Raw genomic sequence first — 72,089 nt, 5'->3', positions numbered from 1 at the left:
CTAAAATCTAATATACGCAGTTATGATTTGCTTAACGGAGAAATTTTGAAGGCTCAATCTGAGTTGCAAGGCAGATTGACAGACAGCCAGTGGGCGGCTTTTAATAAAGAGTTAGACTCTAAGCTGATCCTGATACAAGCAGAAACTAAACAGCGGAAAAGAGATAAGTTTTTACGCGATAAAGGCGATTATGACTCTGGGAATATCTTCTCTTGGAACAAAATGTCTAAGGACAATCAATCTATACATCCTCAAGGCAATAGATTTAGACAAAGGAAACGCAATTTTCATCATAAAAGAAGATCTAATCAGCAGAGTGGGAGGGATTATCTGACTACGGAATCTGATTCCAGTCTCAGTGAGGGTCCTGCCACTAATGCGGGGTCATCAGAAGAGATACACTTGGATGCTCAACATACTACCCCTATCCCTTTAGGAGAAAAACACGGAGGGGCAAGCACAAGTGCCGGCGCTACATGGCAGCGCAAAAGGAAGTTCATCTCATGGAGACAGGAACGATTCTAAACATTCCTCCTGAGGACTGTGTAGTAAATTTGACACAACGTAGTCTTGATCCCTCCCAATTGTCTGTATTGGCGAAGGGCTTGAATTACTGTGTCCCAGATGAGTTTGACTTTGTTTCATTTCAGATAGACTTGTTTAAAGCTACAGGAAAGATGCATTTATACAAACATTTTCGTTGTAATTCTATAGATCCGACAGCGTTGGAAGGAGAATGTCCTTGTAATGTAGGACCGTTGGGCTTTATGGCTGGTGCCCAAGGAGGAGCCTTAGCAGATTTACAAAGAGATGCTAAATGTCTGCTTAGTATTATCGATGATACGTCCAGTTGTGAGATCACTAGTCCCGACACGTTTGGTCCCTTTTTAGGAGGAGTTCCCTCTACATACATGCCTCCTGTCTCCCCCGGCAACATGATTGATTTATTTGAAACTTTAGTCCTTAAAGATATAGAAGCCTTACTATACAACAAGGCTATCCCTAATTTAACTGAGAACGAAAGCAGGGCGTTAAAGGAAATGGCCAGTTGGACCGATGTCATTGTCCGCCCTGCCGACAAGGGTGGAAGGACGGTTTTGTTGCCGAGGGAGTCACATATAGCCGAGGCTAACAGACAATGGTCTGATACCTCTGTCTACATGAAGTTACGAGGTGACCCTACTCAGAGGTTTAAAGGAGAGCTCTGTACTTTCCTTAGGAGGGCAGTGGAGAATGGCGTTATTCCGCAGAGGAAAGCTGAGAAATTGCTTCCTAGTTTTCCCATGAGACCACACTGGTATTATCTACCGAAAATTCATAAATCCATCACTGCTCCCCCTGGGAGACCTATTGTTTCAGGGGTCGGTTCACTTACTGAGCCCCTTTCACAATACATTGATTGGTTACTACGTCCGTTACTTGTTAATGTGCCGTCCTATATCAGGGACACGGATTCCTTCCTCAAACAGATTCAGGATTTTGTTTGGCAGCCGGGGTTCTCCATGGCGTCGATTGACGTGGTCAGCTTGTACACTAATATACCCCAGACTTTGGGTGTTAAAACTATAAGACGGATTCTCAATACTACAGACAAGAGTCAGGTATACACCGATTTCGTGTGCGGAAGCTTAGATTTTATTCTAACTCATAATGCCTTCACTTTTTGGGATGTCTGGTATAGGCAGACCACGGGGACTGCCATGGGGACCCCGGCTGCATGTACTTTCGCTAATTTGTACATGGCGGTTTTTGAGGAAGATTATATTTATTCCAGTAACAATATTTTTCTGAAGCACATTAAACTTCTGTTGAGGTATGTGGATGACCTGTTCCTGATATGGGACGGCACCGAGATGGAGTTTCAATTATTTGTGGAATATCTAAATAACAGTAATTTGATGGGGATGTCCTTCACACACAAATTCGGAGGTCTTACATTAGAATTTTTGGACGTATGGTTAGAAGTGGTGGAAGGGAAGGTGTGCACTTCCATCTTTCGAAAACCTTCAGCAGTAAATTCCATCTTACACTTTAATAGCTTTCACCCACACCATACAAAAAAATCCTTACCATATAGCCAGTTACTAAGAACACGACGTGTGAACAATACCCAGGAGGGTTTTAAACGACAGTCGGAAGAACTCTGTGGTAGGCTCCGAGAAAGAGGCTATCCGGAAGAATTGTTGAAAGCTACGTTAGAGCGGGTAGAAGCTACACAGTGTGGCCATAAAAAGAAATCGCTGGATACAGCGTCTCAACGTTTTTCTTTCTGTTTTCAATATAGCCCCTTAGATAGGGAAATTAGAGCTACCCTCCGCAAACATTGGCATGTTTTAGAGAGGGACAGAGAACTCAGTGGGAGGAGTAACGGAGGTCCTTTGGTCTCCAATAGGCGGGGGACACGTGTAAGAGATGTGTTAGTGCGGAATCGGCTTACTAGGGACAGATCAAATTGGTTGGAGCGGACTGTTCCGATGGGCAATCATCGGTGCGGTCATTGCCAGTATTGTAAATTTCACCTATTGGGCCAAACGCTACATATTGGACCTGTGACACATGAGGTCAGACAATTTATCTCCTGCAAAACGGAGTTCGTAATCTACGTGGTCTTTTGCCCCTGCGGGCGATTTTATATTGGTAAGACCATTCGCAGGCTATATATGCGGTTTAGAGAGCACTTTAAATCGGTCACCTCGGGCAAAGGCGTACCAAGATTAATCGATCATGTTAAAGAGAGTCATAATGGTAACCCTGAAGTTTTGACCTTTGCGGGTATAGAAAAAGTAGTCTTACCTGTGCAAGGTGGCGATCTCCATAAAATATTATTAAGACAAGAAGCGAAATGGATATTGCGAACGAAAGCTACCGGCCCAGCCGGTTTAAATGATAGAGTTGATATGTCGGTTTTTTGTAGCCTTTTTTGTAGCTTTTTTGTAGCTTTTTTGTTGCTTCGTGGATGTTTTTCATGTTTTCCATGTTTCTCAGTTTTGTCATATGTCTGCTTTCTCTTTTCGAGATCTGTTACATTATTGTGTGCTGTATATTTATACAATTGATATGTAATTTTGGTAGATATGCGTATGTTATTATTTTTCCCTTCCTTTGGCTCTCAAATAGATTTTGCGAGCAATGACTTTGAATAATCCTCTAGCTTCAAGATACAAAGTACTTGCCGCTGTATTTCTATGGTGGGACTGTATGTAGACATTTTTGTGTATATATATATATATATATATATATATATATTTATATATTTGTTTGATGTCAGTTATATGCGCTTGTTTTTAATTGTTTTTAACACACTGTGCACTTTTTTTCTGTCCGACGGGTTGATGACACAGGTGGAGTTCGTATTCATTTACTTACTTAACCTGGCGTCACTTCCCGTTTGGTTATGGACCCGTAGAAGCGCTCTTGTGTAGCGCGAAACGGCCGTCGTCTCGTTTGCCGCACTCCCTCTGGTCATTTCCCTCTCCCCCGTGCCGTGAAGATGTCCTGCTTTGTGTTTGAATAAACACCTTTAACTGCAGTTGGTGAGTGCATTTGCGATTCTTCTTTGCTGTTTGGATTCATATGGACTTTTTTTCATGCAAATAGCACCTCCTTCTCTTTCTCGGACTGCCATATCGGACCTGAATGTGTTAATTTGGATTTCCTTTACGTTGGTGTGGGGGGTTGTGCTGCTCCTTTCTTCTTTTGTTGTCTGATACTGCAGAGAGTGTGCAGGAAAGCAGAGCACAGGAGAGAAATACCAGAGGGAGATCAGCCAGGAACAAGCTGCTCCTTTCTGAGGCGCAGAAGCCGGTAGCCAGGAACACCGAGGGAGCAACTGTCTCTAAGCCTTGCTCCAGAGACCGGCAGGACAGTCAATTCCAGGTTGGCTGCCCGACCTTAATACCTAAGAAGACACGGTGGCAACTTGTGGGGGTCGGGGCTTCTCTAGGGTCCCTATAAACAAGCCTCAGGCCATCAGTCATATGGGTTTGTCCTATCCACACCATCTGGGGGACAGAGAGGAAGAAATAACATCTAGAACATCTACAAGAGTTGTGAGGACCTTACCGAGAAGCTCAGCAGGGAGGTACTACAACACACAGGCGCTAGAAGGAAGGCTACTGATTTCCACCTGGATAAGGGGACTCTGGAATTGCCTTCAGACTGACTGGACTCTGCCTGCCCTGTCATCTGGTGATCTGGGCTGAGGATACTATCTGAAGTCTTCAGTAAACAAGGTAAAAGACTGCAAACCTGTCTCCTCGTTCTTTACTGCACCTTGCCCATATATAAACTCTTTTACTGGACACCCCTGAGGGCCACGGACCGGGTCAGCCAGCGTGACATCCCCCGAACCGCAGGACCCGGTGCCGAGTACCCCATTGCCCCACTCTGGGGGCGATCCAATTTGGCGTCACGAACAGGATCTACTTAAGCCTGAAAATCAGGTCATGTGCGCCTAAGAACTGTATTTGTTATTTGCTTAAAGACTGTGTGTTGCGATTTGCCGCCAAAATCCGCCATTGCCGCGCGATGTGGAGATGCCGTGCAGCAGAGCCGCCAGAAGAGACGCTGCAAAGTGCCGATTCCGGAGAGGAGCCCCGACTTCCACCAGGTTAGCAGAGGGGAGGAACGGCCATGTTCGATCCGGGAAGGGAAGTAGCGGCGGTCGCAGCCGCAGACCTAGAAGTGCCTCCAGGCCCGGCAATAGGCGCAGCCGCAGGTCTTGTACCGCCGCCAGGTCCCGCAGAGCTTGCCGCTTCCATCAGCCAGCCGGACACCGCCACGGCTACAGCGGCCATAATGCCCTTCTCCATGCCATGCATACCTGGAGCAGCCTGGCTCCCGCGATACTCAGGAGAATCGTATACATTAACTGGCTTTAAAGAAGGGATCTGCAGCCTGCTTGAGTTCTATCCCCTGACAGAGCATGGTAACGGGCCAACTGTTTGGAGCGGCTCTGAGAGAAGTGAAGTCCTGGCCTGATGCGGATAAAGGAACCATGCAGCAGGTCTTTGCAAAGCTTAAAACCACCTTTGACACCCGCACCAGTACAGAAATTAAATTGACGTTCTATGGGTGCAAGCAGAGGCTGCAGTATAGCTTACAGGACTATGTCCTTAATCTCCAGGAGGCACTGTGGGCAATCAAGCAGGATGATCCAAACAGCATGCAGGATGAGGATAAACTCTTAAAGGAGTGGTTCATTGAGGGGCTCCTGTGCAATCACCAAAGGGCCCAACTGCACCTCCTGGCCATGCAGAATTCTGACCTGACCTTTGCGCAATTTAAAGACAAGGCCATCCAAGTGCTACAGGAGCGACAGCCCAGCCGTGCAGTACTTCCTAGGCGTCAAGCCCTAACGTACCACCAGTAGGTGGCGCCAGATCCTTAAGTTTCTGCCGAGGCCGATGCCCAGATCGAGGAAGACGATTCCCCTGCAGGACTACGCCTCCAGATGCAGGAGCTGACCAAGAGCGTTGCTGCCTTAGGTCGGACCGTGCAGTCCTTACAGGAGGCCCCCAAGGAGAAGATTAAGCTGGCTTCCGGACCGGAGGATGTTCCCTGGCGACGACAGAAGCGGATCCTGCCGACCAGAGGGAGAGACGACTGTCGCTACCATCAGGACGGACGACCCATTTGCCACCGCTGCAATAAAGCAGGCCACATTGCAAGGTACTGTCATTTAAACAAGCAACCCCTGGGGCAGAGGGCCGACCCCCAGGAGTAGTACGTCCAGGCCCACAAAACTGGAGAGCCAATTACATTGGAGGACGACCTGTTCTCCCCATTGTGGTCGACGGTATCCCCATGAACACTCTGTTGGACACCGGTTCTCAGGTGACAACTATGCCTTACATCCTTTATAAACGTTATTGGGAAGACACCGACATTACTCGTGGCCCTGATGATGATTTCACCATAGTAGCCAGTAACGGCCAGCCATTGTCACAAGTGGGGTACAAAGAGGTCACCATTAAAGTGCGAAGGGTAGAGTTACAGTCCCAAGGGATCATGATTGTTGATATTGATCACCGTGAATGTAACTCTATGATGACCATTGGCACTAACGTTATTGAAAATTGTCTGTCCGAGGTTATTGTCTTGTTACGGCACGTGGCAGACACAGCTGGTTACAGTGAACAACCCTGCAGAAAGAAATCAGAGCTCTGATGCAGAGACAGCAGGTAGAACTGACTGGTAGAGAAATTGGCCATGTAACAGTGTGTGATTCAATCCCCATTGCAATACCCCCCAGGAGTAAAATGTTAATATGGTGTCAGGCAGCAATAGGCCTCGGAGGTAAAGATTACCAAGCCCTGGTAGAACCTGTGTATTCAGATAGTAGGCCCACCCTCCTGACAGCCAGAGGGGTGGTTGAAGTCCGCAAGGGGAGGGTGCCAGTACGTGTCCTTAACTGTGGAGAGGAAGAGGTCCACCTAACGAGATATGCCACACTTGCCAAACTGTTTACTGTTAATAATAATGTGATACAGGCAACGGAACCCTTGGTCCCGTCCAACCAGGTGGAGGACAATGGTTCTGCAGGACAAAAGGAAGATTGGTGTCAGAAATTACACATGGGCACTGACTCTACCCCATCGCACCAAAAACAGGGGGCTTACAGGGTGGTTCATGAGTATGAGCGGGTATTCAGCAAGCACTCCCTAGATTTTGGGCAGGTAAAAGGGATTCAACATCATATCCCCACGGGAAATCATCCACCCATTAAAGAGAGATACCGTCCTGTGCCCCCAGCTCATTAACAGTGTGCCAAAGACATGTTGCGAGAGATGAAGGAGGTTGGGGTAGTGAGAGACAGCTGTAGCCCCTGGGCAGCTCCATTAGTCCTCGTCAGGAAGAAGGATGGCACGATGAGGATGTGTGTTGATTATAGGCAGATAAACCGCATTACATATAAAGATGCATACCCACTGCCCAGAATAGAAGAGTCCTTGGCTGCTTTAAAATCTGCTAACTACTTCTCTACCTTGGATCTCACCAGTGGGTACTGGCAGGTTCCCGTAGCAGAGGCAGACAAGGAAAAGACGGCCTTCACCACACCGATGGGTCTCTGTGAATTCAACTACATGCCATTCGGACTGTGCAACACCCCAGGAACGTTCCAGAGGATGATGGAGTGCTGTCTGGGACACAAGAATTTCAAAACCTTCCTGCTGTACTTGGACGATGTCATCGTCTTCTCCAAAACCTATGAGGACCACCTGAAGCACCTGGCAGAGGTGTTCGAAGCTCTGTCCAACTTTGGCCTAAAGGTAAAACCGCCCAAATGTCATCTATTAAAGCCCAAAGTGCAGTACCTGGGCCATGTGGTGAGTGCTGAAGGAGCGGCCCCAGACTCTGACAAGGTCACTGTGATCAGAGACTGGCCGAAGCCCAGCAACCTCCATGAAGTCCGGCAGTTCCTTGGGTTGGTAGGCTATTACAGAAGATTTATCAAGGACTTGACCAAGAAAGCTGCGCCATTGCAAGACCTGTTAGTGGGCCAATCCAAGAAAACCAAGGTTAAGAATACCCCATTTGACTGGAACGACGGACTGGAGGGATCCTTCACTTGTTTGAAGTTGGCGCTGATGGGAGAAGAAGTACTGGCCTACCCTGAATATGACCAACCGTTTGTACTGTATACAGATGCCAGCAACATGGGACTGGGAGCCGTATTGTCCCAGGTCCAGAAAGGCAAAGAGAGGGTAATTGCTTACGCCAGCAAGAAACTTCGTCCCACTGAAAGGAACTCTGACAACTACAGTTCCTTTAAGCTGGAGTTCCTCGCCATCTTTTGGGCAGTGACAGAGAGGTTCAAGCACTACCTGGCCTCAGCAAAATTCACCGTCTTCACGGACAACAATCCACTGACACACTTGGACACAGCAAAACTTGGTGCCTTGGACCAGTGGTGGATGGCCCAGTTGTCCAATTATGATTTCACCATCAAGTACTGGGCAGGGCACAAGAATGCGAATGCCGATGCATTGTCCAGGATGCCCAACTTGCCAGAAACGGGAGAAGACTCGGAAGCACTCGAAGAAATAGAGTTGCCAGCTTTCCATCGCCCCAAGGCCACTCAGTATTCCCATCATGTGAGGAACGGGCGCAAGAACAAGCAGGATGCCACACTGAATCCCCTGCCCCACCATGGATGGGCAGAGACCCAGAACAGTGACCCCACGGTCCGTCGGGTGAAAGAGCTCCTGACGCAGGCAGGTTCACACCCTGGCCTGGATGATCCACAAGAGACGCAACAACTGTGGAAGGGGAAAGGCGAGCTGTTTATCTACGACGGTAAGCTGTGCCGAAGAAGCATCGACCCACGCACCCATGAGTTGGTATGGCAGATAGTAGTCCCAAAGCAAGATGCGCCAATGCTTCTGGAAGCGTACCACAATGGAGCAGGACACTTCAGATGGAGGAAGTTGGAGAGTCTACTTCGTGGAAGGTTCTACTGTGTTGGCATGAAGAAAGCCATCGAAAAGTGGTGCTGAGAGTGTGGCCCATGTAGCCTACGCAGGAAGGACCGTGACAGCCAAAGGGCTCCTCTACAGCCCATCATCACCAAACGACCGCTCAAACTGGTCACGCTAGATCACGTGAAGCTAACATCCAGCCGGTCAGGCTATGTCTACGCCCTAACCATCGTGGACCACTACTTTAGATTTCTGGTAGTTGTGCCTGTCAAAATCTGACAGCAAGGACAGCAGCCAAAGCCTTCCAGCAGTACTTCTGTAGACCACACGGGTACCCGGAAAGGGTACTGACTGATCAAGGACCAGCCTTTGAAGCGGAAGTGTTCCAGGAATTCTGCACTTTATACGGGTGTAAAAAGATCAGACCGACACCGTATCATCCACAAACCAACGGGATGTGTGAAAAGATGAACCAAGTGGTAATCGACTTACTGAAGACCTTGCCTGTGGAGGAACGGAACTTATGGACAGCAAAGTTGCCCGACTTGGTAGACATGTACAACCACATCCCAGTGATTTCCACCAACTGTACCCCAGCATACCTGATGAGAGGAAGATCCTGTAAGTTACCTGTTGATCTAGACATGGGAGTCTTAACCCCAGAAGATATCTCACCAGATGCAGATTGGGATACAGAAAGACAGCAAAAGTATCGCAAAGTACAGGAATGCATGGAAAGAAGTCTAGCCCAAGCCAGACAAAAACAAGAAAGAGGCTATAAAGGCACAGATGATTGGCCTCGGGGAGACCAAAACATCCAACACCGCGGAAACACCATCACGTGTTTCTCAACGCAGTGATTCCAGAACACTGCCCCCATCCCTTATGGGAAATATGCAGATGCATGTAAAGAAGCTGCGGAGACACCATCACGTGTTTCTCGACGCAAGCAGTGAATAGCCAGGCCTTTCCCCGGGAAGGGCAGCATCCTATGAAGGAAAGCCACCTATGCCAAGCATGGTATCCATCCACAGACAGCTGTTTCTTTTTTTTTTTTTTTTTTTTTTCCCTCAGATGGGAAAATCCACGGTCCAGAAATCCAAGACCAAAGAAAAATCCCAAACAGCTGCGTCAAATCCAAAACACAAAAGCTGTTCCCATCATCATCGGAAAATTTCAGTTTAACACAACATCAGAAAAAACAAATCAAGACATATTTACAAGGTATCTCCACTTCTTCACCTTCCAAATCCCTTCGGCATCCACCTCCCCCCTTCTTCTTTTATCCCATAGAAAACACACATACATCTTCCCCAAAATCACTTTTAGACTATTCTTTACTACAATTTCCTTTCTCTTAAAAACATACACATTCCTCACATCCCATAATACTTCCTTTATACATGCAACTATTAACCACAACACTCTCTCCTTCACTCCATCACACATTCCCAAGCCAAACATGAACAACTCGAATGATAACAAGCTCACACCACACAATTCTTTACACAACGGTCCCATTCTTCCAATCACCTCCCTAACATAATGACAATTCCAAAACACATGTATTACACTTTCCCTTCCACCACACCCACCTCTCGGACACATATCACTTCTCCCCAACCCACGATTCTTCTGAAATTCTCTAACTGGTAACACTCCATGCAAAGACTGCCACACAATCTCACTCTGCCTATTCGTCATACCGTCCAACCGCACTTTCTTCCATACTTTTTCTATATCATTCCCTCTAACCATGTTTATTCCACACTCTGTCTCTCTACATTCAATCATCCTATACACAGCCTTCTTATTATTTAACAACCTAACATCCACATCACACAACTCATACTTCACCAAAAATTTATAAACCCACACATACCATCTAGGCACGTCAAAAGCAACCGGATACCTCAGATCCCTCTCTCGCCACTTCAAACGAAATAAATACGCCCCAAACAAAAACCTACACAGACAAGAAAACTTGCCATCCATCCTAATCATCCTCAACACAAAAAACACAATATTTACACCAAAAAACACCTCAAGGTTTGGAAAACCCAACCCACCTTTTTCTAAACGTTTCACCAAAACCTCCCTCCTAGCCCTCTCCATTCTAGAATTCCACAAAAACACAAACAGAATCCTATTTAACCCCCTCATACACATATACCCCGGCGGAAAGACCACTGCAATATATAAGAAAATAGGCAAAATCACACTTTTAATAACTAAGATTTTTCCAAAAAACGAAAGACTTCTCATTTTCCAAAAACATAGCTTCCGCTCAACCTTTCCTTTCGCATCATCCCAACTTTCTTTCCCATCCAAACTCTCTGAAAATTTCACCCCCAAAACCTTAATAGACCCAGTCACCTCATTCACTCCTACATCCTTACTTAAAACCCCTCCCCCAAAAACCTTACACTCACTCTTCTCCCAATTCACCTTAAATGCTGACGCACCACAAAAAATAGACGCTAATAACTTCACCCGCCTCACAGAATACTCTGAATCACACAACACACACACGTCATCCATATAAGCACTAACCTTCCATTCCCTCCCTCCACCTCCTGGCACTTGTACTCCTCTAATCACTTTATCTTTCCTCAACATACAAAGCAACGGTTCAATCGCACAAATAAAAACCACAGGAGACAAAGGACAACCTTGTCTCACACCTGAAAAAACATTCACTCTTCTACCCACAGAACCATTCATCAAAACACAACTATAAATGTCTTTATATAAGCTCCTCACCCTCCAAACAAAATCAGGCGGAAACCCCATTCTCAATAATACCCGGAACAAAAAACTATGTGATAACCAATCATACGCCTTTTCAAAGTCCAAACTCAAAACAAATACACTCTTCTTCCGACTCATACAGTCCCACAAACAATCTCTCAACATACACACACACTCATGTATACGTCTCCCAGGCACCGCACAACACTGTTCATCCCCAATCACACTCTCTATCACATCACGCATCCTATTCGCCATTACTTTCGCATAGATCTTATAATCGCAATTCAACAACGTTATCGGTCTCCAATTTTTTAAACTCTTCAAATCTCCTTTATTAGGTATTAACACAACCATCCCTGCACGCATACTCTCAGCCACCTCCATACTAGACCACATATACTTACACACATCCACAAAATCCTTACCAATCACATGCCACATCACCCTATAAAACTCTATAGGAAGACCATCCTCTCCTGGAGTCTTATTTAACGCCATGCTATTCATTACCTTCCATACCTCATCACCTGTCACCTCACCCATCACTCTCTCTCTCTCCATCTCACTCAATTTATTTTCTAATACACTTAGTACATCCTCCTCCAAAGCCTCATCCCTCCACTTCACTGCATACAGCTCCACATAAAACTTAGCCACATGTTCACACATATCCTCCCCACTTACCTCTCTTCCATCCTCTGCATTCAAAACACTCATACTCTGCTTTTTCCCAAAAACCTTTTTGAAGAAAAACCTTGAACACCTTTCATCTTGCTCCATTCTATCAATTTTTGCTCTAAAAATAATACTCTTCCCTTTCTCCTCCAAAAACTCATTAATTTCTTTTTTAACCTTTTTTATCCCCTCCTCCACCTCCATTCCTCCTTCCCTCAATTTATACAATAAACATAAACGGGCATTCAACTTAACAAACTTTTCCCTCTTAATTGCCGCAAATTCATACCCCACACTTTTAAAAAACTTTTTTGTCTGCCTCTTAACCCAATCCCACCACTCACAAACATTCCCAAAACTTTCCTTACTTTTACACCACTGTTCATACTTTCTCACATACTCCTTCCTCACAGCTTCATTTTCCAACAATTTCACATTTAATTTCCACAAACCCTTTCCAAACACACCACTAACGTTAATATCTAACTCGCACAACACACAAACATGGTCCGAAAAAACGACCCTATCCTGCTTATATCCAACAGGAATAATATTTTTAGAAATAAAACAATAATCCAACCTGGACTGTGCTCTTCCACTATCAGAAAAAAAGGTATCTAACAAAGGGTTAACCTTACACACACGCTGCATATCACTCAAATCAAAGTCAGTAACTAACTCCAGCAAAACTTTTCCAGACACATCCACATTCACTCCCCCCACATCACAATTCATATCACCCACAATCACCACAGGCACTCTTCCTGGAACAAAAAGCTTCACTTTTTCAAATAATAACTTACGCTCATTTTTTTCTACTGGCGCATAAATATTGATAACACAAAACTTAGCATTTTTATATTCAAAATTTGCTAAGATACACCTCCCCACCTCCACCACCAAATAATTATTCAAAACCACCTCCTGCCCCTTAACTAAAATACCCACACCATCATTTCTATTATTTGCACTACCAGACCATACAGACGCACCATAAGACCACTCATCCCCTTTCACACCATCCACAATCCCACATTCTTGCAAACAAAAAATAGATGCACTCTGCATAGCTAAAAAATCCAAAATTGCTGCTCTCCTCCTTGCTTTCATAAAAACTCTCACATTTTGAGAAACTATAGAAAAACCCATACTATAAAAACAAAAAACAATGCAAAAATTACCACAAAACTACACACATTACACAAAAAGCCCTTGACAAAGGTCAAGACTCACAGAAAGGAGAGAAAAAAAAAAAAAAAAACAACAGATCCACTGAGCTTTCATTTTACCCAGTATCACCATTGTCCTCCTCTGCCATTCGGACTGAACAACAAGTCTCTGAACCACTAGCCCCTTCGTGCTCACTCCATTTTTTTATAGCCGGCCCAATTTTTCTCTTAGGCATACTAGTGCATGCCTCATCACTTTCCCCATCCTCCTCCCTCTGACACTTATTCCCACCCCTGTCCTCATCTGAAGAAAGCCCTCCAATATTCTGAGGATCTGAGGGGTGCACAGGGCTCTCAGCTTCAGAAATGCGCACGTCTTCCTCCGTTGCATCCATTGCTTCCTCAAGAGAAAACATTTCAGGCACAGTAGAGTCATCATCTTCTTCCTCATCTTCTTCCTGATCTTCTTCCTTCTTCTTAAACCCCTTCTCTACTTTTTTTGCCGCCAACCAAAACTCCTTATCTTCCTTCTGTGCATCACTCATAGTACCACGGGGTGCTAGCACAATGTCATCTGGAGTCACAGAGCGTCTTTCCCTCTCCCTCTCCCTCCTTTCCTCTCTCTCCATTCTTTCAGATTCCTTTCTGATAATCGCCAACCTCCTCCTTCTCTCCTCCTCCTCTCTCCATTCACTCTCTGAGCATCTAGGCGCTCTCTGCGGACAATCCTTATATATGTGGTCACTACTACCACACACATCACAGGTCTTAGCCATCGGGCAATCACCAGCCATATGCCCCTCCTTCTTGCAGTTTCGGCAACACTGCCCCTTCTGGCAGTCTGCCTGGACATGTCCAAAAGAGAAACATCTCCTGCAAAACAGAGGCTGCCCAGGGTACGTCAGGAAACCCCTATGCCCTGCCACAGAGAAGTTCGCCGGAGGGTGTCTGAACCCACCCACACTGCCAGGATCTCTTCTGAACCTTACACGATACTTGTATCGACAATTAAAGATTCCTAAGCAGTTCACTTGCTTCTCTCCCCTTGAAACAAAGTCACAATACTGTGAGAGGAAGCTCTCCAACAATGCAGGTTCAGTAAAGGGGTTATAGACAGTGATAGTCACCTGCCTTTCCTGAAGACCAAACAGTGGTTCACATTTCACTCCCTTCAAACAGGGATCTCTGGCATGATTCCGGAACCACTCATAGATGTTCAGGCAATAATGCTCTGACATAAAAGTAATGTCGTAGTTACCTTGATTAGGGAACTCATTGATACTAAAGATGTTTTCTCTCTTTCCTCCAGCCTTTTCCTCAATAAGGTCACGAACAATAAAGACCACGCTGTTCCTTGCCCGGATAGATGGCTCCAACGTCACTCGGATGGTGTTCCTCACATAACTCATCTTCAAAGCTGTCGGTACAAACGACCACAGAAAAAAACAGAATTCTCAGCAAAAGGGTCTGGATTGCTCCAGAAAACCTCACTCCAGACAGCTGTTTCTTTTTTTTTTTTTTTTTTATTTTCCCTCAGATGGGAAAATCCACGGTCCAGAAATCCAAGACCAAAGAAAAATCCCAAACAGCTGCGTCAAATCCAAAACACAAAAGCTGTTCCCATCATCATCGGAAAATTTCAGTTTAATACAACATCAGAAAAAGCAAGTCAAGACATATTTACAAGGTATCTCCACTTCTTCACCTTCCAAATCCCTTCGGCATCCACCTCCCCCCTTATTCTTTTATCCCATAGAAAACACACATACATCTTCCCCAAAATCACTTTTAGACTATTCTTTACTACAATTTCCTTTCTCTTAAAAACATACACATTCCTCACATCCCATAATACTTCTTTTATACATGCAACTATTAACCACAACACTCTCTCCTTCACACCATCACACATTCCCAAGCCAAACATGAACAACTCGAATGATAACAAGCTCACACCACACAATTCTTTACACAACGGTCCCATTCTTCCAATCACCTCCCTAGCATAATGACAATTCCAAAACACATGTATTACACTTTCCCTTCCACCACACCCACCTCTCGGACACATATCATTTCTCCCCAACCCACGATTCTTCTGAAATTCCCTAACTGGTAACACTCCATGCAAAGACTGCCACACAATCTCACTCTGCCTATTCGTCATACCGTCTAACCGCACTTTCTTCCATACTTTTTCTATATCATTCCCTCTTACCATGTTTATTCCACACTCTGTCTCTCTACATTCAATCATCCTATATACAGCCTTCTTATTACTCAACAACCTAACATCCACATCACATAACTCATACTTCACCAAAAATTTATAAACCCACACATACCATCTAGGCACGTCAAAAGCAACCGGATACCTCAGATCCCTCTCTCGCCACTTCAAACGAAATAAATACGCCCCAAACAAAAACCTACACAGACAAGAAAACTTGCCATCCATCCTAATCACCCTCAACACAAAAACCACAATATTTACACCAAGAAACACCTCAAGGTTTGGAAAACCCAACCCACCTTTTTCTAAACGTTTCACCAAAACCTCCCTCCTAGCCCTCTCCATTCTAGAATTCCACAAAAACACAAACAGAATCCTATTTAACCCTCTCATACACATATACCCCGGCGGAAAGACCACTGCAATATATAAGAAAATAGGCAAAATCACACTTTTAATAACTAAGATTTTTCCAAAAAACGAAAGACTTCTCATCTTCCAAAAACATAACTTCCGCTCAACCTTTCCTTTTGCATCATCCCAACTTTCTTTCCCATCCAAACTCTCTGAAAATTTCACCCCCAAAACCTTAATAGACCCAGTCACCTCATTCACTCCTACATCCTTACTTAAAACCCCTCCCCCAAAAACCTTACACTCACTCTTCTCCCAATTCACCTTAAATGCTGACGCACCACAAAAAATAGACGCTAATAACTTCACCCGCCTCACAGAATACTCTGAATCACACAACACACACACGTCATCCATATAAGCACTAACCTTCCATTCCCTCCCTCCACCTCCTGGCACTTGTACTCCTCTAATCACTTTATCTTTCCTCAACATACAAAGCAACGGTTCAATCGCACAAATAAAAACCACAGGGGACAAAGGACAACCTTGTCGCACACCTGAAAAAACATTCACTCTTCTACCCACAGAACCATTCATCAAAACACAACTATAAATGTCTTTATATAAGCTCCTCACCCTCCAAACAAAATCAGGAGGAAACCACATTCTCAATAATACCCGGAACAAAAAACTATGTGATAACCGATCATACGCCTTTTCAAAGTCCAAACTCAAAACAAATACACTCTTCTTCCGACTCATACAGTCCCACAAACAATCTCTCAACATACACACACACTCATGTATACGTCTCCCAGGCACCGCACAACACTGTTCATCCCCAATCACACTCTCTATCACATCACGCATCCTATTCGCCATTACTTTCGCATAGATCTTATAATCGCAATTCAACAACGTTATCGGTCTCCAATTTTTTAAACTCTTCAAATCTCCTTTTTTAGGTATTAACACAACCATCCCTGCACGCATACTCTCAGCCACCTCCATACTAGACCACATATACTTACACACATCCACAAAATCCTTACCAATCACATGCCACATCACCCTATAAAACTCTATAGGAAGTCCATCCTCTCCTGGAGTCTTATTTAACGCCATGCTATTCATTACCTTCCATACCTCATCACCTGTCACCTCACCCATCACTCTCTCTCTCTCCATCTCACTCAATTTATTTTCTAATACACTTAGTACATCCTCCTCCAAAGCCTCATCCCTCCACTTCACTGCATACAGCTCCTCATAAAACTTAGCCACATGTTCACACATATCCTCCCCACTTACCTCTCTTCCATCCTCTGCATTCAAAACACCCATACTCTGCTTTTTCCCAAAAAACCTTTTTAAAGAAAAACCTCGAACACCTTTCATCTTGCTCCATTCTATCAATTTTTGCCCTAAAAATAATACTCTTCCCTTTCTCTTCCAAAAACTCTTTAATTTCTTTTTTAACCTTTTTTATCCCCTCCTCCACCTCCATTCCTCCTTCCCTCAATTTATACAATAAACATAAACGGGCATTCAACTTAACAAACTTTTCCCTCTTAATTGCCGCAAATTCATACCCCACACTTTTAAAAAACTTTTTTGTCTGCCTCTTAACCCAATCCCACCACTCACAAACATTCCCAAAACTTTCCTTACTTTTACACCACTGTTCATACTTTCTCACATACTCCTTCCTCACAGCTTCATTTTCCAACAATTTCACATTTAATTTCCACAAACCCTTTCCAAACACACCACTAACATTAATATCTAACTCGCACAACACACAAACATGGTCCGAAAAAACGACCCTATCCTGCTTATATCCAACAGGAATAATATTTTTAGAAATAAAACAATAATCCAACCTGGACTGTGCTCTTCCACTATCAGAAAAAAAGGTATCTAACAAAGGGTTAACCTTACACACACGCTGCATATCACTCAAATCAAAGTCAGTAACTAACTCCAGCAAAACTTTTCCAGACACATCCACATTCACTCCCCCCACATCACAATTCATATCACCCACAATCACCACAGGCACTCTTCCTGGAACAAAAAGCTTCACTTTTTCAAATAATAACTTACGCTCATTTTTTTCTACTGGCGCATAAATATTGATAACACAAAACTTAGCATTTTTATATTCAAAATTTGCTAAGATACACCTCCCCACCTCCACCACCAAATAATTATTCAAAACCACCTCCTGCCCCTTAACTAAAATACCCACACCATCATTTCTATTATTTGCACTACCAGACCACACAGACGCACCATAAGACCACTCATCCCCTTTCACACCATCCACAATCCCACATTCTTGCAAACAAAAAATAGATGCACTCTGCATAGCTAAAAAATCCAAAATTGCTGCTCTCCTCCTCGCTTTCTTAAAAACTCTCACATTTTGAGAAACTATAGAAAAACCCATACTATAAAAACAAAAAACAATGCAAAAATTACCACAAAACTACACACATTACACAAAAAGCCCTTGACAAAGGTCAAGACTCACAGAAAGGAAAGAAAAAAAAAAAACAACAGATCCACTGAGCTTTCATTTTACCCAGTATCACCATTGTCCTCCTCTGCCATTCGGACTGAACAGCAAGTCTCTGAACCACTAGCCCCTTCGTGCTCACTCCATTTTTTTTTAGCTGGCCCAATTTTCCTCTTAGGCATACTACTGCATGCCTCATCACTTTCCCCATCCTCCTCCCTCTGACACTTATTCGCACCCCTGTCCTGATCTGAAGAAAGCCCTCTAATATTCTGAGGATCTGAGGGGTGCACAGGGCTCTCAGCTTCAGAAATACGCACGTCTTCCTCCGTTGCATCCATTGCTTCCTCAAGAGAAAACATTTCAGGCACAGTAGAGTCATCATCTTCTTCCTCATCTTCTTCCTGATCTTCTTCCTTCTTCTTAAACCCCTTCTCTACTTTTTTTGCCGCCAACCAAAACTCCTTATCTTCCTTCTGTGCATCACTCATAGTACCACGGGGTGCTAGCACAATGTCATCTGGAGTCACAGAGCGTCTTTCCCTCTCCCTCTCCCTCCTTTCCTCTCTCTCCATTCTTTCAGTTTCCTTCCTGATAGTCGCCAACCTCCTCCTTCTCTCCTCCTCCTCTCTCCATTCACTCTCTGAGCGTCTAGGCGCCCTCCACGGACAATCCTTATACATGTGGTCACTACTACCACACACGTCACAGGTCTTAGCCATCGGGCAATCACCAGCCATATGCCCCTCCTTCTTGCAGTTTCGGCAACACTGCCCCTTCTGGCAGTCTGCCTGGACATGTCCAAAAGAGAAACATCTCCTGCAAAACAGAGGCTGCCCAGGGTACGTGAGGAAACCCCTATGCCCTGCCACAGAGAAGTTCGCCGGAGGGTGTCTGAACCCACCCACACTGCCAGGATCTCTTCTGAACTTTACACGATATTTGTATCGACAATTGAAGATTCCTAAACAGTTCACTTGCTTCTCTCCCTTTGAAACAAAGTCACAATACTGTGAGAGGAAGCTCTCCAACAATGCAGGTTCAGTAAAGGGGTTATAGACAGTGATAGTCACCTGCCTTTCCTGAAGACCAAACAGTGGTTCACATTTGACTCCCTTCAAACAGGGATCTCCGGCATGATTCCGAAACCACTCATAGACATTCAGGCAATAATGCTCCGACATAAAAGTAACATCGTAGTTACCTTGATTAGGGAACTCATTGATGCTATAGATGTTCTCCCGCTTTCCTCCAGCCTTTTCCTCAATAAGGTCACGTACAATAAAGACCACGCTGTTCCTTGCCCGGATAGATGGCTCCAACGTCACTCGGATGGTGTTCTTCACATAACTCATCTTCAAAGCTGTCGGTACAAACGACCACAGAAAAAAACAGAATTCTCTGCACAAGGGTCTGGATTGCTCCAGAAAACCTCACTCCAGACAGCTGTTTCGGGGTGTTTGCCCCTCATCAGTGTGGAGTAGGAATCTGGCTATTAGGAGCAGTGCCTAGTAAAAAGGCTATAAAGGCACAGATGATTGGCCTCGGGGAGACCAAAACATCCAACACCGCGGAGACACCATCACGTGTTTCTCAACGCAGTAATTCCAGAACACTGCCCCCATCCCTTATGGGAAATATGCAGATGCATGTAAAGAAGCTGCGGAGACACCATCACGTGTTTCTCGACGCAGTGATTCCAGAACACTGCCCCCATCCCTTATGGGAAATATGCAGATGCATGTAAAGAAGCTGCGGAGACACCATCACGTGTTTCTCGACGCAAGCAGTGAATAGCCAGGCCTTTCCCCGGGAAGGAACAACCACGGGAAGGGCAGCATCCTATGAAGGAAAGCCACCTATGCCAAGCATGGTATCCATCCACAGACAGCTGTTTCGGGGTTTTTGCCCCTCATCAGTGTGGAGTAGGAATCTGGCTATTAGGAGCAGTGCCTAGTAAAAAGGCTATAAAGGCACAGATGATTGGCCTCGGGGAGACCAAAACATCCAACACCGCGGAGACACCATCACATGTTTCTTGACGCAAGCAGTGAATAGCCAGGCCTTTCCCCGGGAAGGAAAGCATCCTATGAAGGAAAGCCACCTATGCCAAGCATGGTATCCATCCACAGACAGCTGTTTCGGGGTTTTTGCCCCTCATCAGTGTGGAGTAGGAATCTGGATATTAGGAGCAGTGCCTAGTAAAATGGCTATAAAGGCACAGATGATTGGCCTCGGGGAGACCAAAACATCCAACACCGCGGAGACACCATCACGTGTTTCTCAACGCAGTGATTCCAGAACACTGCCCCCATCCCTTATGGGAAATATGCAGATGCATGTAAAGAAGCTGCGGAGACACCATCACGTGTTTCTAGACGCAAGCAGTGAATAGCCAGGCCTTTCCCCGGGAAGGAACAACCACGGGAAGGGCAGCATCCTATGAAGGAAAGCCACCTATGCCAAGCATGGTATCCATCCACAGACAGCTGTTTCGGGGTTTTTGCCCCTCATCAGTGTGGAGTAGGAATCTGGCTATTAGGAGCAGTGCCTAGTAAAAAGGCATAGGATGCTGCCCTTCCCGTGGTTGTTCCTTCCCGGGGAAAGGCTTGGCTATTCACTGCTTGCGTCGAGAAACACGTGATGGTGTCTCCGCAGCTTCTTTACATGCATCTGCATATTTCCCATAAGGGATGGGGGCAGTGTTCTGGAATCACTGCGTTGAGAAACACGTGATGGTGTCTCCGCGGTGTTGGATGTTTTGGTCTCCCCGAGGCCAATCATCTGTGCCTTTATAGCCTTTTTACTAGGCACTGCTCCTAATATCCAGATTCCTACTCCACACTGATGAGGGGCAAAAACCCCGAAACAGCTGTCTGGAGTGAGGTTTTCTGGAGCAATCCAGACCCTTTTGCAGAGAATTCTGTTTTTTTCTGTGGTCGTTTGTACCGACAGCTTTGAAGATGAGTTATGTGAGGAACACAATCCGAGTGACGTTGGAGCCATCTATCCGGGCAAGGAACAGCGTGGTCTTTATTGTTCGTGACCTTATTGAGGAAAAGGCTGGAGGAAAGAGAGAAAACATCTTTAGTATCAATGAGTTCCCTAATCAAGGTAACTACGACATTACTTTTATGTCAGAGCATTATTGCCTGAACATCTATGAGTGGTTCCGGAATCATGCCAGAGATCCCTGTTTGAAGGGAGTCAAATGTGAACCACTGTTTGGTCTTCAGGAAAGGCAGGTGACTATCACTGTCTATAACCCCTTTACTGAACCTGCATTGTTGGAGAGCTTCCTCTCACAGTATTGTGACTTTGTTTCAAGGGGAGAGAAGCAAGTGAACTGCTTAGGAATCTTTAATTGTCGATACAAGTATCGTGTAAGGTTCAGAAGAGATCCTGGCAGTGTGGGTGGGTTCAGACACCCTCCGGCGAACTTCTCTGTGGCAGGGCATAGGGGTTTCCTGACGTACCCTGGGCAGCCTCTGTTTTGCAGGAGATGTTTCTCTTTTGGACATGTCCAGGCAGACTGCCAGAAGGGGCAGTGTTGCCGAAACTGCAAGAAGGAGGGGCATATGGCTGGTGATTGCCCGATGGCTAAGACCTGTGATGTGTGTGGTAGTAGTGACCACATATATAAGGATTGTCCGCAGAGAGCGCCTAGACGCTCAGAGAGTGAATGGAGAGAGGAGGAGGAGAGAAGGAGGAGGTTGGCGATTATCAGAAAGGAATCTGAAAGAATGGAGAGAGAGGAAAGGAGGGAGAGGGAGAGGGAAAGATGCTCTGTGACTCCAGATGACATTGTGCTAGCACCCCGTGGTACTATGAGTGATGCACAGAAGGAAGATAAGGAGTTTTGGTTGGCGGCAAAAAAAGTAGAGAAGGGGTTTAAGAAGAAGGAAGAAGATCAGGAAGAAGATGAGGAAGAAGATGATGACTCTACTGTGCCTGAAATGTTTTCTCTTGAGGAAGCAATGGATGCAACGGAGGAAAGCATGCGCATTTCTGAAGCTGAGAGCCCTGTGCACCCCTCAGATCCTCAGAATATTGGAGGGCTTTCTTCAGATGAGGACAGGGGTGGGAATAAGTGTCAGAGGGAGGAGGATGGGGAAAGTGATGAGGCATGCACTAGTATGCCTAAGAGAAAAATTGGGCCGGCTATAAAAAAATGGAGTGAGCACGAAGGGGCTAGTGGTTCAGAGACTTGCTGTTCAGTCCGAATGGCAGAGGAGGACAATGGTGATACTGGGTAAAATGAAAGCTCAGTGGATCTGTTGTTTTTTTTTTTTTCTCTCCTTTCTGTGAGTCTTGACCTTTGTCAAGGGCTTTTTGTGTAATGTGTGTAGTTTTGTGGTAATTTTTGCATTGTTTTTTGTTTTTATAGTATGGGTTTTTCTATAGTTTCTCAAAATGTGAGAGTTTTTAAGAAAGCAAGGAGGAGAGCAGCAATTTTGGATTTTTTAGCTATGCAGAGTGCATCTATTTTTTGTTTGCAAGAATGTGGGATTGTGGATGGTGTGAAAGGGGATGAGTGGTCTTATGGTGCGTCTGTATGGTCTGGTAGTGCAAATAATAGAAATGATGGTGTGGGTATTTTAGTTAAGGGGCAGGAGGTGGTTTTGAATAATTATTTGGTGGTGGAGGTGGGAAGGTGTATCTTAGCAAATTTTGAATATAAAAATGCTAAGTTTTGTGTTATCAATATTTATGCGCCAGTAGAAAAAAATGAGCGTAAGTTATTATTTGAAAAAGTGAAGCTTTTTGTTCCAGGAAGAGTGCCTGTGGTGATTGTGGGTGATATGAATTGTGATGTGGGGGGAGTGAATGTGGATGTGTCTGGAAAAGTTTTGCTGGAGTTAGTTACTGACTTTGATTTGAGTGACATGCAGCGTGTGTGTAAGGTTAACCCTTTGTTAGATACCTTTTTTTCTGATAGTGGAAGAGCACAGTCCAGGTTGGATTATTGTTTTATTTCTAAAAATATTATTCCTGTTGGATATAAGCAGGATAGGGTCGTTTTTTCGGACCATGTTTGTGTGTTGTGCGAGTTAGATATTAATGTTAGTGGTGTGTTTGGAAAGGGTTTGTGGAAATTAAATGTGAAATTGTTGGAAAATGAAGCTGTGAGGAAGGAGTATGTGAGAAAGTATGAACAGTGGTGTAAAAGTAAGGAAAGTTTTGGGAATGTTTGTGAGTGGTGGGATTGGGTTAAGAGGCAGACAAAAAAGTTTTTTAAAAGTGTGGGGTATGAATTTGCGGCAATTAAGAGGGAAAAGTTTGTTAAGTTGAATGCCCGTTTATGTTTATTGTATAAATTGAGGGAAGGAGGAATGGAGGTGGAGGAGGGGATAAAAAAGGTTAAAAAAGAAATTAATGAGTTTTTGGAGGAGAAAGGGAAGAGTATTATTTTTAGGGCAAAAATTGATAGAATGGAGCAAGATGAAAGGTGTTCAAGGTTTTTCTTCAAAAAGGTTTTTGGGAAAAAGCAGAGTATGAGTGTTTTGAATGCAGAGGATGGAAGAGAGGTAAGTGGGGAGGATATGTGTGAACATGTGGCTAAGTTTTATGAGGAGCTGTATGCAGTGAAGTGGAGGGATGAGGCTTTGGAGGAGGATGTACTAAGTGTATTAGAAAATAAATTGAGTGAGATGGAGAGAGAGAGAGTGATGGGTGAGGTGACAGGTGATGAGGTATGGAAGGTAATGAATAGCATGGCGTTAAATAAGACTCCAGGAGAGGATGGTCTTCCTATAGAGTTTTATAGGGTGATGTGGCATGTGATTGGTAAGGATTTTGTGGATGTGTGTAAGTATATGTGGTCTAGTATGGAGGTGGCTGAGAGTATGCGTGCAGGGATGGTTGTGTTAATACCTAAAAAAGGAGATTTGAAGAGTTTAAAAAATTGGAGACCGATAACGTTGTTGAATTGCGATTATAAGATCTATGCGAAAGTAATGGCGAATAGGATGCGTGACGTGATAGAGAGTGTGATTGGGGATGAACAGTGTTGTGCAGTGCCTGGGAGACGTATACATGAGTGTGTGTGTATGTTGAGAGATTGTTTGTGGGACTGTATGAGTCGGAAGAAGAGTGTATTTGTTTTGAGTTTGGACTTTGAAAAGGCGTATGATCGGTTATCACATAGTTTTTTGTTCCGGGTATTATTGAGAATGGGGTTTCCGCCTGATTTTGTTTGGAGGGTGAGGAGCTTATATAAAGACATTTATAGTTGTGTTTTGATGAATGGTTCTGTGGGTAGAAGAGTGAATGTTTTTTCAGGTGTGAGACAAGGTTGTCCTTTGTCTCCTGTGGTTTTTATTTGTGCGATTGAACCGTTGCTTTGTATGTTGAGGAAAGATAAAGTGATTAGAGGAGTACAAGTGCCAGGAGGTGGAGGGAGGGAATGGAAGGTTAGTGCTTATATGGATGACGTGTGTGTGTTGTGTGATTCAGAGTATTCTGTGAGGCGGGTGAAGTTATTAGCGTCTATTTTTTGTGGTGCATCAGCATTTAAGGTGAATTGGGAGAAGAGTGAGTGTAAGGTTTTTGGGGGAGGGGTTTTAAGTAAGGATGTAGGAGTGAATGAGGTGACTGGGTCTATTAAGGTTTTGGGGGTGAAATTTTCAGAGAGTTTGGATGGGAAAGAAAGTTGGGATGATGCGAAAGGAAAGGTTGAGCGGAAGCTATGTTTTTGGAAGATGAGAAGTCTTTCGTTTTTTGGAAAAATCTTAGTTATTAAAAGTGTGATTTTGCCTATTTTCTTATATATTGCAGTGGTCTTTCCGCCGGGGTATATGTGTATGAGGGGGTTAAATAGGATTCTGTTTGTGTTTTTGTGGAATTCTAGAATGGAGAGGGCTAGGAGGGAGGTTTTGGTGAAACGTTTAGAAAAAGGTGGGTTGGGTTTTCCAAACCTTGAGGTGTTTTTTGGTGTAAATATTGTGGTTTTTGTGTTGAGGATGATTAGGATGGATGGCAAGTTTTCTTGTCTGTGTAGGTTTTTGTTTGGGGCGTATTTATTTCGTTTGAAGTGGCGAGAGAGGGATCTGAGGTATCCGGTTGCTTTTGACGTGCCTAGATGGTATGTGTGGGTTTATAAATTTTTGGTGAAGTATGAGTTGTGTGATGTGGATGTTAGGTTGTTGAGTAATAAGAAGGCTGTGTATAGGATGATTGAATGTAGAGAGACAGAGTGTGGAATAAACATGGTTAGAGGGAATGATATAGAAAAAGTATGGAAGAAAGTGCGGTTGGACGGTATGACGAATAGGCAGAGTGAGATTGTGTGGCAGTCTTTGCATGGAGTGTTACCAGTTAGAGAATTTCAGAAGAATCGTGGGTTGGGGAGAAGTGATATGTGTCCGAGAGGTGGGTGTGGTGGAAGGGAAAGTGTAATACATGTGTTTTGGAATTGTCATTATGCTAGGGAGGTGATTGGAAGAATGGGACCGTTGTGTAAAGAATTGTGTGGTGTGAGCTTGTTATCATTCGAGTTGTTCATGTTTGGTTTGGGAATGTGTGATGGAGTGAAGGAGAGAGTGTTGTGGTTAATAGTTGCATGTATAAAGGAAGTATTATGGGATGTGAGGAATGTGTATGTTTTTAAGAGAAAGGAAATTGTAGTAAAGAATAGTCTAAAAGTGATTTTGGGGAAGATGTATGTGTGTTTTCTATGGGATAAAAGAAGAAGGGGGGAGGTGGATGCCGAAGGGATTTGGAAGGTGAAGAAGTGGAGATACCTTGTAAATATGTCTTGATTTGTTTTTTCTGATGTTGTGTTAAACTGAAATTTTCCGATGATGATGGGAACAGCTTTTGTGTTTTGGATTTGACGCAGCTGTTTGGGATTTTTCTTTGGTCTTGGATTTCTGGACCGTGGATTTTCCCATCTGAGGGAAAAAAAAAAAAAAAAAAAAAGAAACAGCTATCTGTGGATGGATACCATGCTTGGCATAGGTGGCTTTCCTTCGTAGGATGCTGCCCTTCCCGTGGTTGTTCCTTCCCGGGGAAAGGCCTGGCTATTCACTGCTTGCGTCGAAAAACACGTGATGGTGTCTCCGCAGCTTCTTTACATGCATCTGCATATTTCCCATAAGGGATGGGGGCAGTGTTCTGGAATCACTGCGTTGAGAAACACGTGATGGTGTCTCCGCGGTGTTGGATGTTTTGGTCTCCCCGAGGCCAATCATCTGTGCCTTTATAGCCTTTTTACTAGGCACTGCTCCTAATAGCCAGATTCCTACTCCACACTGATGAGGGGCAAAAACCCCGAAACAGCTGTCTGTGGATGGATACCATGCTTGGCATAGGTGGCTTTCCTTCATAGAATGCTGCCCTTCCCTTGGTTGTTCCTTCCCGGGGAAGGGCCTGGCTATTCACTGCTTGCGTCGAGAAACACGTGATGGTGTCTCCGCAGCTTCTTTACATGCAAAAACAAGGAAGAGATTACAACCAGCATGCTCCTGCAATTCCCTTGTCACCAGGTGAGCAAGTACTCAAACGGAAAAGAAGACTACACAAACTTGACAACCAATGGGAAGCAGAACCATATACCATCCTGCCATCCAACTTTGACAATACGAAAGTCTGTCTCATCAGCAAAGATGGAGGAGAAACTTCGACAGCAGTATCCAGAGACCACCTCAAAGTATGCCCTGACAAGTTGAGAGATAGAGAAACAGATCCAAGAACATCTCCACCAGTGGAAGAGGAGAAGGTGATACACACTGTTCTTGGAGATTTTCCCCAATCTTGGGCTCAAATAAATCAGGCCATCGTGGTACCTGTTTTGACATTTCGTCAGCCGAAACTGCCGGAACCAAATGTGATGCCAGATCATCTTGAGCCAAGAGAGACTCTGCACCAACAGATTCCAACAGCCGATGCGATCCCAGCCGTAACTCAACAACAGCAGACTCCAACAGAGGACGCCATGCCAATAGTTGAATCGGCAAGTCCCCCTCTGCTATCGGAGAATCTGCCATGCCTACAGTTAGTAGAAGCAGTCCTGAGAGCTCCAGCATGCCAGTGCAACCTAGACTCACTAGAAGTGTAGCCAAAAGACAGTGCACTACACCAGCGATAGCAAGCACAGCAGACCCTGTTAGGTCACTAGCAACCCCTGTACTGCAGAGGTCTACACGTAGCACCAAAAATCAAACCCCAATTCGCTACAAAACTTGGAAATATTAATGGTTGCTGCCTTTTGTTTGAAAATGTCTGTATATATCTTTGTTACAGGTTTAAAATGGACAATGGAGTAATGGACAGTAAATTACTCAAAAACTTTCATTATACTTTTAAAAGGGATCCCTTTGTTTACCCGGGATCTTTGTTGTTTCAAGTTTGCACTCACTGAACTGGGAGTCATGAACTGTGCATGACCAAGACTTTTGCGACATTCAAGTGTCCTCACCTCCCATAAAGGGAAGCACCACTTTTGCACAAGTTGTTTATAGCATTTCAAAATTGTATGTCTTTTGCTAACATGTATTGTTGTTCTTCTTTTCCCAGTCCCGAAGTACTGGATTTAAGAGGGGGGGAGTGTGGCACCCCAGTGTCCTGGTCATCGCAGTGATGTCATTATCCTTTCAGGGGAGAAGTGATGTCATGTCTGAAGGCAATGAAAGACAACCACATTCAGGTATCACACACATGCAACATGTACACACTCCAGACCAGAAAGGGGAGCTTTAAGCCTGTTTAGGGTGAGCTCCCCTACTTACATCCTGATCTGGAGGGAAAAGGAATTCAGTTCCTGTCAGACAGTCAGAAGGAGAGGAGCTCTGCTGGCATGACGTGCTGCAACTCCTGGGAAAAGACAATAAAAAGTGAACATACTGCAGAGAGTGTGCAGGAAAGCAGAGCACAGGAGAGAAATACCAGAGGGAGATCAGCCAGGAAAAAGCTGCTCCTTTCTGAGGCGCAGAAGCCGGTAGCCAGGAACACCGAGGGAGCAACTGTCTCTAAGCCTTGCTCCAGAGACCGGCAGGACAGTCAATTCCAGGTTGGCTGCCCGACCTTAATACCTAAGAAGACACGGTGGCAACTTGTGGGGGTCGGGGCTTCTCTAGGGTCCCTATAAACAAGCCTCAGGCCATCAGTCATATGGGTTTGTCCTATCCACACCATCTGGGGGACAGAGAGGAAGAAATAACATCTAGAACATCTACAAGAGTTGTGAGGACCTTACCGAGAAGCTCAGCAGGGAGGTACTACAACACACAGGCGCTAGAAGGAAGGCTACTGATTTCCACCTGGATAAGGGGACTCTGGAATTGCCTTCAGACCGACTGGACTCTGCCTGCCCTGTCATCTGGTGCTCTGGGCTGAGGATACTATCTGAAGTCTTCAGTAAACAAGGTAAAAGACTGCAAACCTGTCTCCTCATTCTTTACTGCACCTTGCCCATATATAAACTCTTTTACTAGACATCCCTGAGGGCCACGGACTGGGTCAGCCACCGTGACATCCCCCGAGCCACAGGACCCGGTGCCGAGTACCCCATTGCCCAACTCTGGGGGCGATTCACACACGCTCTGTGGTGTTAAAAGTCAGTAGATCAGACATGTTGCTCAGCAAGAAGAAATCCACCAACACAAGAAGGGACTGTACTGCATAGATTGGTGGCTGCCACCTGTTTTAGGGCCATTAAATAGTGCTCTTGATGATGATTTAAATTTTTTTTCAGGTAAAAACCGTTATATGTCCATTTTGCAAGCCTGCGAGAAAATCTCACCATACGGATGCCATATGGATGTCACACGGATGTCAAATGGATCATTTGATGCGAGAAAATCGCATCCTCGCACTGTACACAGTTCACTGTTTTGTTAACATTTTCTCGTCTGTGAAAAATGGACCTTTTTTTATAAGTTGTGTGTGTCCCCGGCCTTATAGCTGGACCTGCCTGCACTTGCTGTGCCAACTTGTATTACAGCCAGACCTGCCTGCACCTGCCGTGCCAAACTGTATTACAGCCATACTAGCCTGCACCAGCCGTACCAGTCTGTACATCAGCCGAACCGACCAGCACTTGCGTGCCAGTCTGTATATTAGCTGTACCAGTCCGCACCTGCCAGTGTGTGCCTGAATCTGCTGTTCTTTCTTTCTTGACCATTCCAGCTGGCAATCCCTTGGGGGTCAGCTGCCTTGCATCCATGGTCTGTCCTGAAGTAGCACCTGGTGTTCTTTCGAAACCAAGCCTAACCCCAACATCAAGGGCTCTAGTGAAAAGTCAGGTGCTGATTTAGTCACATCCTTCCAGGTTCTTCTCTACTCCAGTTGCATCTGCACCTACCCAAGCTGCTACCACTTCAACTGTTACCCAACAGGTTGCCGGCTATGTGCCCGACTCTGGACCACGTCTGTCAGCTCCTACACTTATGTCAATGACCCTCTCCTATGTTGTGGGTTTATTAATCAGTGCACGCTGCACTTCGAACTCTTGGTTCAGTTCACTTCTGACCAGGCCTAAGTGTCTTTCATCATGTCCCATTTCACTGGCGAAGTTCTACCATGGCTCAATCACCTATGGGGATTTATTTTGCTAAGACACCCTCAATGTTTTTACATTTCGCTGAATCTAGTTGAGGAGCCATCCTCAACCCAAACAACCACTTCATGCACCTACAGAGCATTTTTATCGATGTGGGCAGCTTGAGCATCTGCAAACCACCTGCCCTGCTGGTCGAATGGAGAATGGCCCTGAACCAAATCGACCTATAATCTTCAGCTGACTATAATGGAGCAAGAGGTGTCACTGCTACAAGTTGACTTACCTAATGACTCAGTCACCCATGTTCGACTCCTAAAGTTTTATGGGGTACCAGATTCAGCCACAAGCTCTTTTAATGATTAAAGAAAGCACTTACAGGAGGTCATACTGGTCTTTTTTTTGTTGTTTGTGAATCTGGGGTATTTCTCACCATAGCTTATCCTCGAGTGGTTTGACAAGAAGCAATACAGCAAGGACCTGGAATTACCATTGAATTAGTTGGAGGAAAATGGAAAAATATTCCACAAGGAAGTGTGGAGCTGGACTTTGGTTTTGAGGCTTAGCAATGCGTAACTGGGTTGACGACTGGCCTACCTGCAAATATTCTCCTAGGAAATGATATTGGAGATCAACAATGGTGATTTGTGCATGCAAGAAGCAAAATGTAAATGACGGAGGAAGCAAAATGGAGCCCAGCCATTCAACCTTATGACTTTACTGTATAATATCAAAGAGAGAAATTTCTGATAGATTGTTCATGCAGGAGGAGCCATGAGTCAAGTCAACTATATGTATGTGTACTACACAAGTGACCTGTTGAGGTCACTCATATGTACACAATTTAAAAGAGGCCCCCATGGACCATAATGTAATTAGACCTCCATTATTATTCTCTATCCTGCATCTGATGGGTGGTCATATGTGGCTTTGTTCCTCTCTGCTGGGGGCGTCCTTGATATGTGCTCTCTGTTCCGGGAGTTTAGCAAACTCACAACTCCTATACTGCTGACACACTTCCTCTACCACAGACTTCAGTCGAGGGTGATAAACTAGCTTCTGTAGCCATTGAAACATTTTCTCTTGACCAAAGAGAGCTCCTCTTTCATGCGCCTCCGTGGCCACCTTGTGAAGCAGTTTCTCAGGGAGCACCACATGCCAGGTAACTCCCAGTTCTCTGTGCAACTGAATCTTCCAGTACAAGAGACCATCTTTCAACTGGAGCCTTTCCCACTGTTGAAGGATCTGTAGAGTCCCCGGGGACAACGTGTCTCTCTCCCTTTGATTTGGGAGTTGTTGAAGAGCCACCCATTGTCTCATCTGAGCGAGTTCCCCATCTTCCTTCTGAAGTTGCACCCACTCATCATGGGACCATCCTAGAGTGCTGTTATGGCTGGCAATCAGGCAACACAGCGTGCAGTAATCAGCGCACATACAGAGATCTGGCAATAACCAAAAACAATAGGACGAGCTCTGAGACGTGGAATCTCTGTAGACTGCAGTACCTGATCTATCCTCACACAACTATAAGCAGCAGTGGATTGCGCCTATCACTACCTATGCAACTCGGCACTGCCTGAGGAGCTGACTAGCCTGAAGATAGAAATACAAGCCTGACTTACCTCAGAGAAATACCCCAAAGGAATAGGCAGCCCCCCACATATAATGACTGTTAGCAAGATGAAAAGACAAACGTAGGAATGAAATAGATTCAGCAAAGTGAGGCCCGATATTCTAGACAGAGCGAGGATAGCAAAGAGAACTATGCAGTCTACAAAAAACCCTAAAACGAAAACCACGCAAAGGGGCAAAAAGACCCACCGTGCCGAACTAACAGCACGGCGGTGCACCCCTTTGCTTCTCAGAGCTTCCAGCAAAAGTTAATAGCAAGCTGGACAGAAAAAACAGAAAACAAACTAGAAGCACTTATCTAGCAGAGCAGCAGGCCCAAGGAAAGATGCAGTAGCTCAGATCCAACACTGGAACATTGACAAGGAGCAAGGAAGGCAGACTCAGGTGGAGCTAAATAGCAAGGCAGCCAACGAGCTCACCAAAACACCTGAGGGAGGAAGCCCAGAGACTGCAATACCACTTGTGACCACAGAAGTGAACTCAGCCACAGAATTCACAACAGTACCCCCCCCTTGAGGAGGGGTCACCGAACCCTCACCAGAACCCCCAGGCCGACCAGGATAAGCCACATGAAAGGCACGAACAAGATCTGGGGCATGGACATCAGAGGCAAAAACCCAGGAATTATCTTCCTGAGCATAACCCTTCCATTTGACCAGATACTGGAGTTTCCGTCTAGAGACACGAGAATCCAAAATCTTCTCCACAATATACTCCAATTCCCCCTCCACCAAAACAGGGGCAGGAGGCTCCACAGATGGAACCATAGGTGCCACGTATCTCCTCAACAACGACCTATGGAATACATTATGTATGGAAAAGGAGTCTGGGAGGATCAGACGAAAAGACACCGGATTGAGAATCTCAGAAATCCTATACAGACCAATAAAACGAGGTTTAAATTTAGGAGAGGAAACCTTCATAGGAATATGACGAGAAGATAACCAAACCAGATCCCCAACACGAAGTCGGGGTCCCACACGGCGTCTGCGATTAGCGAAAAGCTGAGCCTTCTCCTGGGACAAGGTCAAATTGTCCACTACCTGAGTCCAGATCTGCTGCAACCTGTCCACCACAGAATCCACACCAGGACAGTCCGAAGACTCAACCTGTCCTGAAGAGAAACGAGGATGGAACCCAGAATTGCAGAAAAATGGAGAGACCAAGGTAGCCGAGCTGGCCCGATTATTAAGGGCGAACTCAGCCAACGGCAAAAATGACACCCAATCATCCTGGTCAGCGGAAACAAAACATCTCAGATATGTTTCCAAGGTCTGATTGGTTCGTTCGGTCTGGCCATTAGTCTGAGGATGGAAGGCCGAGGAAAAAGATAGGTCAATGCCCATCCTACCACAAAAGGCTCGCCAGAACCTCGAGACAAACTGGGAACCTCTGTCAGAAACAATATTCTCAGGAATGCCATGTAAACGAACCACATGCTGGAAGAACAAAGGCACCAAATCAGAGGAGGAAGGCAATTTAACCAAGGGCACCAGATGGACCATTTTAGAAAAGCGATCACAGACCACCCAAATGACCGACATTTTTTGAGAAACGGGAAGGTCAGAAATGAAATCCATCGAAATATGTGTCCAAGGCCTCTTCGGGACCGGCAAGGGCAAAAGCAACCCACTGGCACGTGAACAGCAGGGCTTAGCCCTAGCACAAATTCCACAGGACTGCACAAAAGCACGCACATCCCGCGACAGAGATGGCCACCAGAAGGATCTAGCAACCAACTCCCTGGTACCAAAGATTCCTGGATGACCGGCCAGCACCGAACAATGAAGTTCAGAGATAACTTTACTAGTCCACCTATCAGGGACGAACAGTTTCTCGGCCGGACAACGATCAGGTTTATTAGCCTGAAATTTCTGCAACACTCTCCGCAAATCAGGGGAGATGGCAGACACAATGACTCCTTCCTTGAGGATACTCGCCGGCTCAGATAACCCCGGAGAGTCGGGCACAAAACTCCTAGACAGAGCATCCGCCTTCACATTTTTAGAGCCCGGAAGGTATGAAATCACAAAATCAAAACGAGCAAAAAATAACGACCAACGGGCCTGTCTAGGATTCAAGCGCTTGGCAGACTCAAGATAAGTAAGGTTCTTATGATCAGTCAAAACCACCACGCGATGCTTAGCACCCTCAAGCCAATGACGCCACTCCTCGAATGCCCACTTCATGGCCAGCAACTCTCGGTTGCCCACATCATAATTACGCTCAGCAGCAGAAAATTTCCTGGAAAAGAAAGCACATGGTTTGAACACTGAGCAACCAGAACCTCTCTGTGACAAAACCGCCCCTGCACCAATCTCAGAAGCATCAACCTCGACCTGGAACAGAAGAGAAACATCAGGTTGACACAACACAGGGGCACAGCAAAAACGACGCTTCAACTCCTGAAAAGCTTCCACGGCAGCAGAAGACCAATTAACCAAATCAGCACCCTTCTTGGTCAAATCGGTCAATGGTCTGGCAATGCTAGAAAAATTACAGATGAAGCGACGATAAAAATTAGCAAAGCCCAGGAATTTCTGCAGACTTTTTAGAGATGTCGGCTGAGTCCAATCCTGGATGGCCTGAACCTTAACCGGATCCATCTCGATAGTAGAAAGGGAAAAGATGAACCCCAAAAATGAAACTTTCTGCACACCGAAGAGACACTTTGATCCCTTCACGAACAAGGAATTAGCACGCAGTACCTGGAAAACCATTCTGACTTGCTTCACATGAGACTCCCAATCATCTGAGAAGATCAAAATGTCATCCAAGTAAACAATCAAGAATTTATCCAGATACTCACGGAAAATGTCATGCATAAAAGACTGAAAAACAGATGGAGCATTGGCAAGTCCGAACGGCATCACCAGATACTCAAAATGACCCTCGGGCGTATTAAATGCCGTTTTCCATTCATCTCCCTGCCTGATTCTCACCAGATTATACGCACCACGAAGATCAATCTTAGTAAACCAACTAGCCCCCTTAATCCGAGCAAACAAGTCAGAAATCAATGGCAAGGGATACTGAAACTTAACAGTGATCTTATTAAGAAGGCGGTAATCAATACACGGTCTTATCGAATCATCCTTCTTGGCTACAAAAAAGAACCCTGCTCCCAATGGTGACGACGATGGGCGAATATGTCCCTTCTCCAGGGACTCCTTCACATAACTGCGCATAGCGGTGTGTTCAGGTACGGACAAATTAAGTAAACGACCCTTAGGGAATTTACTACCAGGAATCAAATCGATAGCACAATCACAATTCCTATGCGGAGGTAGGGCATCAGACTTGGACTCTTCAAATACATCCTGAAAGTCCGACAAGAACTCTGGGATGTCAGAAGGAATGGATGACGAAATAGACAAAAATGGAACATCACCATGTACTCCCTGACAACCCCAGCTGGTTACCGACATAGAGTTCCAATCCAATACTGGATTATGGGTTTGTAGCCATGGCAACCCCAACACGACCACATCATGCAAATTATGCAGTACCAGAAAGCGAATAACTTCCTGATGTGCAGGAGCAATGCACATGGTCAGCTGGGCCCAGTACTGAGGCTTATTCTTGGCCAAAGGTGTAGCATCAATTCCTCTCAACGGAATAGGACACCGCAAAGGCTCCAAGAAAAATCCACAACGTTTAGCATAATCCAAATCCATCAGATTCAGGGCAGCGCCTGAATCCACAAACGCCATGACAGAATACGATGACAAAGAGCACATTAAGGTAATGGACAAAAGGAATTTGGACTGTACAGTACCAATAACGGCAGAGCTATCGAACCGCCTAGTGCGTTTAGGACAATTAGAAATAGCATGAGTAGAATCACCACAATAGAAACACAGTCTGTTCAGACGTCTGTGTTCTTGCCGTTCTACTTTAGTCATAGTCCTGTCGCACTGCATAGGCTCAGGTTTACTCTCAGACAATACCGCCAGATGGTGCACAGATTTACGCTCGCGCAAGCGACGACCGATCTGAATGGCCAAGGACATAGACTCATTCAAACCAGCAGGCATAGGAAATCCCACCATTACATCCTTAAGAGCTTCAGAGAGACCCTTTCTGAACAAAGCCGCTAGTGCAGATTCATTCCACAGAGTGAGTACTGACCACTTCCTAAATTTCTGACAATATACTTCTACATCATCCTGACCCTGGCATAAAGCCAGCAGATTTTTCTCAGCCTGATCCACTGAATTAGGCTCATCGTAAAGCAATCCCAGCGCCTGGAAAAATGCATCAACATTACTCAATGCAGAATCTCCTGGTGCAAGAGAAAACGCCCAGTCCTGTGGGTCGCCGCGCAAAAAAGAAATAATAATCAAAACCTGTTGAATAGGATTACCAGAAGAATGAGGTTTCAAGGCCAAAAATAGCTTACAATTATTTCTGAAGCTCAGGAACTTAGTTCTGTCACCAAAAAACAAATCAGGAATCGGAATTCTTGGTTCTAGCATCGATTTCTGATCAATAGTATCTTGAATCTTTTGTACATTTACAACGAGATTATCCATTGAGGAGCACAGAGCCTGAATATCCATGTCCACAGCTGTGTCCTGAAGCACTCTAATGTCTAGGGGAAAAAAAAGACTGAAGACAGAGCTAAGAAAAAAAAATGCTGTCAGGATTTCTTTTTTCCCTCTATTGGGAATCATTGGTGTGGCTCCTTGTACTGTTATGGCTGGCAATCAGGCAACACAGCGTGCAGTAATCAGCGCACATACAGAGATCTGGCAATAACCAAAAACAATAGGACGAGCTCTGAGACGTGGAATCTCTGTAGACTGCAGTACCTGATCTATCCTCACACAACTATAAGCAGCAGTGGATTGCGCCTATCACTACCTATGCAACTCGGCACTGCCTGAGGAGCTGACTAGCCTGAAGATAGAAATACAAGCCTGACTTACCTCAGAGAAATACCCCAAAGGAATAGGCAGCCCCCCACATATAATGACTGTTAGCAAGATGAAAAGACAAACGTAGGAATGAAATAGATTCAGCAAAGTGAGGCCCGATATTCTAGACAGAGCGAGGATAGCAAAGAGAACTATGCAGTCTACAAAAAACCCTAAAACGAAAACCACGCAAAGGGGCAAAAAGACCCACTGTGCCGAACTAACAGCACGGCGGTGCACCCCTTTGCTTCTCAGAGCTTCCAGCAAAAGTTAATAGCAAGCTGGACAGAAAAAACAGAAAACAAACTAGAAGCACTTATCTAGCAGAGCAGCAGGCCCAAGGAAAGATGCAGTAGCTCAGATCCAACACTGGAACATTGACAAGGAGCAAGGAAGGCAGACTCAGGTGGAGCTAAATAGCAAGGCAGCCAACGAGCTCACCAAAACACCTGAGGGAGGAAGCCCAGAGACTGCAATACCACTTGTGACCACAGAAGTGAACTCAGCCACAGAATTCACAACAGAGTGCCCTCCCTGGACGCCACCTGAATCAAGTCATGCGTAGCCGCCAATGTCCTGGCAGGATCACGCTGCTCCAGGGCCCCTAGCATCGCGTTCTCCAGGTGGCCTAGAGGGTTGTTGTCGGTGCGCACCAAGACTTCGGAACCTGACAAGTATTCAGCATACTTCTCAGTCATGGCCCACACCAATGCCAGTAGCTCTAACTTGAAAGAACTGTAATTGTCAGGGTTTCATTCGGAATCGTGGAGAGACCGATTTGCATAAGCAATCACCCGCTCCTTTCCGCTTTGTATCTGCGACAACACAGCTCTGAGTTCATGTAGACTCCCATCAGTGTGGAGAATCAAAGGTTGAAAGGTTGAGAGAAGTCCGCATAAGCCAGCACAGGTGCTTCAGTAAGTGCCATTTTCAGGGCTCGCTTCTTCATAGCGGTCTCCCCACTGAATAATCCTGTTATTTTTGCCAGACGCTACTCCTTTCAGCAGTTCAAGCAGGGGGTTACAATGCGTGTGAAATCCATCAAAAACTGCCGATAGTACACCCAGTGAGCCCCAAGAAAGCTTGAACATCCTTTATGGTCTTCGGGGTGGGCCAATCCTGTACTGCTGCGATTTTCTCATGGGATGTCTGCACCCCTTCAGCAGAGATGACATGTCCCAGTTATTCGATCTGTAGGCAACTCAACACCTGTTCCAGCCTTTGCAGATGTTCTTTAAAAGTGGCTGCGTAAACAATAATATAGTCCAGGTAGATGAAAGTGGCCTCAAAGTTTAAGTCACCTAAACACCTTTACATTAGTCCCTGAAAAGTCCAGATGGTGATAGCAAGGCAGAACGGCATCCGGATGAATTCAAACAACCCCATAGGCATTATGAAGGCGGTCTTGCTATGTCGTGCTCAGACATGGGTACTTGCCAGTATCCACTGGCTAAATCCAACGAAGAGAAGTACTTCGCTTTTCCCAGAGCAGACAGTGATTCTTCAATCCTTCGTAGGGGATACAAGTATCGCACGGTGCAGGCATTCGATTTCCGATAGTCCATGCAGAAACGCAAAGTTCCATTTTTATTTCACACCAGGACAATAGGAGCAGCCCACGGGCTTTAGCTCTCCCCGATAATGCCACTCTGTAGCATTTGTGTCAACATCCCCTTCACTTCCTGATACATTTGCGGTGGGATCTGTCGATATCATTCTCTAATGGGTGCGGTGTTCCTAGCCGGGATCTCGTGGGTGATTGCTGTGGTGCATCTGAAATCATTGTTGTGTCAGGTAAATATGTCTTGATACTGTCAAAGCAGGGCCTCCACCTGTTGCACCTGTTGCGATGTGAGCTCTGTTAGGCCAGACTGCATTTGCTCTAGAATTCGTCATCCCTCTTGCAGATGTTGGGATTCTGGTTCAGAGGACACGTCTACGGCCACTACAGCCCTGGAGGTGTAACTGCTCCATAAAAGCTTGCTCAATCTGAACCTCAGCTCGTTCCAGAGGGGTACAGGCTCCGATGGGCAGGGTTAACACGGTGTGACCAGGTGGTAAAACAAGGTTGGCTGCAGCTGGAACAATCACTTTTCCCAAAGTTTTCCCATCATTTGAGGTTTCTTGTGCCTGAGCCACTTGGATCAACTGCTGGAAGACTTTTCTTTGGGGGGGGCGATGGCACCGCTGTCTCAGGAACACGTCTGCCAATTTATTGATAATGAGGTTTCCAAGTTCCTTCAGCACTTTCATCCCCAGAGTCACAGTGGGGCCATTGCCGGGGTTTCCCGCAGTCAACACAACTCCCTTCCGACCCACATCTTATCCACACACGGTGATTTGCATCCAAACAACCCCTGCGACTGGGAAGGGTAACTGCTTGGCAGCCATCAACTTTATTACTGGGCCCCATTCAGGCTGCATTGCCTCAGAGAAATGTCGTCTGAAGTAATGTCTCTGGCATCGTGGTTACTTGAGAGCCAGTGTCACCCAAACAGCATATGGCCCGACCATCCATTTCAGCCCAAACCAGAGGACTCATAGAAACTAAACCTGTGGGACTTCTGATTCTCCTTCTTGACTGCTCAGGCTCCGGGCGGCGTCCCCCAGCCACGGAGCCTCCTAGCTTAATGGACGGCATTGAAGGGGTTGCCACGTCATACAAATCCTAGGGCCAAGTGTCCAACTTCAACACAGTTGTAGCAGGTAGGCAGTTCTTCCCTACGAGATGTTCTCATTTCCCGACAGGTTTCAAGATTAGCTCTACCCCCGGAGGGAGGGTTTGTTGGTGCCGAAGTTTTCTTTTTTGCATCAGGCAATTTTTCTTTTATTTCCTGGTTTTCTTACTGCAGTTCTTCCACCTAACTTGGTTCAGTGCTATTGACAGGGATACCTCCCCACTCCAGACCTTCCTCATCGGGACCGTCACCCCCTTCTGTTGCTCACATGCGCGCACTTCACCCCCAGCCTCTATAAAGGTTATGCTCGGCTTTACCCGCAAGCGCTCCCGTAAGGCCTGTTTCAACAGCGCATCTCTCAAGCTTGCCACCAGCTGGTCCTGCAGTACTATGTCAGGAGGCCCTACGCCTACACCATCTTGCTTGATAATTGCAGCCTGCATCTCCTGCAGCACATTCATAAAGTGGTCCACGGTCTCCTCCTCTCTTTGTACACAGCTAAATAAGCACATGCGCAATTCTCCAACGTCTGTAGGGTCTCCGTGCATTTCCTCCAGTATTTTCAGCACCTTGTCAAAAGTATCCCGTTCTTGGGGGGGCCGGAGCATAATGGAACTCCTCGCCTCCCTGTCTATGAGCCATCATGACAACCTCTGCCTCCAATGCAAGGGTCATGGGGTGCATCCTAATCATACCCCTGACCTGTTCAGTCCAGTCCCATAACAGAGTATTGCTTCCAGTAAATTTTGGGAGGTTACTCAACATCACCCCCAGGGATATACTGGCCTTTGTGGCGCCCCCAACTGTTTAGTATGCCCCCTTTGCGCTGTTGGACTGCATCCTGCTGACTACGCCAAGTGTGAGCAGGTTGCGGGATGCAGTAACAGACAGGAAGCAGAGCAAAGGTTAACGTATTTACTACTTACTTACTACTTACAGGTATGTACTCCATGCAGGTAGGAAGGTGGGGAAACAGGGGTATTAAGAGATAAAGGATATGCAGTTTGGGGAAAATGCAAGATACTACAATAATAACAGTGTTTAAGGTGTGACTTATCTGTCCTGACAAAGTCCAGCATGCAATGTCCACAGGATAGGGGATGGCACCAACAACGGTTAGCGTGTAGTGCGTCCGGTGTAGTCCTGTTGACGTCAATGAGTGGAGTCCTGGCATCGATGATTAGTCTCCGGTGTCTTTTGTGGGCTCTTTGGTCTGGGATCCAGCAAAGGGAGCATAGCACAGTTGACAGCGATGCCAGAGCTGTTATGATTAGGTAATTCAGTACCACAATGGACATAGAAGTCAGAGCACATACAGTGACCTGACAATAACCCAAAAACATAGAACGAGCTCTGAGACGTGGGAACTCTGCTGACCGCAATCCCTAATCCTCTCCAACCACACTAGAGGCAGCCGTGGATTGCGCCTAACGCTCCCTATGCAACTCGGCACAGCCTGAGAAACTAGCTAGCCTGAAGATAGAAAACAAGCCTACCTTGCCTCAGAGAAATACCCCAAAGGAAAAGGCAGCCCCCCACATATAATGACTGTAAGTTAAGATGAAAAGACAAACGTAGAGATGAAATAGATTTAGCAAAGTGAGGCCCGACTTACTGAACAGAGCGAGGATAGGAAAGGTAACTTTGCGGTCAACACAAAACCCTACAAACAACCACGCAAAGGGGGCAAAAAGATTCTCCGTACCGACTAACGGCACGGAGGTACACCCTCTGCGTCCCAGAGCTTCCAGCAAGCAAGAAAAACAAATAAACAAGCTGGACAGAAAAAACAGCAAACAAAACTAACACAAGAGCAACTTAGCTATGCAGAGCAGCAGGCCACAGGAGGAAAACAAGTCCAATACTAGAACATTGACTGGAGGCCAGGATCAAAGCACTAGGTGGAGTTAAATAGAGCAGCACCTAACGACTTCACCACATCACCTGAGGAAGGAAACTCAGAAGCCGCAGTACCACTTTCCTCCACCAACGGAAGCTCATAGAGAGAATCAGCCGAAGTACCACTTGTGACCACAGGAGGGAGCTCTGCCACAGAATTCACAACACAGAGCCTAACGTGGCTCGCCATACATGAATCGGGGAGTCAGGGTACATTTCACGGTAGCACCTCCAGTCTTTCTTAAACGGTATGTGCGCGGTACACACGAGCCCGAAGCGTTTGGCACCTTGCTTTGTGGGAGCCAACGGGCACTCAGCACGTCTCTGGTTATAGTCTCTGTGAGTACGAACAGGAACGCTGGGGCGCGGGTCTGCACTGCTGCGGTGCTTGAGGACAGAGCACTGCCTTCTCCTTGCTGTGCGCTGTCTGTTCTCACCAAGTCTGACCGCTTCTGCACGCGCTGTGGCTTTTTTAGCTTAGCCATACCCCCTGCAGACAAGTGCAAAGGTTGGTCTGGTTCCCTAAGCTTTCCCCCAGACAACAGAAGAGACAGCCCCGACAGTTCCGGACCCGTCGCAAGAGAGGTACCCTCGGTCCGGTTCTTCTTCTTACAGAACACAACTTTGTAGAGTGGCCAGAGACTGGACTTCTGTTATCTTCTTTCACTATTTGAATTAAGGCTACGTTCACATTTGCGTTGCGTCGGGCGCAGGTTCGGCGACGCATAGCGACGCATGCATCATGCGCCCCTATATTTAACATGGGGGTGCATGGACATGCGTTGTCTTGCGTTTTGTGATGCATGTGTCATTTTTGGCGCAAGTGTCAGGGCGCAGAGGACGCAGCACGTTGCATTTTTTTTGCGTCCAAAATCAAGCCAAAAATGGACGCAAGCGTCACAAAACAATGAGTTTTTGCATGCCTTTCACATCCGTCGTGCGTTGCGGCGACGACGCTGCGTCCAAAGACGCGAATGTGAACGTAGCCTAAGTGTATCTGATGGTTTAGGGGGTTGGTGCAAGTATCTTTACCCAACTAGGGAACTGACATGTTCGACGTGGACATGAATTAAATTGGAAATGTCATTTTAAAGACATACAAATCAGTAAATGATAGCAGTAAGGCCATACATTAACTCCAAGCATCTGCGATGACCATTGTTGGGAGTTGTAGTAGAGCATTTATAATTCCGCCAGCTGCTCATCACTGGTCTCCCATATTGTTATTTCTTTAACATACTTTTGAAGAATTGGTTAAACCTTACAAGGATTGAACAGCGCTCAAGACCAATATTTATACTGCATCAGCTTTATTTTTATACATATCACAATGTTTAGATATCAGCAGCTTCCAGACCCTCCGAATACGAAGTTTATTGTGAAGGGACACAGCTGTAACTGGAGCATATACCCATTCGGTTGACTAAGTAAACATTACATGGGTTTAGATATGAATAGTCTGCACATTGTGACTATGTTTAAAAGGAAGATGAATCATTTTTATTAATACCACCACAATGTTGTCATTATTGGCCCAAATTTTGAACAGTTTGTGTATCACATAGAGCAAGCGTTATCATTCCCTGATAAAACAATGTCTTAAATATAGTCTGCACAAAAGATTATAATGTGGAGAAAAGGGGGGATTTTAGATGTTCAAGTGTAAACCTTGTCAGAAACTTCATCCAGCCTTGCAGGTCTATAAGTAGATCAGTGGGCAGGGATATTCAAGTACTTTGTAGTCCATTTTGAGGAATTCAAATGAGTTTTTCTACAATTGCAAGTTATTCCCTATTCATAGTAACTTGGCTATTTGTTTCATCCAATCTTAAATTGCATAATTTAGTGTATATCTACTATATAATTGTCTAATGGTCACTTCCGTCTGTCTGTCTTTCTGTCTGTCTGTCACAGATATTCATTGGACGCGGCCTCCGTCTATCATGGAAATCCAAGTCGCTGATTGGTCGTGGCAAAACGCCCACGACCATTGCCACGACCAATCAGCGACGGGCACAGTCCGGCGGAAAAATGGCTACTCCTTCCTCCCCGCAGTCAGTGCCCGCTCCATACTTCCCTCCAGTCAGCCCTCACACAGGGTTAATGGCAGCGTTAATGGACCGCGTTATGCCACGGTGTAACGCACTCCATTAACAACGCAGCTATTAACCCTGTGTGACCAACTTTTTACTATTGATGCTGTGTATGCAACATCAATAGTAAAAAGATCTAATGTTACAAATAATAATAATAATAAAAAAAGTTATTCTCACCCTCTGACGTGCTCCCTCTCCTCGGCAGTGCAAGTGGCAAGTTCCGGTGGCAAGGATGCTATGCGAGAAGGACCTTCCATGACGTCACGGTCATGTGACCGCGAAGTAATCACAGGTCCTGTGCTCATACCAACCCTGGGACCGGAAGCTGCCGCGTGCACCGCACACAAGCGCCAGGGCTACAATGGGCCCTCGGAACGTGAGTATATGTTTATTTTTTATTTTAAGTCTTTTTTAACCTGTTACATACGTGGCTGGCCAATATACTACGTGGCTGGGCAATATACTACGTGACTGGCCAATATACTACGTGACTGGGCAGTATACTACGTGGCTCTGTGCTGTATACTACGTCGCTTTCCAATATACTACATGGCTGGGCAATATACAACGTGGCTCTGTGCTGTATACTACGACGCTGTGCAATATAGTACGTGGCTGGGCAATATACTACTTGGCTCTGTGCTGTATACTACGTCGCTGTGCAATATACTAAGTGACTGGGCAATATACTACGTGGCTCTGTGCTGTATACTACGTCGCTGTGCAATATACTACGTGGCTGGGCAATATACTTTGCCGCTGTGCTATATACTACGTGGCTGCCTGTGTTATATACTACGTAGCTGTGTTATATACTATGTGGCTCTGCTATATACTACGTGGCTGTGCTAAGCACAACGTACATACATACATACATACATATTCCCATTACCCAATAGAAATGCCGAACATAAGGAGGGTGGGGACAATAACTATAATGAACTGGCTTCAGCGGTGCATGCGGCTTCCATCCTGCTCCTATCACAATACTTATTTCTGCGCAAGTGCTCACTGGAACGCAAGATGGAAAGCAAGCGTAACCAGATCTGAGTGCTGTTGGAAGTATACCGGAGCTAGGACGTACCTCTGCTCACTTTGGTGACAATCAGCTTAAGGTATTAGACAGCATCTACATATGCATCATATATTGTGTTTTGATTCTTGATAGCATTTCTCTATTTAGGGATAAGGGGAATTGGATATGGTCTATTTACACCTTGGTATATTTATAACCATGAACTATTTAGTTAACCCCTAATGGTGCTTAAACCTTATATGGTATGGTATTATACTACCACATGTGGCTGAGGAATAGTGCATAACGAAATGCCATAGTGACATATATGTGTAGTAGTGCGAGTTTTCTGTCCTTCTGTACACTCTGTTTTTGTGATATTCCTTTGTCTTGTGAATTTTACCTATTTAATAGAAATAAAGATTGTTAATTTTATTTATGGTTCTCTTCTTGTGGCAAAATTGATCTAGGTCCGCTTTTTGAGTATTATATGCTTCTGAAGTGCCATAGCATTTGATTTAGGACAATATATTGGAGTTTAAGGTCATGTACCTGTTGGAAGGTCTGGCGAGTGGAGACTTCCTGAATAGCACAAAGTGAGACCATGTACCTACATAGCCTGTGACGGCTAGCTGCATTGGGAAAGCTACCGACCATCTGAGGGTCTGAAACTGTCGGATTTGACCTGTTGAGCAAGTCATCACCGGATGTTGTTTTACTAAGAATTTTCCCAATGTAGTGTCTATTGTGCCTATTGTGGTATAATGAGCTACTAAATCTTTAATTTCCTTACTTATCTCAAAGGTAGGATTATTACTTATGGGTTGGTACGTATCAGAATCACTAAGTTGTGTCCTAATCTCACGCATGTAATAATCTCGATCCAACACCACTATAGAACCCCCCTTGTCCACCGGTTTTATAATAATTTGTTTATTCTCCTTCAATGTTGACAGGGCCTTTTTTTCTTCAATGGTAAGATTATGTCTTACGTGATGGTTACCCCTCTCTATGGATTCCAAAACCTTCTTAATGTCATTTCTTACAAATTCTATATGCGGAGGCTGAAAGGAACTGTGGACTCGTAAGTTCAAAGCATTGAAAGTAAATTTTGAACCAGTGTGATCAGGCAAAATAGGAGTACTCGTCAATACCTTAGAAAAATGTGCCTTTAGCCTAACATTTCTGAAAAAACGATATAATTCCTGGTCTAACTGGAAAGAGTTAAACCGTGGGACCGGACAGAAACTCAGTCCTTTTTGTAACACAGTCATTTCAGAGGGGGATAAGCACTGTGAGGAGATGTTGTAGCCAATATTATCGGTGATTTCAGTACCTGTGATCTGGTTGCCATCCTGCGTTGTTCTGGTCCGTGTCTGTTGCCCACTCCTCGTTTTCCTCTGTAGGTTCGCCCTGGACGTTGTTCTAAAAAAGATGGGCGTGCAGTGCCAAAATCGCTCTCTGAGCTGGTAGAGAATGGACTGTAGTCTCTGATTTCTGGAATAAGTGGTGAATTGCCATTTATACACTTGATTACTTCTATAGTCCTCGGTGTCACATAAGAACTTATTCCGCTTTCTAATTTGCAGATTGTCACGTAGATCAGAAACAGTCTTGTCCACTTTGTCTTTCAATAACTTGAAGTCCTCCGGTGAAGATGTACTCCTGAGTTGTTGTTCCGTAGACGAAATCTTGGAATTCAATTCTGTAATTTCCTTCTGTAGAAAGTCAATGGTTAGTACTATTAAGTCCATAGAGCATTTATTCAGAATCGATTCATATTTACCACAATATTCAGTGTTGTCTTGGAACAGGGTAGGTCTTAGGGGAACTCTAAGGCCCCTGGGTATAAGTTGGACCCGATGATACTCTGCCAAAGTTATGCTATGAAGATCCAGAGCCGTATGACGCTTTAAATCTCTTTCAAAGTCCCTGGTCCGTAACTCCTCAGTGGGAGTATGCAAAAAAGTCCTGGATGTGGTAATAGTAGAAGCCTCCTCTTTGTTATATGATAAAGTGGAAAAAGACATTTAATCAAATAGGAGCTACCTTCAAAAATAAACTGAAAATACCACGACGAGGAAGGTGCTCACTTAATAAGAGTGCTCAGGAAAGAACAATAATATATATGAAGAAACTCCGGCACACTACAGTTCAAAGAAATGTCTTGCATTTAATGATTATTTCTTGTGTTCAAAAAATTATATTCATAACAACGGTAGGATTTCCAAAAAGCGTTCTTCTGAACACTTTAATCGGACATATACAATTTCTTTATCTCAACGTTTCGGCTAAAAAGCCTTTCTCAAGAGATTAAATGTCCCTCTGAAATACATACAAACAGGTATGACATAAATAGAAACATAAATAAACAGAACAAAGAAAGGAGGTGGGGGGAGAACATTATACAGCATGTCTCCCCTAAGCATATTGACATAATATTGTACACCATGCAAAATGTCATCTTGTAGTTTCATGTTTCATTTCTCTGAGAGGCATATGTAGCAATATGTTATATGTTCATGTGGCCTCTAGGGGTCTCACTACTTTTATGTGTGTTCTATATTCTTTGTTTGGAACTTGTTGGATGTTGTTGTACTCGGAATTCATGTAATGGAGGTTGAGACATGATGTGAATAAAGAGCCTGGAGATACTCACAGAGTGTGATTTATGACAGGATTCATCAAACAGAACATGGTGGCAGCCGGGCACAGAACCTGCAAATTCTTAGAGCTTATATGAGGCTGGAACTGCACAGATCACTGCAACTGTAAGTACAGATTCCCTGACAGTACAGAAAAATGGACACTGGTCTGAAGCCCCCTCAGAGACTGGATGTCACTTCATGTAATCTGTCCCAGACTTGGAGACATTGGAAGGAAGAGTTTACACTGTATGTGGATCTGACTGTGGGCCCCACTGATGACGAACGGAAAGTAAAGCTGTTTTATTACCTAATTGGGGAAAATGGCAGAGAATTAGCCCACACCTTGCTCCCAGACACAGACAACCTCCTCCTAGCAGACATTGTGCAGACATTTGATAAACACTGTGACCCAAAGAAGAATGAGACAGTGGAAAGATATAAGTTTTTCACAAGACATCAGGAGGATGGTGAAAATGTGGACAGATATCTGACAGAGCTGAGGAGACTTGCAGAAACATGTGGCTTTGGAGAGATCAGGGACAGTCTAATCAAGGACAGAATGGTGTGTGGCATAAAGGACAGTCATCTCAAAGAAAGATTACTGAGAGGAAGGCATGACTTTAGAGAAATGTATGCAAATCTGCAGGGCTGCTGAGCTCACAAAGCACAGCCTGAAGATGATGGCAGGCACCAGTGAGAATGATGATGACAAGGTACATGCAGTATCTATGAAAGGAAAGACAGGACCAGACTACCCTATAAACACTGTCCACTGCAAGTATTGTGGGAAAAGACATGAGAGAGACAAAACCAAGTGTACAGCATATGGGTAAACCTGCAGGTCATGTGGCAAGAATAATCATTCCTCTGCTGTCTGCAGGCAAGGAAGAGGCAAACAGTACAGACAGCTCCACACTGTGACACCAGACACTGACAGTGCAGAGGACATTACATGGCTACAAATGCAGTCTACAACAGAGAAAGTCAATGTAGTCGGGCAGTCAGTAGTGAAGGATGCCAAGCAGCTTTATGCAACATTCTTGTTGGATGAGAAGCCCATTAGATTTCAGCTGGATTGTGGAGCAAGCTGCAATGTAATTTCATTTGATCTGCTAAACAAACAGGTTTCTATTGAGCCAACTGACAAGGTACTGGGGATGTACAACAAAAGTGTTCTGAAACCAATGGGGACATGTAAGCTAAAAATACGAAACCCATGTAACAGAAAGAGTTATAGAGTTGAATTTACCATGTTACGGGGTGGTAACCATGTACCATTACTGGGAGTAAAAGCAGTTCAGGCAATGGACTTAATAAAAGTACAGTCTCAGAACATTATGTCTGTTGAAGTTTCCCAGGATATACAAAATCCAAAACTAAATGCAGAGCACAACTTGGACATGCAGAAAATAAAAGCAGAGTATGCTGATGTATTTGAAGGTGATGGATGCTTTGAAGGTAAATATAGGCTAGAAATTGACAACACAGTGCAGCCCACCAGATTACCTACAAGAAGAGTGCCTGTAGCTTTAATGCAACCGCTGAAAGTAGAACTGCAAGATCTACAGAGAAGAGGCATGATAGCACCAGTCCATAAGAGCACAGATTGGATCAGCAGTTTGGTCATAGTGCAGAAACCATCAGGCAAGTTAAGAATATGTATTGATCCTAAGCCACTCAACAAGGCGCTGAAACGAAATCATTACCCAATGCCAACATTAGATGATGTTCTACCAGATTTATCAAAGGCTAAAATATTTTCTGTATGTGATGTAAAAAATGGATTCTGGCATGTGGCCCTGACTGAAGATTCAAGTTTATTGACAACATTTTCTTCACCATTTGGACGCTTTAAATGGCTGAAAATGCCCATGGGACTGAAACCTGCTCCAGAGATATTCCAGCAGAAATTGATGCAGGCTTTGGAAGGACTTACTGGAGTGAAGACAATAGCGGATGATATCCTAGTAGTGGGAGAAGGTGAAAATATGGAATCTGCAATCAAGGATCACGATCAGAAGATTATACAATTTTTGGACAGATGCAGAGAAAAAAACATAAAGCTGAATTTGGACAAATTCAAATTGAAAATGACAGAAGTGGCCTATATTGGTCATCGACTGACTTCAACTGGGGTCAAAGTGGATCCTGAAAAGGTGAGAGCAATACAAGATTTGCCTACCCCTACTGATGTTTCTGGAGTACAACGATTTTTGGGCATGGTGAATTATCTCTCAAAATTTTGCAGACATCTGTCAGACATGTGTGAGCCACTGAGACAGCTAACCCACAAAGATGTGCGCTGGGAATGGACAGAAAGCCAGGAGACTGCTTTCCGAGCAGTAAAGAATGCCATTGCAGATACAGCAACCCTAAAGTATTTCGATCCAGATCGAGAAGTGGTGGTACAATGTGATGCTTCGGAAAAAGGCCTTGGAGCCACATTAATGCAGAACAAACAGCCAATTACATTTGCAAGCAGAGCCCTTACAACAACAGAGCAGGGATATGCGCAGATTGAGAAGGAACTACTGGCTGTGGTATTTGGGATGGAGAAGTTTCACCAGTACACCTATGGTCGACGGGTAACAGTGCAGTCGGATCACAAACCATTGGAGAGCATTACAAAGAAGCCATTACTAAATGCCCCAAAGAGACTACAGCGCATGCTGTTGCGATTTCAGAAATATGATATTGACATCGGGTACTGTCCAGGAAGAGACTTACTGCTTGCAAATACGCTAAGCAGAGCTTACCTTCCTATCACAAATGATGAGGAGGAAGACATTGAAACCATCAATATGTGTAACTACCTTGCAGTGTCAAAAGAAAAGGTCAAGCAAATCCAGACTTTTACAGAGAAGGATAAAAGTCTCCAGAGTTTAAAGACTGTCATCTTGCAGGGCTGGCCAAAATACAAGCAGCATGCTCCGAGGGAAGTCTCACCATTCTTCCACATAAGAGATGAATTGTCAGTGCAGCAAGGAATCATCTTTAAAGGAGACAGGGCTGTTATACCTGAAGTTCTCAGAAGAGGCATATTGAAGACATTGCACTCTTCTCACTTAGGCATGGAAGGATGCCTACGTCGTGCACGAGAATCAGTTTATTGGCCAGGAATGAATGACCACATAAAAAATTACATAGCACAATGTGAAATATGTGCATCCTGCAATGATAAGCAACCAAAGGAGACATTGCAACCTCATGAAATTCCACATAGGCCTTGGTCAAAAATAGGAACAGACTTGTTCACATGGAATGACAAAGAATACCTGATTACAGTGGACTATTTCTCTAACTTCTGGGAGGTTGATTTGGTGCAGGACACAAGGGCGAGAACAGTGATTAAAAAACTCAAGGCCCATTTTGCCAGGTATGGAATTCCAGATATCGTTTTCTCTGACAATTCGGCACAGTTTATGTCGGAAGAATTCAAAACTTTCAGTAAGAAATGGGAATTTGAACACCAGACGTCTTCTCCAAGATATCCTCAGAGTAATGGGAAAGCAGAGTCAGCAGTAAAAACGGCCAAAAGACTCATGCAGAAAGCAAACCAGGCGGGTGCTGATGTATATCTGTCTATACTGGATCATAGAAACACACCCACCCAAGGCCTAGACAGCAGTCCGGCACAGAGGCTCATGAGTAGGCGTACAAAGACACTAGTACCAACTGCGTGTCATCTGTTAGAGCCAAAGCTGCTGGGAAACATCGAAGCTAAATTACAGAAGAATCAAGCTAGGCAAGCTTTCTATTACAATAAATCTGCAAAGGATCTGCCTGAGCTCCAGAGAAATGACAACATTCGGCTGCAGCCAAGCACCACATTTGACAAACACTGGCAAAAGGCAAAGGTTGTCCAGAAACTCGGACCTCGGTCTTACTAAATTCTAACAGACGACGGAAGAAGACTAAGGAGGAATCGAAGATATTTGAGGAAAACGCAAGAAAGAGATGATTCATGGCCTTTTGAACAGTATCCAGACACCCAAGACAACGAGGCACCAACAGTGACAGCTGACCATCAGGGTGAGGACTCTGGCCAGAGACAGACAATATCAGAAGAACTACCAGATGTACCAGATGTAGAAAGTGACACATCTTATATTACCAGAGCTGGCAGAAGTAGCAAAAAGCCGTTGCACCTCAAAGATTATATCTAACTGGACGTACTAGGTTAATTTCTAACTTTGTCATAGTATACATTAGTTTAGTATCTTTTATTGTTCCTCTAGTTAAAAGAGAAAGGATGTAGCAATATGTTATATGTTCATGTGGCCTCTAGGGGTCTCACTACTTTTATGTGTGTTCTATATTCTTTGTTTGGAACTTGTTGGATGTTGTTGTACTCGGAATTCATGTAATGGAGGTTGAGACATGATGTGAATAAAGAGCCTGGAGATACTCACAGAGTGTGATTTATGACAGGATTCATCAAACAGAACAGCATAATATAATATATTCAAATTTTATCTGTCGGACTGACGGCAATCCTGGGAGAAACATCATAATAGAAACGTGTTCCATAATCAAGAAAAAGGATCATATCCAGATTCAATCCATATGTATGCGCACATATGTATACACACATCTATTTAGCTTAGGAGTGTGGTTGGAACAAGACCACTAATTATATATGAACCTTGGGTGAAAAAAACCTTAATCCATCCCCCCATGTGAAAATATAGAAAATATAGAAAAATATACTTGCAAGTGCGATGAGCAGGACAGGGAAATCCACTGTGGGAACAGATATACAAAGAATTTTTTGCTTGTCATATACTAGGTGCGGTAGCCAGTACACAGACATACTCCGAAAGGTGCACATAAAATACCTTAGCTTAAAGTCACAAATGAACGCCGCATTCATTGCTGGGGCCGGGGAGAAAAGGGTGACCGCTATCTGGAAGGCACATGTGAGAACTAACGTGCAGTCGGCTTTTTACCTTGTTCCGGCGCTCATACCTGCGAAAGTGCTTCCGCATGAAAGTTCAAGTAAGGGACGTGTGCCGGGAATGATTGTAAGACCCGAGGAGAGGCGAGAGAAGCCGGAGAAAGCCGACGTGGTGCGCATGTGCAATGGAACCCATGCCCGAACTTTTAGATACCGCTTGTGTGCTGTAAATAAAAGAAAAAGGAAAGCAATTTAACGCAATATCGCTCAATTGTCATCATGAAACACATATTATGCGAATACATAAAGGATTATATTCTAATAAACGTCTAGACTATTTAATGGTACAAAATATTAATTAACTAACATTATTTGTTCCAAAGACACTGGGGGACTTCAATATTGATACACTAATCGATCTGAAGGTTGAATACATATGGGGAAATGAAGATAATACAAAAAATATATCTGTACTGGTACAATAAGGAGAGACCACGTAATTCGTTGAATGGAATAAATTCAGTGTGAGACCTCATATTCTTTGTTCAGACCATACGGAGATAAAGTTTGCAGTGTATAAATCCAAAAGGATTCACACTCCTTTAATTTTTGGGCATGGGTTCCATTGCGCATGCGCACCACGTCGGCTTTCTCTGGCTTCTCTCGCCTCTCCTCGGGTCTTACAATCATTCCCGGCACACGTCCCTTACTTGAACTTTCACCCAGAAGCACTTTCGCGGGTATGAGCGCCGGAACAAGGTAAAAAGCCGACTGCACGTTAGTTATCATATGTGCCTTCCAGATAGTGGTCACCCTTTTCTCCCGGGCCCCAGCACTGAATGCGGCGTTCATTTGTGACTCTAAGCTAAGGTGTTTTATGTGCACCTTTTGGAGTATGTCTGTGTACTGGCTACCGCACCTAGTATATGACAAGCAAAAAATTCTTTGTATATCTGTTCCCACTGTGGATTTCCCTGTCCTGCTCATCGCACTTGCAAGTATATTTTTCTATATTTTCTATATTTTCACATGGGGGGATGGATTAAGGTTTTTTCACCCAAGGTTCATATATAATTAGTGCTCTTGTTCCAACCACACTCCTAAGCTAAATAGATGTGTGTGTATACATATGTGCGCACACGGACCAGAACAACGCAGGTTGGCAACCAGATCATAGGTACGGAAATCACCGATAATATTGTCTACAACATCTCCTCACAGTGCTTATCCCCCTCTGAAATGACTGTGTTACAAAAAGGACTGAGTTTCTGTCCGGTCCCACGGTTTAACTCTTTCCAGTTAGACCAGGAATTATATCGTTTTTTCAGAAATGTTAGGCTAAAGGCACATTTTTCTAAGGTATTGACGAGTACTCCTATTTTGCCTGATCACACTGGTTCAAAATTTACTTTGGGGGGGCGTGGCCTATGCCTGAAGCATGAGGACGTAGGTTCAGGAGCTCTGAGAACATACATCCCAATCCGACTATAAAACCTACATTAATCGAGCCATCCAGCCCCTAAAGTGTGTGGGAAAGGTCCGGGACCTTGTTTATCTACTTTCTGGACGTTTATTTATAAAATTGGTGACTTTAGAGGCCTGGATTAAGTTGAGGCCTACAACGCCGGAGAAACACCAAGGCCGGGTCATTGGTTTCTAGTGTCTGCCTGCTGCAGTGAAATCATACCCCTCCTTATATGGTGTTGAGCCCCAGGCTGAGGACCAAGACCGAGGACAGGTGAAACCGGAGGACCCGCTACGAGGTGGCCGCCTGGGAGATATTGTGAAGCGCTCAGCAGTGGCGAGCAGGAGATCAAGGGTCTCCCAGCCCGCGCCGCAGCCAGGCGCGGTGAAGCGACCGAAGAGGCAGACGCCACTCAGAGTTCCCGGGGAGCCGGCCGGAACAAGGAATCCCGCCAGACCCTCGCCGCGCCGGAGCATCGGAGCGCAGACAGAGTCAGCCGCCGCGAGGAGCGCAGCCTCCCCCCTCCCTTCGCTGTGACAGGCGTCGCGGCGAGAGCAGATTACCACAGCCCGTGCCGCAGCCAGGCACAGCAAAGAGGCTGAAGACCAGGAGCCCCGACCGGAGCAAGAAGACCTACCGGATCCCTGCCGTGCCGAAACCCCCGTACATAAGAGGTGATAAGCGCTGCAGGGAGTGCCGCCTCCCCCTCCCTCCGCTGTGACTGGTGGAGCGGCGCGAAAACCGCAGAGTATTCCAGCCTGTGCCGCAGCCAGGCACGATAGTGGAGACATCGGCGGTGAGGGGAGGAAACTTACCGGAGGGCACCCGCCGCAGGAGAGCCGCACTAAGGACCCAATCTGTGCCCGACCGGAGACACAGTCACCACCGGAGCCCTCCAGTACCGGAGGTAAGAGTCACTACCCCCGGTCCCAGCACTCGGTAAATAAACTCTCCACAGCTAAGTAGCTGCAGAGCCGCACGTACAGCCGTTATTTAAGGTGCCTCTGCACTTTACTCATCACATCATCACCGCATAGTTGGAGGCCTCCCTCCACCCCCTCTTTGCAGGCACATATATAAGTGTCACTGAGCCACATTAAGGCCGTTTTAAACTCAGCAACAGCGGCGGCTCTCACACCGGTCATCCCGGTATTAAAACAACATGCTCTTCAGGGGATAAAATGTAAATATCTGTCCCTCCTGTGCAATTGTTAAACAGATCCCATATACTTTAGCAGAAGCAGTGTTGCGCCCTCATTGACGCTTCTGAAATATATACGCCTCAGCCTTACCACACAATAAGAGGTTCCTCTCCCTCCTGCAGAAAAGTACATTGGTGCCCCTGAGCAGAGGCGTAGCTAGAGCTTTTGCCGCCCGGGCCCGGGGCTGTTCCCGAGTTTGGCGCCCCCCCCCCTCCCCCGGCTCAATACACACAAAGGTTACCAAAAATGGTTTTCCTTTTTTGTAGAACTTAAACTGGGCCTAATGGTGTCACCCCCACATGCCAAACCTGTGACTTAATACCACCACACCATGACCAGACCACATAGTGACCAAATAATACTACATACAAGGGACAAATACCACCGCACCATTTCCAGACCACATATTACCACCACATAGTGACTGAATACTACAATACTGATCAGTAATAAAAAAAAAACACACAATACTATCACCATAAGTGCCAGTATTCACAGGAGATCTGTACTTAGTATGCAGTGTCTGTGTAGAGGTAATACAGAGATCACTGGTAGTATTATACACAGGAACTCTGTATATAATGTATAGATAATACAGTGATCACTGGTGACATTGTACACAGGACCGCTGTATATAGTATACAGTGTATAGTGTCAGTGTATAGGTAACACTGACTCACCAGTGACGTCTCTAGGTGAAGTCCTTCATTTTTCATCCAGCACAGACCGCCATCATTCCTTCCAGCCAGGACTCGTTTCTGCAGGAAATAACACAGTTATCTCAAGCTCCGCTTGCAGAACACATTACTTAACTTCTACATTACACCACATGAAGAAAAAAAGGTGACATAGTGTCACTCTGCACAGTAACAGGACCGTCCCCTCATTTAAAACAGTATACTCAAAAAATAAAATAAATACATCACTGCAGTAATAATATCCCTTAATTACCCCCTATGGTAATAATATTCCCCACCCTGGCCCCGTTTATCTCATTCCTGGCTCCAGCCATATGTTCTCGCATCCTGCACTCATGAGTATCCATTCTACCCCATATGATCTCCCCATCCTGCCCCACCAGCCTCCATCGTATCCGTCCTGCCCCATGATCCAATCCTGCCCCATGATCCAATCCTGCCCCGTGTCTCCAATCATGCCCCGTATCTACATTCTGCCCATGCCTCAAGTCCTGCCCCCAGTGTGTCCAGCATATTACCCCCATGTTGTCCAGCATTGCCCCAGTGTGTCCAGCATATTACCCCCAGTGTGTCCAGCAATCTGCCCCAGTGTCCAGCATTGCCCCAGTGTGTCCAGAAATCTGCCCCAGGGTCTCCAGCATTGCCCCAGTGTGCACAGCAATCTGCCCCAGTGTGCACAGCAATCTGCCACAGTGTGCACAGCAATCTGCCACAGTGTGCACAGCAATCTGCCACAGTGTCCAGCATTGCCCCAGCATGTCCAGCAATCTGCCCCAGTGTCCAGTATTGCCCCAGTGTCCAGAAATCTGCCCCAGGGTCTCCAGCATTGCCCCAGTATATCCAGAAATCTGCCCCAGTGTGTCCAGAAATCTGCCCTAGGGTCTACAGCATTGCCTCAATGTGTCCAGAAATCTGCCCCAGGGTCTCCAGTATTGCCCCAGTGTGTCCAGCATTGCCCCAGTGTGTCCAGCATTGCCCCCAGTGTGTCCAGCATTGCCCCCAGTGTGTCCAGCAATCTGCCCCAGTGTCCAGCATTGCCCCAGTGTGTCCAGAAATCTGCCCCAGGGTCTCCAGCATTGCCCCCAGTGTGTCCAGCATTGCCCCCAGTGTGCACAGCAATCTGCCCCAGAGTGCACAGCAATCTGCCCCAGCGTGCACAGCAATCTGCCCCAGCGTGCACAGCAATCTGCCCCAGCGTGCACAGCAATCTGCCCCAGCGTGCACAGCAATCTGCCCCAGCATGCACAGCATTGCCCCAGCGTGTCCAGCAATCTGCCCCAGGGTCTCCAGCATTGCCCCAGTATGTCCAGAAATCTGCCCCAGTGTGTCCAGAAGTCTGCCCCAGGGTCTCCAGCATTGCCTCAATGTGTCCAGAAATCTGCCCCAGGGTCTCCAGTATTGCCCCAGTGTGTCCAGCAATCTGCCCCATGGTCTCCTGTATTGCCCCAGTGTGTCCAGCATTCTGCCCCATGGTCTCCAGTATTGCCCCAGTGTGTCCAGCATTCTGCCCCATGGTCTTCAGTATTGCCCCAGTGTGTCCAGCATTCTGCCTCATGGTCTCCAGTATTGCCCCAGTGTGTCAAGCAATCTGCCCCATGGTCTCCAGTATTGCCCCGGTGTGTCCAGCAATCTGCCCCAGGGTCTCCAGCATTGCCCCAGTATGTCCAGAAATCTGCCCCAGTGTGTCCAGAAGTCTGCCCCAGGGTCTCCAGCATTGCCTCAATGTGTCCAGAAATCTGCCCCATGGTCTCCAGTATTGCCCCGGTGTGTCCAGCAATCTGCCCCAGGGTCTCCAGCATTGCCCCAGTATGTCCAGAAATCTGCCCCAGTGTGTCCAGAAGTCTGCCCCAGGGTCTCCAGCATTGCCTCAATGTGTCCAGAAATCTGCCCCAGGGTCTCCAGTATTGCCCCAGTGTGTCCAGCAATCTGCCCCATGGTCTCCTGTATTGCCCCAGTGTGTCTAGCATTCTGCCCCATGGTCTCCAGTATTGCCCCAGTGTGTCCAGCATTCTGCCCCATGGTCTTCAGTATTGCCTTAGTGTGTCCAGCATTCTGCCCCATGGTCTCCAGTATTGCCCCAGTGTGTCCAGCAATCTGCCCCATGGTCTCCAGTATTGCCCCGGTGTGTCCAGCAATCTGCCCCATGGTCTCCAGTATTGCCCCAGTGTCTCCAGCATTGCCCCCAGACATAAAGAAAAAAAAAAATCCTCACCTCTCCCGTTCCTAGCGCAGGTCCGGTGCAGCCAGTCAGCGTCTCTCCGTCTCTGCAACGCTCAGGACAGAGAGGCTGAGCGGCGCGCACAGTGATGACGTCATCGCGCCCTCTGCGCTGAGACGTCGCAGAGTCAGAGGGCGCTGAAGACGCTGCAGCTGCCGGCGCCGCAGGAACCAGGAGAGGTGAGTATTAGAGCGGGGGCCGGGGGGTGGGGGGAGCCTGGTCTTGGCGGCGGACGGCGCCGCCCGAAGATTTAAAGTGCCCGCGTCTTTGTTTTTTTTGTTTTTTTTTCTTTCTCCTCCTGCAGCGCCGGCCCCCCCCCGCACCCCCTTCCTACGCCACTGCCCCTGAGCCATATCAACGCCACTACAAATATAGCAACAGCGGCGACTTACACACCTGATACCTCGGTCTTAAATCGTTTAATCCTCTGGGGACAGAGTGCAAACGTCGGCTCCTCCTGTGACACGCATTGTGGAAGACACGCTCATTCCACGTTGTGCAGCCGAAACACTACCTAAACATCAAGAAACACGTCTCATATAGCTCTGGGCCAAACTAGAGAGACTGTCCAATTCCGCTTCTGGGTATACACTGAGTACAAGTCAATCACAACCTAAGTAGATTGAGACTTAGCTATTATCTGTCCATACGTTACATTAATCAAACTATCTAATCCAATCAACATGAGCTTCTCAAAAACAAAAGGAGGTATCCAAAACCAATTCTCACCAAAATCCCAAAGTACAGCAAAACAAAGTAAGCAATATAGTAGTTATAAACCGCATAAAGATCAAGCAAATCTTACAAGTCCGGTGAGATCCAGGTCCCCCCCAAGAGACTTAAAACATCGCCCAGAAATAAATAGGAAAATAAAAATGTATGGGAATACCAACTTATCAGACAAAATGGACTCTACTTTCTCCTCTAAACGTAGTACACCAGGAGCGTCTGGTGAAAAGTATGAGGCTATAAAAGACCTCAGCGAATCAGATGACTCTTCAAATGAATATAGCCCTAACCAAAGCCCAGACAAACAAAGAGCCAGAAGAGAGAGTCCTAAAAGAACTCAAATTGCTACAGATCTGCAGAATCAAGGCATCTCTACAGACATCCATGACAAAATAGGTACAATGATAGACAAAAAATTCGAACTGCACAGCCAAAAAATAGATAGCGCCAATGAACAATTCGTGAAATTCTGCGACAAAGTTGATAAACAGATAATAAACCATGAGAACAGAATTCAAAAATTAGAGAGAGGAGCTGCTGAATCATCAGTAGACCTGGAATATATCTCAGCAGAAGTCCACAAGTTGAGAGTGAAAATGGCGGATATTGAGGATAGGGGGCGCCGAAATAATATAAAGATCAGAGGACTATCTGAAACAATTACACAAGATGAACTTTCAAATCACATCCAAGATATCTTCAAAACTGCAATCCCAGACTTGACACCCTCTGACCTCATCATTGATAGGGTTCACAGACTTCCTCGACCCCCCAAAATTGCATCAGATGTTCCAAGGGACACCATTTTGAGAATTCATTTTTACCAAACTAAGGAAAAAATCCTGAACTATCTGAGAAAGAATAAATTTTTCCCTGAACCGTACAAGGATTTAAAAGTGTTCCCGGACCTCTCTAAAGAGACTCTGGAGGGCCGAAAGGAGTTCAACGGAGTTACCTCTATCCTTAGAGAGGAAAACATACCCTACAAATGGGGATTTCCCCTAAAACTGTTGGTCGAACCATCCCAATTCACTCGCCTGGTGATGGAATGGACTTTATCCACTCAATTAAAGAAACTTTCACCAAGGATAAAGAGCGAGACAAACGCTCCTAATGTTCATACCACTATAATTGGGGAAGTTTGGCTCTGATTATACGCCTATAGGATGTTGTCTCTCTTTTTCCTTCCACAGGAGTTTCCCGCTGAGAGGTGGTAGTATCTCTGTTGATCTACCTGAGCATTTGTTTTATATTGTTTATTACCTTTTCTTTGCAGGAGGTCAGCCACACTGTTGAACATTGAGTATTGGTATTGCTGTCACTGTACATAATAACCTACTATGAGCAACTTTACCACTGTTGTCTTTCAGTTATTTCGTTTAAAAAACAATGGAGCTGAACGTAGTTTCATATAATGTCAGGGGTCTTAACAATCCGAGGAAACGGCACGCCCTCTGGAAAGAGCTGATCAAGTCCAAAGCTAACATCATATGCATCCAGGAATCTAAGTTTCTAGAAGGTAATCATCCATACTTCACACACCACAAATTCCCACATATTTTTGAGGCATATAATACAAAGAAAAAAGCAGGGGTAATAACAATAATAGAGAGCTCCACCCCTTTTGAAGCTATAGGAGAGTACAAAGATAAAAAAGGCCGATTTCACATCCTGACGTGTAAAATTAACGATCAGGAATGTACACTCGCCAACATCTATGCGCCGAATATAGGTCAAATTCCTTTTCTGAACAAAGTCATGAAAAAAATTGAGGAAGTTAGAAGAGGGAATTTGTTTCTGCTAGGTGACTTCAACATTACCCCAGACAACAAATTAGATTCATCTTCAAAAACTAGGCCTAACGCGGACTGTCTCAATGTTTGGTTGGACAAGAATGAGGTATTTGACACCTTCAGATGCCTTCAGATGCCTTAATTCAAACTCCAGAGAGTACAAACATTTCTCAGATGTACATCAATCAGCCTCACGAATTGATTTGATTCTTACTGATATTCTATCCTTGACCAAAATTAAAGAAATTTTAATTGGAGACAGAACAATATCTGACCATGCCCCAGTCACCGGAAAAATTATAATGGGTCCCCCTTTATTAAATGCCAAACTTTGGAGATGTAACGCTAAAATCTTGCACAACCCAGTAAATAAAACAACAATCCATAAAGCCTTAACTAACTATTTCGATGACAACAAATCAGACATGACAAACCCCTGCAATAACTGGTATGCCCATAAGGCAGTAATTAGAGGAGTGATAATGGGATTAGCCTCAAAAGAGAAAAAAGAGTCAAGAAAAAAGATTCAAAATTTATCAAAGAAAATTCGGGAAATGGAAAACAAAACACTGAAATTTACCACACCCCCCCAAAGTCTTCAGACTGAACTATCTAAACTAAGGACGGAACTTAGAGAGGTATTATTCTCGCCATACGATGACATTGTGAAAATGTCTAACTATAAATTTTAAACTTCCCACAATAGACCTACTAAGTTTATGGCCAACAAAATTAAAAAGAAAAGAATTAACAACAGGATTAACAGAATCAATAAATTGGATGGATAGGGCAAAATTTCACACCCGCGAGAAATAGCGAACGAATTCGCTAAGTTCTACTCAAAACTCTACAATATCAACCCCAATCAAAACGACCCCATAAATAAAAAAGGGAAAATTGACAAAATCAAAACATTTCTGTCACAAATAAGTCTGCCCACTTTAACACCAGACGAACTCACATCATTTAAAGCCCCAATTACGCCTGCTGAAATAGAGAGTGTTATCAAGGAAATAAGTCTTCATAAATCTCCTGGCCCTGATAGGTTCACAAACGCATATTATAAGGCCTTCCCAGATGTTCTCTCACCACACTTGGCTGAAGTCTTTAACTATATTTTCCAGGGAGGCTCCTTTCCCCCGGAGATGCTGATGGCTACGGTATCAGTTATTCCTAAATCTAAAGGAGACCCTGAAGCCATGGAAAACTTCAGACCTATTTCCTTGATAAACGTAGACATAAAGATCTACTCAAAAATTTTAGCGGATAGGATTAGTCTAATTTTACCAAGACTTATACCCAATGATCAGATGGGATTTGTGAAAGGAAGACAACCAGCAGATGCGACTAGGAGGATTATTGACATTATGAGCTGGGCCAGGAAAAACAAGTTACCCCTAGCCTTACTATCACTAGACGCCGAGAAGGCCTTCGACAGAGTCGACTGGGATTTTCTCAGAGAAAGCTTAGCTAAATTTGGGTTTGATGAATCTATGATATCACATATCATGGCACTATATTCAGAACCTAAAGCTAGCATCTGCTGTAACTGCCAAATCTCAGACCCCTTCTGTATCAAAAACGGTACCAGACAGGGATGTCCCCTTTCACCCATCCTGTTTAACATGGCCATAGAACCCCTAGCTGAGCTAATAAGATCAAACAACAAAATTACGGGCATCTCCCCTTACACTAGGCATCATAAAATTACACTTTTCGCGGATGACATAATATTAACCTTGTCAAACCCAGAAATTTCAATACCCGAGACATTACTAAATATTAAAAGATTCTCTGCACTATCAAATTTCAAAATAAATGAAGCCAAATCTAATATCCTACCCATGGGCCTAAACTAAGACCAAATTCAAGTCATAAAAAACTCAACTCTATTGAACTGGTGTGAGAAAGAATTTACATATTTAGGCACTTTAATAAATAAAACTATGAAAGGGACAATAAAATCAAATTTTAAACTATTAAGTGAAATAATAAACAAAGAGAATATCGCTCATAGAGACAAGACTTTATCATGGTGGGGTAAAACTCTTACAATGGGACTATTCATCTTACCGAAACTCCTCTACATTCTTAGATGTATACCCCTACCATTCTCAGATATCGGCATCACCCATCTACAGGCACAAATGATTGCTTTTATTTGGAATTCCAAAAGACCGAGAACAGCTACGCAAACCCTATACAAAAGGAAAGTCAATGGAGGGATCAATATCCCAAACCTCAAAGCACATTACTACACCCTATTAATTAAGAAAAGTATTCACTGGCTCCAAAACGCAGATTCTCCGGTATGGTTAGATTTAGAAACAGCTATAAACAATAACTGCCATCCAAAATCAATAATTCATAAAGCTCTATTTAATAATCTACCAAACTCAGTATCACACCCCCTCTTTCAGGCGGTGGCCAAAGCCTGGAATAAACTATCCTATCAGAAAAAAGGCCTAAAACATTCAGATATTTTAAAGGACATACCCATCTCCTTAGTATACTCTATAACCAACCAAACCCTCCCCAAGTTATGGGTAGATTCAAAAATTAAAAAAATAGGATATATATACACGGGTCAAACATTCGTAAATTTTCAAACCCTGAAAAACAAATATGGCATTCACTCATCCTCCTTCATGGAGTTCCTGATCCTCAAAAAGAACATAGGGTCTTTCTTAGGAGATAGGCCAAAACTCTCGGAATCATCAATCAAATTACTAAATAACATCGGACACCGTATATTTTGGAGTCATAAATTTATTTACAACAATTTTAACTCAGACTTCAATCTCTCTAAAACCCCCCCAATGATTAAATGGGAACAAGACTTAAAAGACACATATAAAATTGAGGACTGGGAAGAGGCTATTACCACTTCCTATCAATCCACCCTTTCTATGTCTCTCCAAGAAACCCATTTTAAGGTGATTTCGAGATGGTACTACACTCCTAGCAGGTTAGCACACATAAGATCTACAAACTCCTCCCAATGTTGGAGAGGATGCGGCCAAAGAGGCGACATGATGCACGTTTTTTGGAGTTGCCCAATGGTAAACCCTCTCTGGAAAAAAATTTCTAGAGAAGTCATCAGCAAACTCACTAATGCTCCCTTTACTTTACGACCTCAAAATGCTCTGCTATCTCTTGGACTTGATCAGCTCGACCATAACTTGAAATTAATTACAATCCATATATGCCTATTGGTGAAGAACTATATCGCATTCAATTGGAAAAGTCAAAACATCCCATCAATAAAAGATATTCTATTAAGAATTTCTCAGCATAGATCACATGAGTCGCATTTTGCAATAGCGAATAACCAATGTTCAAAATTCACGAAAAAATGGTCCAGATGGGATCAAATATTCCCTACCCCGATCACATGAAGTGTTAGATAAGTTCATGCTTCATTCATTAATCATAAAGAGGTAACTTTGATTCTTGTTCATATGTTGCTCTAATTTCCATTCTTGGTTTCACGCCAAGACGTTTATTATTTATTTCAATATTCTATGTTTTAGTGAAACTGTATATAGTTCTTGAGACCTTATTTTGTTTTGTACAATTCAACTGTATGATCACTGTCTCCCCCATTGTTAGGGGGTCCATCTTTCCCTACCTCCATATCCCACCCCTTTCCCTCCTCCTTTTCCTAATCAATCCTTACCGGTTAAAGTTAAAAAACTTAATAAAATATTTTGAAAGCAAAATTTACTTTGAATGCTTTGAACTTACGAGTCCACAGTTCCTTTCAGCCTCCGCATATCTATCACCCAGTAGACACATACATAGAATTTGTAAGAAATGACATTAAGAAGGTTTTGGAATCCATAGAGAGGGGTAACCATCATGTAAGACATAATCTTACCATTGAAGAAAAAAAGGCTCTGTCAACATTGAAGGAGAATAAACAAATTATTATAAAACCGGCGGACAAGGGGGGGTTCTATAGTGGTGTTGGATCGAGATTATTACATGCGTGAGATTAGTACACAACTTAGTGATTCTGATTCGTACCAACCCATAAGTAATAATCCTACCTTTGAGGTAAGTAAGGAAATTAAAGATTTAGTAGCTCATTATACCACAATAGGCACAATAGACACGAAATTGGGAGAATTCTTAGTAAAACAACATCCGGTTACACCGGTATTTTATACCATTCCCAAGATTCATAAACATCCTTTGAGGCCCCCAGGGCACCCTATCGTTGCCTCTACAGAATCTTTATTATCCCCTCTAGCCATTACACTCGACAAAATTTTATCCCCCCTTGTACCGAAAATTAAATCTTATCTTAAAGATACGACAGACTTTTTGACATCCTTGCAAAACATAGGGAGACTACCAATGAACTGTTTGTTGGTAGCTATGGATGTTAATAGTTTGTACACCAGCATTAGACATCCAGATGGAATTGAGTCGGTTATATCCTTTTTATCTCGCCACACAGACTTCTCTAGCCATCAGTATAAATTCTGTAAAGACTTACTCACTTTGGTATTGACCCGTAATTTTTTTTTTATTTTCGAAGATGTTTTTTATACAGAAGAGGGGGACTGCCATGGGGTCCAATATGGCACCCCCATATGCAAACATCTTCATGGATCAATATGAATTATCATACATTGAAGGAGAATAAACAAATTATTACAATACCGGCGGACAAGGGGGGTTCTATAGTGGTGTTGGATCGAGATTATTACATGCGTGAGATTAGGACACAACTTAGTGATTCTGATATGTACCAACCCATAAGTAATAATCCTACCTTTGAGATAAGTAAGGAAATTAAAGATTTAGTAGCTCATTATACCACAATAGGCACAGTAGACACGAAATTGGGAGAATTCTTAGTAAAACAACATCCGGTTACACCGGATACACATTCCAGTTTTGTGGTGTCTCATGCAATCTATTGGCGGCGTTACATAGATGACGTTTCTCTTATATGGACAGATGACGTAGAAACTCTTCTTGACTTCCACAAACACCTCAACTCTAGTTTACCAGGCCTGACTTTTTCATTATCCTATGACCTTATCTCCATGAATTTTTTGGATACCATAGTCATTATTAATGAGAATAGGAATATCGAGACGGACCTTTTTGTGAAACCCACGGATAAGAATAGTCTCCTGAAATATGATAGCTGTCATCCTCATCACATTAAAAGAGCTCTTCCTAAATCCCTGCACGATAGAGTTGATAGGATTGTATCTAACCCCGAAGTCAGTCATCTCAGACATCAAGAGATGAACGTTAAATTTAATAATAGGGGATACCCTGATCATGTTCTTGCATTAAAAAGGGATACACTTAGATCTGACTTACATCCAAAAGTACCCAGATTGGCTTTTGTTAGTACATTTCATCCCCTGAACCATCTTATTAACAAGTGCATTCTTCCACACTGGGATATTCTTAAGAACGCATATCCTCAGGTTAGAGAATTTAATGTTAAACCAATTATCTGCAGCAAACGCTGCTCTAACATTAAAGATCACTTAGTTAGGGTGGATGTGGGCCCTAGCAATAGGGGGTTGATTCAAAGACTCCTAATCTCACCACGTAATGGCACATTCCCTTGTCTAAGCTGTCACCAATGCTCTAATGTGTTAAAGGGTGACTCCTTCACGCATCCACGTTCTGGCAAAAGATTCCCGATTAGAGGACAGTTTACTTGCAATTCGTCCTTTGCTGTATATTTGATAAAATGTCCTTGCGGTCTTGGGTATGTTGGGGAGACCACCCAACATATCCGAGACCGCATTTCTAAACATAAATCTACCATTAGATGCGGTAGGACACTTTTGCCCATTCCGGCCCATTTTTCACAAAATAATCACAATGTGGCCCAACTTAGGTTCCAAGTGATAGATCACGTTCCGAATTCTAGGAGGGGGGGTGACAGGATTAAAAAATTAAAGGAGCGTGAATCCTTTTGGATTTATACGCTGCAAACTTTATCTCCGTATGGTCTGAACAGAGAATATGAGGTCTCACACTGAATTTATTCCATTCAACGAATTAATCCCGGCACACGTCCCTTACTTGAACTTTCACCCGGAAGCACTTTCGCGGGTGTGAGCGCCGGAACAAGGTAAAAAGCCGTCTGCACGTTAGTTCTCACATGTGCCTTCCAGATAGTGGTCACCCTTTTCTCCCGGGCCCCAGCACTGAATGCGGCGTTCATTTGTGACTCTAAGCTAAGGTATTTTATGTGCACCTTTCGGAGTATGTCTGTGTACTGGCTACCGCACCTAGTTATATGACAAGCAAAAAATTCTATGTATATCTGTTCCCACAGTTGATTTCCCTGTCCTGCTCATCGCACTTGCAAGTATATTTTTCTATATTTTCTATATTTTCACATGGGGGGATGGATTAAGGTTTTTTCACCCAAGGTTCAAATATAATTAGTGCTCTTGTTCCAACCACACTCCTAAGCTAAATAGATGTGTGTGTATACATATATGCGCATACATATGGATTGAATCTGGATATGATCCTTTTTCTTGATTATGGAACACGTTTCTATTATGATGTTTCTCCCAGGATTGCCGTCAGTCCGACATATAAAATTTGAATATATTATATTATATTATGCCTCTCAGAGAAATGAAACATGAAACTACAAGATGACATTTTGCACGGTGTACAATATTATGTCAATACGCTTAGGGGAGACATGCTGTATAATGTTCTCCCCCCACCTCCTTTTTTGTTCTGTTTATTTATGTTTCCATTTATGTCATACCTGTTTGTATGTATTTCAGAGGGACATTTAATCTCTTGAGAAAGGCTTTTTAGCCGAAACGTTGAGATAAAGAAATTGTATATGTCCGATTAAAGTGTGCAGAAGAACGTTTTTTTGGAAATCCTACCGTTGTTATGAATATTATTTTTTTGTACACAAGAAATTATCATTAAATGCAAGACATTTCTTTGAACTGTAGTGTGCCGGAGTTTCTTCATATATATTATTGTTCTTTCCTGAGCACCTCTTATTAAGTGAGCACCTTCCTCATCGTTGTATTTTCAACCATAATCTAGAGACTTATCTTAGGTGTTTTTGTCTCAGAATCAGGAGGATTGGGTTACCTATTTACCGTTAGCCGACTTTGCAGTAAATAATCATTGCCATGAATCTACTGGTAAGCCCCCAAATTTCCAGGCATATGGGTTCCATCCTCAGTTCAGCTCATTTAATAAAAATCATCCTTCTGAATTACGGAAGAGGAACGGTTTTCATCATTTATTATGACCGTATGGCAGAGGGTTACTAATAATAACACAGGTCTACAAAAAATATTTTTTGTAATTATCAGAGGTGACTGTGTACTTTTCTGAATCATCTTTTTGTCCCGATTTCAAACATGTATATAGTTTTTCTGTAGCACGTATACTTTCCATGGAGCAGCATCATTATTATAAGGTATAGGAAATATACTGGCAACATTAAGAAAACAATAATCTACGTATCAGAAAAAAATGCCTCACCTTACAAAACAGTTTTTATTGAACTAAAATAATTTCACATGCAAAATAGAAACCAAAATATGAGCAGAAATTAAAAGTGCTTGGCATTAGACTGCCCTTGATACGATTTTTCAGGGTTGTCCCTATATAACACCCAACAGTAATCTGCCATCATTGAGTCATTCCAAAAACCCTGGTAGTGGTGTTCCATTACTTTAATGTCCTGGTGTTCTTGTTCATAGCTTACATCCCCACAATTTTAAGGGAAGAAATATAAATGTGAATGCAAAAAGTGCATTTTCAGAGACATGCGACATCCAAGACACTGGTATGCATGTAGCAGTTCCTCAACACCTTCAACATATTCTGGAGAGTTATGTTTTCCTAAGAAGTTTTCACAGATCCACTTGAAGCTTTTCCAAGATCTCAATTCCTTATCATTTAGAGTTCCTTCAAACACATCATCTCTCATAAGGTCTCTGATCTGAGGACCAACAAATACCCCTTCCTTCAGTTTTGCTGGTGAAATGCTGGAGAATTTCTGTGAAATGTACTGGAACCCTTGTGAATTTGTCTTTGCATTGGCTTTCATAAAGTTTTTAATCAATCCCAACTTTATATGTAGTGGAGGAAGAAAGATTTTTGTTGGAGCAACTAAAGGATTATGCTGCACATTGTCTCTACCTGGAGCATAGATGTTTCTCTGTCTCATGACAAACATAATGCTCTACTGTATTTCTACTGTCCCATAAACACAAGAAGCAACAACATTTTGTGAAACATCCTTGCATTCCCATTAGCAGGTCAATCACTTTCAAATCACCACAGATATTCCAATGATGATGATTATATTGTATAGCATCCAAAACTACTGACAGATTTTCATAACTTTTCTTTAGATGATATGAGTGAGCAATAGGGATTGATGGTTTCATATTTCCATTGTGAAGCAACGCTGCTTTCAAACTTCTCTGGGATGAGTCAATAAACAATCGCCAATCTGCAACAAAATACTCTTGATTCAATTCTTCAACGAGGCCATTCACATTGTTACAGTACACCATTGGTCCATCAACTGTGAAAAATGTGTTAAAATGTTACTTCTGTTTCAGTAATAACACAACTTGAAATCATCATGGAGAAGATTCTTCTGTTTCAACCTAGATGCAAGAAGTTCAACATTACTTTTGACAATGAAAGGTCTCTGATGAGATCATTTAATTCATGTTGAGTAAAGCATTCTGGCTGCTCGGCTGCTCCATCAGGTACATACTCGTCTTGACTTGAGGTCTCTATGTCTTCGCCAGTAGCTTCAGCTCCATAGTCTTCATATTCTACTTCATTTTCATCCAATCCAGACAACGGTTGTACAGGAACTGGCAAGGTACCATCATGTGGAACTAGCCTAGTCGCAGATTCAAGTTCAGGGTAATTAATCTTATGTTTGTTCTTTGTAGAAAAGCCCTTCAGTTTGACAAAACAAAAGTAGCAGTGATCAATATGATTTTTGGGTTTTCTCCAAATCATGGGAACAGCAAATGGCATAAATGCTTTCCTCATATTCAACCAGTCTCGAAGACCATTTGAACAACTTGAGCATATAACACGAGGGGCCCAGCTTTTGTCTTGATCATCAAGTGGACACTTAAAGTACATCTGGTACATCTTTTTAATATCTTGAGTGTTTGAATGTACTTGGCCTTTGGTGTAAAAGAACCACACACATAGCAGAATCTGTTCAGATGTTTGATACACTGTTGGGGCATTTTTATCCTTTAAATGAGATCAAACAGTAGAGTAAGTTCAGTTCAATGGTGGTGACAAACTCAAAAAATGCGATGAGCCGACTGAGTATATGTAGATATTTCCCCAGAGATGACAGAGGCAGCTTGTATTTAGAGCTGATTTTACTGGAGGTAATCGAGTAGATAACTATATACAGTTGTGAGGTAAATGGGACAGGCAGTTTCTCAGTGTGATATTGGCTGCTTTCAGGTTCTCTCTTTGTGGAGACCCTCACTCAGTTACACCTCAGTGGCTGAGCTGTTTACCTCCCTCTGAGGTGACTTGCCCTCCCAGAAATGCAGTGAAAATCCTCTCACAATGGAGGCTGTCCGCTGCCTTCCCTTCTATCTCCCTGTGGCAGGGCTCAGATCCCTGTAGAGGCCTGTCTCCTGTCAGAGTCTCACGTACCAGTCCTTGCTGCTATCACCATCCTTTTCTGACTGACTCAAATCGTACAGCCTCATAACAGCTCCTCCCCATAACATGTGAATTTCCGAGAAGCAGTCATAGGTTGACTGCACTGTCAAAACTCCTTCCCACAAAACTCACTAAAACCTTTACTGATATTGTCCCTGTAAGGCTGGTTTCACACTTGCGTTTTTGAACGCATGCGTTTTTAAAAAAAAACGCATGGTACAAAAACGCATGTAAACACGTGTAAACGCTGCGTTTTTTTGAAAAAAACGCAGCGTTCACACGCGTTTACATGCGTTTTTGTATGCGTTTGCTTTTTTTGAGCAATTTAAAAAAAAAAAAAACCAAAGAAAAAGGTCACCAGTAACACAACCAATGGGAATAGAGAGGGTGTATGTGATTTTCTCTCAATATATTGACCCTAGGGGTACCGAAATGTTCACAGCTTGCTACTGTTTTCGGTGTCATGATGGATCTTTCAATGGAGAGCTTTTATTTCAAACTGGAGTTCAGCTTCAAGATTTTCCTTGCCTGTGTTTTTGCTTGGGAGCAAGACCGAAACCGCCAAAGATGGAGAAGGAGACAGCGTCGGCGGTTTTGGAGGCACCCCATCATTGAAGTGCGTGAAACCCGTGGAGCATATCACACGCTCTATGCGGAGTTGAATGCCAACCCAGAGAAATTCCAGGATTATACCAGAATGTCTCAAGATTCTTTCCGGGATTTACTGGCACGTGTCGAAGTATCCATAAGGCGACAGGACACACGGCTCCGTAGAGCAATTCCACCTGAGAAACGTCTGTTAGTGACATTACGGTACGTTCCAAAACTAAACCAATGACCGTGCAATTTTTTTGTTATGACATGTTTTCTATGTGTGTTTTTTTTTTTTTTTTAAACACACCATTAAGAGCCGATCTTAATTTTTTTTTTTGTTTCTTTTTCTTCTAGATTTCTTGCCACAGGAGAGAGTTTATCTTCCCTGCACTTCCAATACCGCCTTGGAATCTCAACCCTCTCCGGAATTGTTGTGGACACTTGTCGTGCGTTATGGAATGTACTCCGTGAGGAGTTTATACCCGTACCCACCGTGGACATGTGGCGGGAAATATCAAAAACATTTTTGAACGTGTGTGATTTTCCAAACTGTTTAGGGGCGGTGGATGGGAAGCACATCCACATTGTCAAACCTGCCAGAACTGGATCTGAGTTTTTTAATTATAAAAAATATTTTTTGGTAGTGCTCATGGCAATAGCGGATGCGGAGTGTCGCTTCATCGCCGTGGACATTGGAGCTTTTGGCCATGGCAATGATTCCCAGACCTTCAAGAGCTCGGATATGGGCCGTCGGGTATATGGCAACAATTTTAATTTCCCCCTCCACAGCCTCTCCCCAACACTCAAGGCCCACCGCTGCCATTTGTTATGGTTGGGGATGAGGCCTTCCAGATGTGTGAAAATCTCCTGAAGCCCTATTCTAGTAGGGACTTGGACCACACTCGAAGAATATTCAACTACAGACTGACCAGGGCCAGAAGAACCGTAGAGTGCAGCTTTGGCATTCTGGTTGCTAAATGGCGCATTCTTGCAACAGCCATCAATCTAAAAGTGGAAACAGTGGACGAGGTGGTCAAAGCCTGTGTGGTTCTACACAATTATATAATGGCTAAGGAGCGACCACACATTGAACTTGATGAACCAGTTTCACACCCATTGCCAGATTTTCAGCATCACCCGATGCGGTCAACTGCAGCCGTTGGTCTTATGCGGGACCAATTTGCGGCCTATTTTGTGTCCGATATTGCACGGTTTTCATGGCAGGACAATGTTGTTTAAATGTCCTGTTGTATGTTAATGTTTACCAATTATTAAATACTGATACAAATTTTTCTAATTAATAAACTTTTTTGTGTTCACCAGGTCTCCTGTCTTTTTCCTCAAACAAAGGTTGACCAAAGATGGGCAGTAGATATGTATATCATAATTTGTAATCCAAAACCAGGAGTGGGTGATAGTTGATGAGGTAATAATTTTTTTTTTTAATCATAATTGACCTCTGTTGCACTCCCTATTTTGGTTTACAAAGAATGATATCAACACGGGCCGCATACTTATAATAATGTAACCAGATTTTAATTTATTTATTGGTAATCTTCTTGACGTCATTGCGTCAAGACTGGCACGCTCTCTATACCCGTCAAGTCAAGTGTAAGAAATAATGAATTCATGATAAACATATACATGTTCATGAATTCACAATTTCTTACACCTGGCCAGGTGAGCATAGATATGTAGCGTGTGACAACCATTGTCCCATCAGTTTGTCAAACATTGTCACATAATGTGCTATATAGAATATGGTGAATATACAAGTCAGTAATCAACTAAATAGGTCAGGTGTCTATTTTGACATCTGACCGGTTCAGTTGAGTTCTGAACTTGATTTCCACCATTTTCTCTTTGTACAGTGACACTACACAAGTTAAAAATTAAAAATAAGAGTATGGAAATAACTACTATTTTTTTGGCCAACTCATATCTGCATACTAAAGAAACACATATAGATGTTGTCTGGTATTTTATACTACTGGAGATATGTTTAGGCCAAAAGAATAAGTGTGTGACGAAGTTCATTGATGTGTATTGAGAGCGGTGAAAGACACAATAAACCAAACATAATTGTTGCAAATAAACTTTTTTTTTATTGAGGAAACACAACCAAATTTATTTTTTTGTACCGCGGCGGGTTGTACCACGCCGGCTTGGGGTTGAGTGACGTAACTGGGGGTATTCAGAACTGAAGCCTGGCTCACCGTGGAGGAGGCAGAGGTGGCAGGAGAATGGGCAAGAAAACTTGAAGGGTCTGGAAGTTCGGGGATGG

This window comes from Ranitomeya imitator, chromosome 4, assembly GCF_032444005.1.
Source record: "Ranitomeya imitator isolate aRanImi1 chromosome 4, aRanImi1.pri, whole genome shotgun sequence".
NCBI lineage: Eukaryota > Metazoa > Chordata > Amphibia > Anura > Dendrobatidae > Ranitomeya > Ranitomeya imitator.
This window is presented reverse-complemented; position numbering follows the sequence as displayed.